We start from the raw sequence: 72089 nt of genomic DNA, 5'->3' as shown, positions 1-72089 counted from the left end.
GGTCACCAGAGAGCATGAGGTAAAGTTCCCTGAGCTATACAGTAGGTTCTCAGTTGTGTATCAACAGTGTATATATGTCAATCCCAATCTCCTAATTTATCCCACCTCCACCCCTTACTCCCTTGGTGTCTACATGTTTGTTCTTTATGTCTGTGGAGAGACTTTTATTTTTTAAAAAAATAATACATGACACAAATAGGTACTGATAAGTGTTAAGAAGAAAATAATAGGGTAAGAAGATAGAAAATGACATGGAGCACAATTTTGGATAGATTGGTCAAGGTTGGCCTTTCTGCAGAGGTGACATTTAAGTAGAGATCTTGATGAGACATGTGAACAAGACATGCAGCTATATGAAGGACAGTGTGCCAGGCAGAGGGACCAGCAGATGGACAGGTCTTGAGGTCTGAAATGTGATTGGTGAATCTGAGGGACAGCATCAGGACAGTTGCTGGAGTGAAGTGATTAAGAGGAGAAGGTAGGAATTGGGAAGGGTAGCCAGCAACCAGATAATAGGTGGTAAGCCATGATGAAAACTAGAATTCATTTGATATGAGGTGGGAAGATACTGGGTGACTTTGCAAAGGATTCTGTTATGCTGTGACTTAAGTTTTAAAAGTTCTACCCTGAGTTCTATATATAGGGGGACAAAGATAAAAGAGAGAAGCTAATTTGAAAGTTATTATTATATTCAAAGAGTGAAATGATAGTTTGAGTCAGAGGATTAATTGTAGAGGTAATGAAAAGTGATTATGTTTGGAATATGCTTTGAAGATGAAGCATATAGGATTTATTAATGGATGGACTGGATGCAGGATTATGAGAATATGATGAACTTCAGTTGGAGACTTCCAGCCTGAGGAATTGGGTGAATTAGAAGGGTTTAGTGCAACGGGAAATACTGAGATTAAAGTAGGTTTATAAGGGTGGAGGAAGAAAGGAAACTAATCAGAGTTCTGACTTGGATGTGTGAGCTTGGAAATATATGTTAATATTAGATATTCAAGCATAGATATCAGGTGAAGTAAAAGTCACTCATTCATGTCCGCCTCTTTGTGACCTCATGGACTGTAGTCCATGGAATTCTCTAGGCCAAATACTGGAGTGGGTAGCCTTTCCCACTTCTCCAGATACCAGGTTAACAAGTTATATTTACCAATTTGAAGTTCAGGAAAGATGTCTGAGTTGAAGATTGACATTTGGGATTCATCACAGAATAGATAGTTAGAGCCATGAGAAATTAGTAAATCACCTAAAGAATGAGTACAGCTAGAGAAGAGACTCCACCATAAGAGGCTAGGAAGAGATGAACTAGACACTAAAGGATACTCAGAAGAAGACATAATAAGATAGGGAGAAAACCTTCAGAGAGTGTTATTTAGGAAACCAGGAAGTAGGGAGTGTTTGATGTCACCAGAGAATTGAGTAAGATGGTGTTTAAGAATTATTGATAGTTAACAACACTGTGTCATAAACTTGACATCTGCTAAGATGACAGATCTTAAGTGGTATCTTGATGGGAAAAAGAAAAAGAAAAAAAGAAAATGGTAATAGATATATTACTCAACTTGATTGTGGTAACTATTTCACAATGTAGATGTGCACCAAAACATCAAGCTGTAGACCTTAAGTATATACAATTCTAAGTTATTAATTATACTTCAATTAAAAATGGGAAGATTGATTATTTTTTTTTTTTCACATTTGTTCGTAGTGATACTTTCTTTTTTTTTTTTTTTTAATTTTTTTATTAGTTGGAGGCTAATTACTTCACAACATTTCAGTGGGTTTTGTCATACATTGATATGAATCAGCCATAGATTTACACTTATTCCCCATCCCGATCCCCCCTCCCATCTCCCTCTCCACCCGATTCCTCTGGGTCTTCCCAGTGCACCAGGCCGGAGCACTTGTCTCATGCATCCCACCTGGGCTGGTGATCTGTTTCACCATAGATAGTATACATGCTGTTCTTTTGAAACATCCCACCCTCTTGATGCTTCAATAAACTGCACCAGAGAAACTAGATATCCACATTCAAGATAAATATATTCTCTCATACCATATACAAAAGTTAACTCAAATTGCCCAAAGACCTAAACAGAAGATATGAAATTATAAAATTCAGAAGAAAAGCTTCATGACATGGGGTGTCATAGCCAAGAAATCATTGCAAAATCTAAAGTGCAGGCACCAAAAGAAAAACAGATAAATAAACTGAACATCATGAAAATAAAAAACCTTTGTTCATCAAAGGACACTATTAAGAGAATCAAAAAGTACCTTACAGTATGGGGAAAGCATTTGAAAATCATTTGCTGGTAAGAGATTAATATCTAGAAAATGTATGCAATTCATATGCAAAATGTATGCAATATCTAGAAAAATAATGCAGTTCACAATGGGCAAAAGATTTGAATCTAAATGGCCAATAAGCACAAGATACACAACCTCACTAATCATTAGGGAAAAGCAAATCATAACACAATGGGCTACCATTTCATATCTGTTAGGATGACTATTATAAAAAACAGATAATAACTAGTGTCAGTGGAAGTGCTAAAATTGGAACCCTGCCCATTGTTGATGGGACTACAAAATGGTACAGCCACTGTGGAAAATGGCATGGTAGTTCCTTTAAAAAGTAAACATAGAATTACCATGATCTTTTTCTAACTCAACCTGGGTATCTTCCAGACTGCTCCCAACATCAGCATGTGAACCTTAAGTCTGGATCATGGAAACCTCCAGATAGACTTTGTCTCCTCAGCCTAACTCAGACTCTACTGATACAGGCTCTGTGTAGAAGGTCTGCCTCAACCCAGTGTGTTCTGAAGACTCCAGGAGAGAGAGGTGAGTCCTTTTCCCTTAGGGACAAACATTAGGACATCTGAGGAGGATCCTGATGTCTTTGTGGGAAGAGAGGGGTGGCCTGCAGGATACAGTAGGAGATGTCGGGATGGCTCAGTAGGAGCTTTCGGGATGGTTTATAGAGTGAGTTCAGGTTAAAAGACAGAGCTTGCCATTGGGAAAACCAGCCTCCCTTCTAGGACCATGGCAAAATAGCGGATGCTAAGAACAGTCACAGTAGTTAAGTGCTCCCTTTAGTGTTGTTATTAATGGTTAAGATGAGAAATGCTGGGCTGGATGAAGCACAAGCTGGAATCAAGATAGCCAGGAGAAATATCAATAACCTCAGATATGATGATGACACCACCCTTATGGCAGAAAGTGAAGAGGAACTAAAGAGCCTCTTGATGAAAGTGAAAGATGAGAGTGAAAAAGTTGGTTTAAAGCTTAACATTAAGAAAACTAAGATCATGACATCTGGTTCCATCACTTCATGGGAAATAGATGGGGAGACAGTGGAAATAGTGTCAGACTTGATTTTTTTGGGCTCCAGAATCACTGCTGATGGTGATTGCAGCCATGAAATTAAAAGATGCTTACTCCTTGGAAGGAAAGTTTTGACCAACCTAGATAGCATATTCAAAAGCAGAGATATTACTTGGCCAACAAAGGTCCATCTGGTCAAGGCTATGGTTTTTCCAGTGGTCATGTATGGATGTGAGAGATGGACTGTGAAGAAAGCTGAGCACTGAAAAATTGATGCTTTTGAACTATGGTGCTGGAGAAGATTCTTGAGAGTCCCTTGGACTGCAAGGAGATCCAACCAGTCCATCCTAAAGGAGATCAGTCCTGGGTGTTCATTGGAAGGCCTGATGCTGAAGCTGAAACTCTAATACTTTGGCCACCTCATGCGAAGAGTTGACTCTTTGGAAAAGACCCTGATGCTGGGAGGGATTGGGGGCGGGAGGAGAAGGGGATGACAGAGGATGAGATGGCTGGATGGCATCACCGACTCGATGGGCATGGGTTTGGGTAAACTCCGGGAGTTTGTGATGGACAGGGAGGCCTGGCATGCTGCGATTCATGGGGTCACAAAGAGTCGGACACGACTGAGCGACTGAACTGAACTGACCTGAAGCAATAATAATGACATTGATAGTTATTCTCCAATGATCACATTGGATCTTCCCTAAATCATGAGAGGTAGGCAGGACTGGGATGAAGGTCCCCACATGATAGATAAGGAAACAGTCCAAGGAGCAGAGAGGTTAACAGCCTCATCAAAGTCACAGACTGGGACTCAAACCTAATTTCTCACTCATAACCTTAACTCACAGTTCTGTCCACAATACAGCATAAAATCAAAACTCCAGATTAAGTCAAACACAAAATGAATAGCAAACCTTGACCCAGTTGTGGCTGATTCCTATTTAAATAAGTCACAGTCAGAAAGCACACACATCAGGCAGCTGTTTGCATCTTCAGGGGAGGCTGTGTCCTCAGCAGGCCCTGCAGGAAGGAGGGTGAGGGTGGAGAGGGGTACAGTGGTCACTGAGATCACAGGATGCTCTGCCTCCAGGGAGATGTGCCTGATGAAATAGGATGTGAGGGGAGCCGGGGAGGGGCCCAAGAGGACTGGAGACAGGGACAGAATGTCCCCAGTCACCCCAGAGAAGACACCAGGCCCATCTTGGGGCCCTTTTGGCTGCACCTCAGGGACAGAGCCTGTTGTTTCCTTTTTCTTTTGGGAATAGAGTAACTGATCATGAAGATTAGCCAGACCGCTTTATAAAACCCTCTTTCCCACCCTTCCCTCACTAACAGAGGAAAATGGTACCATTTGTCCTAAGGCCTCCAGAAAATGAATCGAGCCTCATGCCAAGGGGTGAGAGCACGTGGCCTGGGGTGGATGGTGGGTGGGGGGCAGGAGATCACAGGGCACAGTAAGGGAGCTGCACAACTGGGATGAGAGGCATGCAGACCTGGGAGCGGGACTTCTGCTGGGATCAGCTGGCTCCCGGAGGGCTGGAGCAGAGGCCTGGAGACACAGATCTAAGAACGAGGCCAAGTGAGCTGGGGCTGGCAGAGAAAACCAGAATGACCAGGATAACAGCAGAAACCTGACGATATGGTAATCACTAGAGGGATGACACAAAGTTTGAGTAAAGACCCAATAGAAGAGTGCTTCATGTTTGAGGAGAACAGGTTAGATCAGGGACATGAGCCTAGGGACCACAGGGCAGATCCCCCTCTCATGGACTCTCATACCCAGACAGAAAATATACCTTCTCTGTGGCATGACCTCATCTCCTGACTTGAGGTCATGACTTCTCACCTTCTGTCATTCTCATTCTTTTATGTGTGTCCTTGTCTAAGAGGAGAACTTCTCCCACCCATCCCCCAATACTTGATCTTCTACAAGCCTCAGGTCCTGATTATTATTCGAAGAAACCCTCTGCGGCCTCCAAGGCCTGTGCTCCTGTGTTATGTGTTAGGGACCGCCTCGTGCAGATCTTAGCTATGTAACCCAGACCAGGTTAGTATCTCCATCCTGTGAGTGCTACTTGCACTCCTCCTGCCTCAGTCTGGCCCCGCCTCAGTCACAGCTGCTGAAATAGTCTAGAGAAAAAAAGGAGAAATCAAAAATAAGGAGATGGAAGGGACAGATCAGTTACACTCACTTATTAAAGATTCAGCATCAATGAGTGCTATCTTTTCAGTGTGGTCCTGTAGATTGAATCTTGGCATTAAAGTTAGAAGATGTGAAATTGATTCCTTCATTGGCCCCTTATTTCCTCCATGATCACTTGGGGACTCTGCTTCCCAAATACATCATTCTGAGATGCTCTCAGATTGAAAAGGTAGCCTACCTAACAGTTTACTGCACTGACTGAATGCTCTCTAGATATGGAGCCACATACAATTTTGGGGGAGACATTGAAATAAATGACACAGGCTTTCTTTAGTCATTTGCTCACATTTTTGCTGTGGAGGCAAGAAGCAAGACAATGACAGGTAAGGACTTGACAGAACATGCCTGCCAAGTGTGTGGAAGGGTGGTAGGAAAGAGAAGAAACCAGATAAGCAGAGTTGGATTGTGAATGACACTGAAGGTATATTTTTGTTGAATCTGGAAAGGGGGAAGATGGTGGATTATTAGGCATTTTCAACAAGACTAGTCAAGCAGTAAGACTGAGGTTGTGTGGGCAAAGAAACTGGAGGGCCTGTGATGGAGCTCCTAGGAAGTGGGACCTCAGGGAGGAAGAGAGACCTGTTTGGAACTGGAAAAGCACATTCACTTAGGATAAGGGTAATGCCACAGAGAAGAGGATATTCTTCCATTCATTCAAGAATTATTAGCACGTTTCTCTACCATGGATATACTGGTAGTAAATGTAAAAACACAGCCCCAGTGTCATGGGGCTTCCCATGCTGTTGGTCCCAATGCTGTATTAGAGAAAATGTAGATATACATTAGATGTGGAGACATTTCTAATTAAAAAACAAAACAAACAAACAACAACAACAAAAACACTTCTTATTCTGACCTAGTTAGCCAAAGCTGATGGAAGGTTTTAGAGAATTTCCATTTGTGGAGGCACTTAAGAGATAGCCAGTAAGCCTCACTTTGCCTCAGAGGTATATTATCCAGCAGCAGAAAGGAGGAAGATTCCCCAGGAATGGAGTCCTTCATGCGTTTATTTAAAAACCACCTACTGAGCACCAAACAGGTTCAACAGAGTCCATGAATACAGAAATGAAGAAAGTACAATCCTTTTACTAAAAGCACTCACAGTCCAGTGAATGGACAAATGGGTGCATTAGCAACACGCTTCACACCCTCCCCATGTTATTTAATTCAGCCCATTAATAAGTCTTTCTTCAAAACACTGAGAAAATCTACCTGGAGGAGACTGCAAAGGCTTCACCAAGAAGGTGCCAGGATCTTGGCCAGGTGTGGAAATAGGCAGGGGAAAGTATTCCAGATAACTAGTGCGAGTTGCAAGCATGACTGTTTCAGGTAGTGGCAGATTCTCCAGTGTGGCTGAACCTAGGATGAATATATAGAGGAATGGTAAGAAGTGAGGCTAATAAAATAGGCAAGACCAAGTTTGTATCCATGTTGAGTAGTCTGAAATTTTTCTTGTAGTCATGAGATCTCCAGTGGTTTTCAGGAGGTCTGTCACACCATGGTAAATAGATGGATTGGTAGTGGAAAACTACAGGGAGAGCTTTCTAGTAACACAAGCAATTGATGATGAGACTTCAGGAAGACAAAAAGGGCAGAAAGAGGAGACAAGCAGCATGAAAGAATTCAGGGAAAGGGCCCTGGGGCACATTATTGAGAAAGATCTGGCAGAAGCTGTATGACTGAAGCATAATGGAGAAGGGAGATGTAGAAAGGGATGAGGCTGAAAAATGGGCAGGGACTAGACCCGGCAGGAACCTGTAAACCAGGGTGAGGAGTGTGGATTCCATCGTTAGCATGGTGATATTAGTAATTCCAAGAAGGTCTTAGGCAAAGCCTGGCATAATATAAATTTGTCTTTTTAATAGTCTCTTCAGCTGTAGTATGGAGAACGGATTATAGAGTGTCCAAGACACAGACCACAGAGGTCAGTTAGGAGGCTTTCAACATCTGGGTGAAAGATGATGGTGGTTTAAATGAGTGTTAGCGGGAGAAAAGAAAAAGGGTAGGGAGTGAAATACATTTTGTAGATAGATAGGATTTGCTAATTACCCAGATATAAAGGAAGAGGTGAGGGATTAAACTCAGGATTATCCCTGGGTTTCTGACCTCACTACTGGATGTGTTCAGTCATGTCTGACTCTTTTCAGCCCCATGGGTTGTAGCCTGCCAGGCTGCTCTGTCCATGGAACTTTCCAGGTAAGAATACTGGAGTGGGGTGCCATTTCCTTCTCCAGGGGATCTTCCTGACCCAGGGATGGAAACTGTATCTTGAGTCTCTTGCATTGGCAGGCAGATTCTTTACCACTAGCGCCACTGGGGAGCCCTCACTACCAGATGGACAACAGTAATATGTACTAAGATGGACAAGTCATAGGGAGGAAATAGTCTGTGAGGAGATGAAAAGATGTGTTTTCACTGTGTTTTGTTTGAGATGACAGTGAAATATCTAGGTGGAGATATCCAACAGGTAGTAGGATATACTAGTCTGGAACTGAGAGTAGAAGGTATGTGTTTGAAAATTCTCTGAACAGAGATAGTTTAAAAAATCATCACAGGATCAACATAGGAATGGCAGGAATTTATCCTTTTTATGGCTGAATAGTATTTCATTATGTATATATGCCACATTTTATTTATCCATTCCTTCACTGTGCTAAGTGTTTTAAAAAATTATCTCAGCTAACCCTCAGAAGAAAATTTTTATGTAGGAATTGAGAATAAAAGAGATGGGACACAGTTCAAAATTTTAGAAACAAATGATCATGCACTTTCACAGTAAATGATGATCAAAGAAGAAAAAAGGAGATAAAAGATCACAGAAGGAAGAAGAATGGTGTAAAATTTCAGGAAATTCAGAGGTTAGTCTTGCTTTATGGCAAGGTTCCTGAATGTCAAGTAAGGACCTCTAGAACCTTTCTTCAGTTCAGTTCAGTCACTCAGTCATGTCTGGCTCTTTGCGGCCCCATGGACTGCAGCACGCCAGGCCTCCCTATATAGCACCAACTCCTAGAGTTTTCTCAAACTCATGTCCATTGAGTTGGTGATGCCATCCAACCATCTCATCCTCTGCTGTCCCCTTCTCCTCCTGCCCTCAATTTTTTCCAGCATCAGGGTCTTTTCCAATGAGTCAGTTCTTTGTATCAGGTGGCCAAAGTATTGGAGTTTCAGCTTTGACATCAGTCCTTCCAATGAATATTCAGGACTGAGTTCCTTTAGGATGGACTGGTTGGATCTCCTTGCAGTCCAAGCGACTCTCAAGTGTCTTCTCCAACACCACCGTTCAAAAGCATCAATTCTTCAGTGCTCAATTATCTTTATAGTCCAACTCTCACATCCATACATGACTACTGGAAAAACAATAGCTTTCACTAGATGGACCTTTGTTGGCCAAGTAATGTCTCTGCTTTTTAATATGCTATCTAGGTTGGTCATAGCTTTTCTTCTAAGGAGCAAGCATCTTTTAATTTCATGGCTGCAGTTACCATCTGCAGTGATTTTGGAGCCCCCCAAAATAAAGTCTGCCACTGTTTCCACTGTTTCCCATCTATTTGCCATGAGGTGATGGGGCCAGATACCATGATCTTTGTTTTCTGAATGTTGAGTTTTAAGCCAACTTTTTCACTCTCCTCTTTTATTTTCATCAAGAGACTCTTTAGTTCTTCTTCACCTTCTGCCATAAGGGTGGTATCATCTGCATATCTGAGGTTATTGATATTTCTCCCGGCAATCTTGATTCCAGTTTGTGCTTCATCCAGCCCAGCATTTCTCATGATGTACTCTGCATATGAGTTAAATAATCAGGGTGACAATATACAGCCTTGATGTACTCCTTTCCCTATTTGGAACCAGTCTGTTGTTCCATGTCCAGTTCTAACTGTTGCTTCCTGACTTGCATATATGTTTCTCAAGAGGCAGGTCAGGTGGTCTGATATTCCCATCTCTTTCAGAATTTTCCACAGTTTATTGTGATCCACACAGTCAAAGGCTTTGACATAGTCAACAAAGCAGAAGTAGATGTTTTTCTGGAACTCTCTTGCTTTTTCAGTCATCCAGTGAATGTTGGCAATTTGATCTCTGGTTCCTGTGCCTTTTCTAAATCCAGCTTGAACATCTGGAAGTTCACGGTTTACGTACTGTTGAAGTCTGGCTTGGAGAATTTTGAGCATTACTTTACTAGCATGTGAGATGAGTGCAGTTGTTTGGTAGTTAGAGCATTCTTAGGCGTTGCCTTTCTTTGGGATTGGAATGAAAACTGACCTTTTCCAGTTGTGGCCACTGCTGAGTTTTCCAAATTTGCTGGCATATTGACGTTCTCTAAGAACCTTTCTTAGAGAAAATATTTAGAACTTGGAGGGGAGTGAATTATCATAGGAAGTGAATAATCAGGCTTAATTGTTTGTTGTGTATTGAAGCTTTACATTTCAGGAGAGAAACACCCCTTTGTAATTAGGAGTATAGGTTGAGTTGGGAGGCAAAGGAAGACAGTGAATGTTTTTGGGTAAGTTTTGAATCAAATAGGTATCTGTGTCCTTCATAGCACCGAACTTGACTATGCAGAGACCACAAAAACCTTTCATCCACTTAATTCCTTCATGAATGATGCCTTACTAGCTCTATTGCTATTTAATGTCCTGACCACTCAATAGTTTTATGAGAACCTTGAGGGCAGAGGTGAAATATAATGTTCCACAATTCATATTAGGATTATTTTCTAATTTCTTTTAAGGTCCAGAAGTAAGATCAAGGGCTAAGCCTTCCATGTAAATGATCAGAGTTTGAACCTGAACACTATAATCCTGCTGACAATGTGCACTCTCTAGAAGGGCCCTGTGGAAGGGAATTTCTGTTGAGAGAGAAATTTCTGTTGGCCATGTCAGCCTCCAGTATCACCTCAAATATTCCAGCAGTCTTCCTGTTGGTGGGGATCCCAGGCCTGTAGCACCTACATATCTGGATCTCTATTCCTTTCTCCTCAGCCTATACACAGGCTCTGCTTGGCAACTGCACCCTCTTCTTCATTATTCAGGCTGATGCAGCCCTGTATGAGCCCACATGTTGGCAGCCACTGATTCAGTTCTTTCCTCTTCAACTGTGCCCAAAATGCTGGCCATATTCTGGTTCAGGGATCAAGAGATCAACTTCTATGCCTGTCTGGTCCAGATGTTCTTTCTCCACTCCTCCATCATGGAGTCAGCAGTGCAGCTGGCCATGGCCTTTGACCGCTATGTGGCCATCTGCAAGCCACTGCACTACAGCACCATCCTCACCGGGCCACTTATCACCAAGATCGGCTTGGCTGCTGTGACTCGGGCTGTGACACTCATGACTCCGCTCCCCTTTCTGCTCTGAGGCTTCCACTACTGCCGAGGTCCAGTGATTGCCCATTGCTACTGTGAGCACATGGCTGTGGTAAGGCTGGCCTGTGGGGACACTCACTTCAACAACATCTATGGCATTGCTGTGGCCATGTTCATGGTGGCGTTCAGTCTGCTTCTTGTTATCCTGTCTTATATCTTCATCCTCCAGGCAGTTCTATAGCTTGCCTCTCAGGAGGCTCACTACAAAGACTTTGGGACATGTGTGTCCCACATAGGTGCCATTTTAACCTTCTACACACCTCCCGTCATCTCCTCAGTCATGCACCGGGTTGCTCACCAGACTGCTCCACATGTGCACATCCTTCTTGCCAATTTCTATCTGCTCTTTTCACCCATGGTGAACCCCATCATCTGTGGGGTCAAGACCAAGCAGATTCGTGAAGGAGTCTTGGGACTGTTCCTGAGAAAGGATGTATAAATGATGTCTGGATCAGACAGGCATAGAAGTTGAGGGGCAGGTGGAGATAGAGTGGGACTGGTGGAGTGCTGAAGTTGGGGTGAGGGAATGATAAGTAGTAGGGGGCTGCCAGAGTCTCCATGCTCAGTTCTTTCTTGCGTGCATGCTAAGTCACTTCAGTCATGTCCGACTCTTCGTGACCCTATGGACTATAGCTTACCAGGTTCCTCTGACCATGGGATTCTCCAGGTAAGAATACTAGAATGGGTTGCCATTCCCTTCTTCAGGGGATCTTCCCAACCCAGGGATCAAACTCCCTGTCTCTTATGTCTCCTGCATTGGCACCACTAGCACCACCTGAGAAGCCCTTAGTTCTTTCCTGGTACACTGAAAAAGCTAGCTGGTATCCTGCAACTCAGAGTCACCAGTCTGATCTGGGCTCAAGGTTCTGTGTAGTCTGGTAACCTCTGGACTCAAACTGCTGACTTTGCTGTCTCCTCAGAAAGCCCACTCTTCTATCAGAGGCAAAGGTTGGACCCACTCTCCTGCTGGCAACATTACTAAGAACACAAAGATGCTTTTGCAGTTATTTATGAAGTGGATTTGGTAAGTTATCCAGTCAAGATCTGGGTAAGGACCAACATTTCATCTGAGGCAGGAAAGCCCCTTTAGTCTGCAGTTTGTGCCCCATCTTTGACTAAATATTACCAGTTTTGGGAGCTCATGATCTTTCAGGATTATAGGCTCCAATATAGACAGCTTCACTTGTTAAGATTTATTTCTTCAAAAAAGTTGGCTTATTGTTTGACTTCTTTTGGCCTCTATGTCCCCGTGAGCAATCCCACCCGTTAAATACTTTTGGTAAGACAAATCTTTCTGCCATTTGTCTATGTATCATGCAACTCTTTATTTGTACACAGATGTATTTTATGTTTTTACAAAGAATGTGAATTCCTCTTTTATTTACTAGTCCATTCACAAAATATTATTGAGTGCTAAATCTATGCTAGGGGCTGTACATGGATTGTTATGGTAGGGGTGTTAGACTTATGTTTATGTCCTGAGACAAAGAAGGAAATATCAAGTGCAATAGGTTGTGTTATATCAAGTGCAATAGGTTGTGTTCTATGAACTCACGATCACAAGGCCCAGTATCAAGTAATAAATAGGTAAGCAAAGCAGATGGGAAATGGAAATGTTTTTTCAAAGTGTTTCATAAAAATGTTTTATTAAGGTAACTTATGTGGAACGAAGAAAACCCTAAAGACCATTTTAAATACATTTAATCTGGGGTCATTTCTCATGTCACCATAGAAAATGGGGATATTGACCTATGCTTTCTTTTTTCCCTCTCTTTTCCTCTATCCAATACAAATTTACATACTATAGAATTCTCAAGTATTAATCCTGACAACTAGCATTTGTGTGGCCACACAAGCCCTTATTTACAATCTTTCACATATGCATTTTCTACGTTTATCTTGTGACTCCTTTGTTTCCCCAGACTGTTTAGAAATTATATGTATCTTTACCTATCTCTAGTTCTATATCTATTTATATATACCTGTCTATTCATACTACTAGCTTTGAAAGAGAATCTCTAAGCTCTTGTTAGATGGTTGGAAGGAGTCACAGAGGGAAGGGTGTAGCTGGAGACCAGGGACTTACACTCATTTCCCATCTCTGCTCCTATAATTCCCTCTGACATTTACACACACACACACACACACACACACACACACACACAAATGATGTTACACGTTTAGTTCAAAACGTCTTGCTTGTTTCTTAAGAGCATGGTTAGGATGGGTGGAAAGCCCGAAACTAACAGTAAATACTAACAATACATAAAGAAATATAGAGTGCAGCATGCCCTAAAAGAAGCTGTTTCCAACTAGATCTGAAAGAGACACGTGCACCCCAATGTTCATCGCAGCACTGTTTATAATTGCCAGGACATGGAAGCAACCTAGATGCCCATCAGCAGATGAATGGATAAGGAAGCTATGGTACATATATACAATGGAATATTACTCAGCCATTAAAAAGAATTCATTTGAATCAGTTCTAATGAGATGGATGAAACTGGAGCCCATTATACAGAGTGAAGTAAGCCGGAAAGATAAAGACCAATACAGTATACTAACACATATATATGGAATTTAAAAAGATGGTAATGATAACCCTATATGCAAAACAGAAAAAGAGACACAGACGTACAGAACAGACTTTGGGACTCTGTGGCAGAAGGCGAGGGTGGGATGTTCTGAGAGAATAGCATGGAAACAAGTATACTATCAAGGGTGAAATAAATCACTAGCTTAAGTTGGATGCATGAGACAAGTGCTCAGGGCTGGTGGACTGGGAAGACCCAGAGGGATGGGATGGGGAGGGAGGTGGGAGGGGGGATCGGGATGGGGAACACATGTAAATCCATGGCTGATTCATGTCAATGTATGGCAAAAACCACTACAATATTGTAAAGTAATTAGCCTCCAACTAATAAAAATAAATGGAAAAAAAAAAAAAAAGAAGCTGTTTCCAAAAACAGAAGTCTGCTTATCCTTAACCTTACACAAGAAATGTCACCAGCCTGAGGGTCATATACCTCACCAATGAAGAAGTAATGGCCTCGGTTCCAGTACAAGTCCAATATTATAAGGTTCCCAAAGCCAAGTAATATCTCTAACATGAGCAACAGTCATTAGTCATAAACAGCAAAAGGAAAGTTACCTTATGTATTCACTCATTTTTTATACAAGCAAATCATGAACGAGAAATATGAGCAGCCTATAGGCATGTAAAATTTTACCATTGTACAAGGAATAGGAGATGAGGAAAAAGAAACCAGGTGCAGTGGTCTGGGTCTAGTGATGATATTTCCAGTCACCTAATAATTAGGACTTGCCAACATCCCAAATGGGTGTGCAGAGCTGTTTATCATCCATGAAGCGTCAGGACAGTGCTTGAGTATAGGACCTAGTGCTACTCAGCAATCTCATGACTCCTTCTTTCCTGCTATTCAAAAGCCTTGTGTTTGAATCTCTTTTCTCTCACACCTTATATGTAATATTTTAAGGAATTCCACTGGTCCATTTTATAGATACACACAAAACCTGCTGACTTCTCAGTACATGCATGCCACCAATTTGGTTATGAGACATCATCCTCTCTGGATTACTATAGAGCCTCTTTAGTCATTTCCTTATTTCTCCCCTCAACTCTTTGTGCTGTTCTCATCATAGAATGCAGAGACATTAAAAAATAGTGCTCAATTATGTAAGTTCTTTAGTTAAAAATGAATATTGACTGCACACAAAAAAAGAGCAAGAAGCAAACGGAATTGATCCTAAATATTGTAATATTCTAGCAGTTATTTCCAATAGTTATCTAAGCCATGGGCACTCCCATTTCTTGTGACTTTCATTCCTGTCCCTATGACATCACACTAGAGTCAAGGGGTAACATAAGGTACTTTGTTCCCTGAAATCCTGCCTACTTTATCTAGGTTTTACTTGGATATTGTGACTGTAAGCTATTTGTTGTTCAGTCCCTAAGTCATGTCAAATCCTTTGTGACCCCATGGACTGCAGCATGCCAGGTCTCCCTATCCTACAATATCTCTTGGAGTTTGCCCAAGATCTTATCCATTGAATTGGTGATGTCGTCCAACCAATGAAACCAATATTAACACAGCCTCCCTGCCCATAGCCTAGATCCCTGCTTCCTATAAGCATAACATATCTAATTCAACAATATGATCTCTTGTTCCTTCATGAACTTTCTCTAAATCCAAAGCTGATTTTTTCCTCTTGCTTGCTTTTCCCTTGACACCAGCTTTTGTTTCATTGGGGTTTAGGTCAGGTTCCCTTCATATAGTCTCTCTCCTCAACCCTACTGTGCTTAGTTAATTTAAGTTCCAAATTTAAAGATGTTATGTAGGAATCTCACTTTATCTCAACATCCCAGGAGATCATCCATAATGGAAGAATGCTGAGTCCACACCACCTGAGGGCCAAGAGTTAAGAAAGTTATATTCAGTAGTATACTCCTGTCAGAAAGAGTAGCTACACTGTGTGTAACTGGAGTATAGAGGCCTAAGATTGCTTTTAAAACATATAACCAACCAAATTAAATTATAATAGGAAGTGTAAGCTGACTCATAATTACTATGGAAATTTAATCAGTAATAAAAACCTGGCAATAAAGAAAAGTACAAGACTAGCGGGCCTCATTTATGAATTCCACCAAATATTTAAAAGAACAATTAACACTAGTTCTCCTCAGATTTGTTGAAAAATCATAGAAGAGGGAACACTTCCAAACTCACGAGGCCAGCATTACTGCAATACCAAAGTCAGACAAAAACATCACAAGAAAACTGTAGGCCAATATCGCTTTGAGTATAGGTGTGAAAATCCTCATGAGCTATTTCTGTCACTCTCAGTCAACCTAGCTAACACTGTGCATCCTGAGGACCCACACTTCCCAACCTGCCTGCCCCAGCTGCCCTTCCAGTGGAGCTTCTTCCTCGCCTGGTGGGCCACCCCGGAGTTCATGGCTGCCCTCACAAACAGTTCCCACCCTGGGGGCCCAGCCCCTCCCACCAGTTCCCCTGCTGAGGTCGCCGTGGCCAGGCCTCACACAGCCAGGCTGGGGGCCAGTTCCGCCCACTAACCCTCAGAGGTAACTGGGACAGGGACTTGCTCCACTCAGGGTGTCTGCAGCAGTCTCAATCCTGTGGGGCCAACTGGGCCAGAGACCAGCCCTGCCTGCCAGTGTGTCTGCAGCAATCATGACCCAGCTACCAAGAGAAGGTGTACATAGTCCACATGGAGATATCCTTGGAGATCCTGGCTCTGATGCTGGGGGAGGGGTTGTACCACTGGACCCATAGGACACCTACATAATATCACTCATTAAAGACTTGGCAATGTAACTGATATATCTAATAAATATATATTTAAAAAACCCACAGAGTTATGCAAAATGAGATGAATAAACTCTAAATGAAAGAGAAAGACAAAACACTGGAAAAAGAACTAAATAAAATGGAGATAAGCAACTTAGCAGATAAAGAGGTCCAAATAATTGTCATAAATATGTTTATGATTGGGAAAAAAAATGGATGAACTCAGAACTTCAACAAACAAAAAAAAAACCCACAAAACTGAAGAATATAATAAGTAAAAGAAAAAATACACCAAAAGGAATAAATAACAGACAGAGAATGCAGGAGAATGGATTGGCAATCTGGAGACAGGGTAGTGTAAATTATTCAATCAGAATAGTAGAAAAATGAATTTAAAAAATGAGAACAATTTAAGGGAACTCTGGTATATGAAACATACTTACAATCACATTTGTTGTTGTTTAGCGGCTAAGTTGTGTCTGACTCTGTGTGATCCCTTGGACTCTAGCCTACTAGGCTCCTCTGTCCAAGAAATTTCCCAGGCAAGAATACTGGAGTGGGTTGCCGTTTCCATCTCTAGGGGATCTTCCCCATCCAGGGAAGATCTTTACTACTGAGCCACCAGGGATGCCCAACAATCACATTTGATGGCATTTTGGCTGAACACTTCCTAAACCCGAAGAGGGAAACAGATTTCCAGGTATAGGATACAGGGAATCCAAAACAAGATGATCCAAAGAGACTCACACTAAGACATAAATAAAACTATATAAAGCATGTATACATTTCTGATTGCAATGGTGTGAAACTCGAAATGAATTACAGGAAGAAAAGTGAGAGGAACACAAACATAAGGGGTCTAACAAACCTGCTCTAAAAAACCAACAAGTCAACCAAGAAGTCAAAGAGGAAGCTGCCTTGAGTCCCACAATCCATGGGATGCAGCAAAGCAGTTCTAAGAGGGAAGTGCATGGTGACACTGGGCTATCTCAAAAAATAAGAAAATTGTCAAACAGCCTAACCTATCACCTAAAAAAGTTAGAAAAAGAAGTAAAGCCCAAAAGTGAAGCCCAAAATCAGCAGAAGGAAGGAAATAATAATTAGAGAGGAAATAAAATAGATGAAAAAAATCCAGAAAAGGTCAGTGAAACGAAGAGCTGGGTTTTTTGAAAAGACAAACAAAGTTGATAAACTTTTAGCCAGGCTAAAAGTGAAGAAAGTAGAGAAGAAAGTGAAGTGAAATTCGCTCAGTCGTGTCTGACTCTTTGCAATCCCAGGGACTGTACAGTCTATGGAATTCTCCAGGCCAGAACACTGGAGTGAACACAGTGAGGGAAGTCTGGACCAGAGGTAAGGATTTGGTAATAAATTTCAGTTTGCACCAAGATGGAAACAATTTATGAATAATAAAGGCAGTGGTTAACAACCTTAGCTGCACATGGAAATCACCCAGAGAACTCTGAAAAGCTACACTGAGTGTTTGGAAAAGCAATAGAGCCCCCACAGATTCTGACTAGACTGGTATAGAACAGTGGTTCTCCAACTTCAGCATGTGTTGGAAACACCTGAAACTACCTGCTAAACCTCAGATTGTTGGCCACTATCCCAAGAATTTCCAATTCAGAAGATTAAGGCTTCCCAGATGGCACTAGTGGTAAGGAACCCACCTGCCAATGCAGGGTTCAATCCCTGGGTTGGGAAGATCCCCTAGAGGAGGGCTTCCCACTCCAGTATTCTTGCCTGGAGAATCCCATGGACAGAGGAGCCTGGCGGGCTACTGTCCATGGGGTCGCAGAGTCAGACTCCAGGAGTTTCTAATTCAGATGATTAAGAATTTGCATTTCTAAAATGTCTCAGGTGATACTGTTGGTGCAGCTTCTAGAGGAAAGATTTATAAACTTATGAATATTCTCCTGACAGCATAAACATTCTTCTAAGTGCCAGAGTAAAAATAATAACTTCACTGTAGCTGTCATTATTAGAGATTTCAGCAATTTTCCTAAGCTCAAAGATGAGGATTAGGATGTATTAATGAGAAAAACTCTCAGACATGAAAAGTGAGTTTTGCTATCAACCATCTAGAGGAACAGTTGAGACCATGAAGTGATTGGCCACTAGCTACACAGTCTTGTTTTGCTCAAACATGTTTCTAGAGGGAGAGGGTTGGGACTGTAAGTGCCTGTGCCTGTATTAAGTCGCTTTAGTCGTGTCCGACTCGATGTGGCCCTATGGACTGTAGCCCGCCAACTTCCTCTGCCCATGGGATTCTCCAGGCAAGAATACTGGAGTGGGTTGCCATGCCCGCCTTCAGGGGGTCTTTCCAAACCAGGAATCGAACCCACCTCTCTTATGTCTCCTGCACTGGCAGGTGGGGTTCTTTAACCACTAGTGCCACCTGGGAAACCTTGGGACTATAAGAACAGACTCTAAAAAAGAGGGAGTTAGCAATGGTTTCTGCTCACATAGGTGATACGACTTGCATCTTCATCTATAATAATTAAGGAATGAACTATTCTTTTTCACGTGGAAGGATTTAATAATCAGTTTATTGAGTTTTTTTTTTACTAAAAAAATGTAAAATTCTAGCCCATTTCTGACAGTTGCAACTTTCCCACCCTTGTTGGAGAGTGAATTATGATACAGAACTTACAGGTGGACATACTCAAAAGTCTCCCAATTGAAACAAACAAACAAACAAACAAAAAACAAAAAAGGAAGCACCAGTCCTCAGGTGCCACTTCACTTCCGGTTTAATAGGTTCAGGAAGCTCATTGGCTCCAGCCTGACCAATCAAGTCTAGCCTCCAACTCTGACCAATTAGGTTCTCTCCCCTTCAACTTAAGGGCGATTCTGTAGCTGTTGGCTGTTTCCGCAGCGGACTGAAGCAAAGGCAGGGTGGAAGATGAGTGCTCCTTGCGGGAAGAGGGGGAGTTCTCGAAATTAATTTCTGTTTTCTGTCAATGTCTGTTTCTCTCTGATTTTCTGTTTCTGCCTCATTTGAGAGACAGTGAATTTCCTGCTGCTTGGGGAGGGGTGGGGGTAGAAATAAAAATGAATGAGGTATCTAGATTTTACTCCCCTTTCTACTTGTAATCACAAGATACTTGTTAGAGGTCGAGACGAGTTTTTCTTTCACTAGCAAAAGTGAAACTTGCTACTGAACTGAAAAAAAGCTTTGGGCTGATCAAATACTGAAAAAACTATCTCTTCAGATGGAGTTATTTCCTCCTACTTCTGCTTCCTTTACTTGGCTTTTCCTGGGCTCTTGGAAAACCCGAGACTGGAAATAACTCTCAAAAATGATGTGCTACCTAAGGGGCCAGGCTCTGAGCATTAGCTGTACTTTCTTTAGGAACGGGCATTGTTAATTCTCCACTTGGCGTCCCTGACAATGGAAGGCTGCAAGAAGGACATTCTGTGGTTGCCTCAAGCTTTGGTTCTAACTCTAGCTTAATCTCTTAAAACTAACCTTACTATCCCTGACAAAGGCAGCTAGTGGGCTTCTTTCTCTCCTGTCTTATAACACCAGGAGGAAACTGAATATAGTCCACTGTTTTCCTGGTGCTTCCACTAGGCTTTATAGCTACCTTCTGCTCCAAAACCTCCCAAAACTTGCAGGAAGGATTCAGTGTCTGGTCCACTTTGTCTCTAGGACGTCTGTCCTGAGATCGACTTTTTAACAAAGCCTTTTAAGAGGATGCAAAGGCTGTTAGTTGAATTTAACTTTTCTGATCCTCTCTGTTCCTCTTTAGCCTTTTTATTAAGGGAACTTGAAATCTGGGAGATACTCTGGTGTTCATTTAGATTCTGATTCTGTTTGGCTGGAATTTGGGTGGTAAGACCCAAGGCTAGGAATGACTCTGGGGGAGAGACTGTATTAACATCCTCACATGCCTGCGGTTTAGCTCTCTTCTTTTACCTTTCGAACTCTTGTCTTTGTTTTTGTCTTCACAGAAGCAAGTGGTTCTTTGACCCCTAGCTATTAGTCTTCAAAATTCTTTAATTTCCGCTGAAATGGTATCTTTTGTGGCACTACAATTATAGACTAGAGTTAATCATAACTGCACAGCTGAAATAATTTGCAGCTTTTTTGTGTGTGTTATTCGCTCAGTCGTGTCCGACTCTTTGTGACCCCAGGGACTGACTTATAGCCAGCCTAGCTCCTCTGTCCATGAAATTTTCCAGGCAAGAATACTGGAGTGGGATAGCCATTCCCTTCTCCAGGGGTATACTTCTTGAATCCAGATCTGCATTGCAGGTGGATTCTTTATCATCTGAGCTACTACAGAAGCAGCTTTCTTATGGGACCCCAAACCCGAGTGTTCTTTTCATACTTCATGTCCAAACTACAGATCTTTGAATTCAAGAATCTCCATTTTCTAAACCTATCTTCTGGCAGGGTTTGCTGATGTTCCTCAGCCTGCAGTTGAGTCTCATTAACATCATAATTGAACAACAAGATCCCTGTAAAGTGTATGGGCTGGAAGGTGGAATTTTGGAGCATTACACGGGGCTGTGACACCGATCCTAGAAGCTTTCCTCCTTCCCTCACACTACTTCTGTCCTCGGAGGAAAAAAGAATCCTGACAGTTGGGAAACAAAGACGTGCATCAAGACTATGTTAACAGGTGATGAACATTAGGGTACACGTGTCTCTTTCAGTTCTGGTTTCCCCAGTGTGTATGCCCAGAAGTGGGATTGCTGGGTCATATGGCAGTTCTATTTCCAGTTTTTTAAGGAACCTCCACACTGTTCTCCATAGTGGCTGTACTAGCTTGCATTCGCACCAACAGTGTAAGAGGCTTCCCTTTTCTCCACACCCTCTCCAGCATTTATTGCTTGTAGACTTTTGGATAGCAGCCATCCTGACTGGCGTGTAATGATACCTCATTGTGGTTTTGATTTGCATTTCTCTGATAATGAGTGATGTTGAGCATCTTTTCATGTATTTGTTAGCCATCTGTCTTCTCTGGAGAAATGTCTGTTTAGTTCTTTGGCCCATTTTTTGATTGGGTCATTTATTTTTCTGGAATTGAGCTGCAGGAGTTGCTTGTATATTTTTGAGATTAATCCTTTGTCTGTTTCTTCATTTGCTATTATTTTCTCCCATTCTGAAGGCTGTCTTTTCACCTTGCTTATAGTTTCCTTTGTTGTGCAAAAGCTTTTAAGTTTCATTAGGTCCCATTTGTTTATTTTTGCTTTTATTTCCAATATTCTGGGAGGTGGGTCATAGAGGATCCTGCTGTGATTTATGTCAGAGTGTTTTGCCTATGTTCTCTTCTAGGAGTTTTATAGTTTTCTGGTCTTACACTTAGATCTTTAATCCATTTTGAGTTTATTTTTGTGTATGGTGTTAGAAAGTGTTCTAGTTTCATTCTTTTACAAGTGGTTGACCAGTTTTCCCAGCACCACTTGTTAGAGAGGTTGTCTTTTTTCCATTGTATATTCTTGCCTCCTTGGAAACCAGAACTGAAAGAGACATGTGTACCCCAATGTTCATCGCAGCACTGTTTATAATAGCCAGGACATGGAAGCAACCTAGATGCCCATCAGCAGACGAATGGATAAGGAAGCTGTGGTACATATACACCATGGGATATTACTCAGCCATTAAAAAGAATACATTTGAATCAGTTCTAATGAGATGGATGAAACTGGAGCCCATTATACAGAGTGAAGTAAGCCAGAAAGATAAAGACCAATACAGTATACTAATGCATATATATGGAATTTAGAAAGATGGTAATGATGACCCTATATGCAAGACAGAAAGAGAGACACAGATGTATAGAACAGACTTTTGGACTCTGTGGGAGAAGGCGAGGGTGGGATGATCTGGGGGAGTAGCATTGAAATATGTATATTATCAAGTGTGAAACAGATCGCCAGCCCAGGTTGGATACATGAGACAAGTGCTCAGGGCTGGTGCACTGGGATGACCCAGAGGGATGGGGTGGGGAGGGAGGTGGGAAGGGGGTTCAGGATGGGGAACACATGTAAATCCATGGCTGATTCATGTCAATGTATGGCAAAAACCACTACAATATTGTAAAGTAATTAGCCTCCAACTAATAAAAATAAATGGAAAAAAAAAAGAGACTATGTTAGTAGGTGAAATCTAAGGGCTCTTTCTGTAGCATTTACTTTCCTATTGTTTAGCTGAGATTTGAAGGTTTTCCCTTAGTGTGTGAGTAGTTACTCTGATTGGGAGCTGAACTCTTATAATTCAAAAGATCACAGATGTTCATCACTTACTAACAAGACTATTAACCCAACAGGATTAAATAGCCTCACCTGTGGCTGGCTTCCTTGAGTGAGCTTGTCTTCATCCGTGTAGAATGTTTTTTTCATATCAGGAGACATCAGAACATGAAGCAGAATTTCTTAGGATCCCATTTCTATCAACTATTACAGAATTTTTAACCTAAAGATGACATAGGACAGACTGGCCACCCACGAACAAATCCCAGTTAGTGTGGCGAAAGTGGCAGCCATCATATTGCATGGGGGTGGAGGGGGGAGGAGACAGTCAAAGCTTGGATCAAAGGATAAGGAAGGAATTTACACCAGGAAAGATGAGAGCAGGGACACTTTGAGACATACCAGGTGCAGGAGAACGCTCCTTACAGTAAGGTGACACAGGTGCTTGTAGCCTCAAGGACCCCCTTTCAGGAATACAGCAGGGCTGAGGGAGCGGGAATCACTGCTCATCCTAATATGTATCTTCAACAGCTGGTATCTAGACATAACATTAAATTCTAGTGGACAGATTTTTAGTCCCTGTTTTGCTGACAGTATTGCCTTGAGCTTATTTTGTCTCACAGGAACTAGAAGTTAATGGTTCAGTGGTGATCACAAGATCTGTGAGCCTGTGAATGGTAGTTCTTCCAACTGAAGACCTACTCAGATCACTTGGGAGCTTTCTATTAATGGTTATGTGATGGCTCCTGAGATGGATTAAACTTTGATGTTAAGCAGTCTTACACTTAGCTTCCATAAGGCCAGACAGGTCGTCCAGGTCAGAGCAGGGATAATTGTGATCCCTCAAAAGGACATATGACAAGGCAACTGCACTTCAGTTTCCTCAGAGCACTGTGTTCCGCCACTGAGGAGTCCAAGCCCCCAAGTGGGGCTTCCCCAGGATTTGCATGTCCTGTGTTGGTATCAAGTATTGAGTAGGTCTAGGTAGAAAACAGTCCTCTTTGGGAACAGGGAAGTTTGGATTCACTGCACAAAAGTTTTACTGAAGGCCTTTCTGCAGTGAGATACCTGCATTTCCTGAATACCTTACTTATGATGGCAGCACACGGCTCATAAAGGTTCTAATTCTTTTCTATTTCATCTTCAAAAGTGCTTGGTTTTTGGCTGTATTGAGTTGTAATAGGTGGAAAAAACCTCATAATGCAAGTTACCTTGTTTCCTTGTTCCTATAATCAGACTTCGGAATGACTGCCTTCCTCTAAGCTCTTTACAGAGGTGGTGGCATCAACAGCCAGAAAAAGTCGGGGAACATATGTTGGTGGGGCTTGATGTAAACTCAGTACATGCTTTTTCCTTCTCGTTGCTCTTACTTGGACTTGTTTTTTTGGATAGCGAAGTTTGTAGTAGCTCTTCAGTAATGACCACCAGCTTTTTACATATTTTTAAAAATATATATTTAAATTTATTGTATATACATATTACAGTTTAAAAGGAATAAAAATTCAACATTCTAGAACATAAGACAAATAGAACTAAGATTGACACTATTATACAAATGGAATTAATGAACAGAAATGTTTTAAACCCATCCATATTATGCAATTTTAATACTAACATTTCACAATGATCAAATCCATACTTGAAACTGTGAGAGTTGGTAAAGGATGTATGCCGTCTTAAGTATTAGTTCAGAGACTTTCAAAACAATCTTACTGGTGTTTATGTGGGGGGAAGAGACCTACTTACTGTGGATGACTATCATGTTTTAGGAGACATTACTTAACTGTTGTTTTTTTTTTTTTTTGAGGAAGAAATCAATTTTAAGTATTAGAAATACTACCTAGACTAGAATGACACTTGTTAAATATTGTGTGTTACTTCTGTAACCCCATCCTAATAGTCTATATATTTTCTGTAACAGCAGCGGCCCCTTATGTTCATCTTCCGCCTCGGGGGGTGCAGACAAATTTGGGTTGAAGCAAGATGGAGGAGTAGAAGGATGTGTGCTCATCTTCTCCTGCGAGAACACCAAAATTGCAACTAGCTGCTGAACAACCATGGATAGGAGGATGTTGGAACCCACCAAAAAAAGATAGCCTTGTGTCCAGGGGCAAAGCAAAAGCCACAAAATGACTATAGGAGGGGTGCAATCATATTTCAAATCAAACCTCATACCCACCAGACTCTCAGAGGGCACAGACAAAACCCTGTGTGCACCAGGACCCAGGGAAGGAGCAGTAACTCCCACAAGAGACTGAGCCAGATTTGCCCGTGACTGTTTGAGGGTCTCCTGTGGCCTGCCATGGCCTGCATCAGGGACCAGGGGCACTGGCATCAGCAGTCTTGGGGGGTGTGTGTGTGGCATAAGTCCTCCGGGAGGAGGTCACCATTAGCCCCACTACAGAGCACTGGGTGGGTAATCCACAAACTAGAGAACAATTATACCAAAGAAATTCACACACTGCAGCAAAAGTTCTAGGCCCCCCTCAGACTTCCCAACCTGGGGATCCCACAAAAGGACTGGGAATCCCCAGGGAATCTGACTTTTGAAAGTCAGGGGGATTTGATTACAGATCTCCCACAGGACTGGGGAAGCAGTTTCTTGGTACAAACAAAGCTTTGTATGCTCCAGGACTGAAAAGAAAGGAGCAATGACCCTGCAAGAGACTGAGTTAGACTTGCATATGTTTGGAAGTTTCTGGCAGAGGTGTGGGTCAACAGTGGCCTGCTGTGGGGTCAGCGGCACTGGCAGCAGCAGGCCTACATAGGCGTGTGGGGTGCTGGTATAAGTCCTCTTGGAGGAGGTTGCCATTACCCCTAGCATAGTGCCTGTAGCCTACCATAGAGACTGCAAACTCTAGGACTGGGCTTCCTCAGGCCGAACTATAGGGAGGGAGCATAGCCCGGCCCAGCAGCATAAAGTTGGATTAAAGATTTACTGATCATGGCCCTGTCCAACAGAGCATGACCCAGTTTTCCCCACAGCAAGTCCCTCCCATCAGTGAAGCTTGCATAGGCCTCTAATCCTCATCTATCACAGGGCAAACAGAATGAAAACCATAATCAAAGAAAACTAACCAAAATGATCATGTAGATTCACAGCTTTGTGTAACTGAAACTATGAGCCATGCTGTGTAGGGCCACCTAAGGCAGATGGATCGTGGATGGTAGAGAGTTCTGACAAAACACAGTCCCTGGAGAAGAGAGTGGCAAACCGTGTCGGCATTCTTGCCTTGAGAACCCCATGAACAGTATGAAAGCCAAAAACATATGACAGTGAAAGATGAGGTCAGTAGATGTCTAATACACTTCTGGAGAAAAGGATGGAGAAATAGCTCCAGAAAGAGGGAAGAGGCTGAGCCAAAGTGAAAATGATGCCCAGTTTTGGATGTATCTGGTGAAAGTAAAGTCTGTTGTGAAGAATAGTACTGCACAGGTACCTGGAATCTTAGGTCCATGAGTCAAGGCGAATTGTGGTCAAACAAGGAGATGGTGAGAGTGAATGTTGACATTTTAGGAAAAAGTGACCTAAATGGATGGGAATGGGCAAATTTAATTCAGATGACCATTATATCTACTACTGTGGGCAAGACTCCCTTAGAAGAAATGGAGTAGTCCTCATTAATCAGCAAGAGTCTGAAATGCAGTACTTGGGTGCAATCTCTAAAACAATAGAATGATCTTAGTTTGTTTCCAATTTGTGTATGGATATGAGAGTTGGACCATAAAGAAGGCCGAGTGCCGATGAATTGATACTTTCAAACTGTGGTGCTGGAGAAGACTCTTGAGAGTCCCTTGGACTGCAAGGAGATCAAACCAGTTCATCCTAAAGAATATCAACCCTGAATATTCATTGGAAGGGCTGAAGCTCCAATACTTTCACCACCCGAGGCGAACAGCTGACTCATTGGAAAAGACCCTGATGCTGGAAAGACAGAGGGCAGGAGGAGAAGGGGGGTGATAGAGGATGAGACCGTTGGATGGCATCATCCACTCAGAGGATGTGAGTGTGAGCAGTCTGGGAAATAGTGAAGGGTAGGGAAGAGCTGGTGTGCTGCAGTCCATGTGGTTGCAAAGCATCAGACGTGACTAAGTGAACAACAATAGTCTATTGATTGTATCAAATGAAGCAACAGAAGTTACGTTTTAACATTTTAGATAGTCAAATTTGAAATGGAACTTAAAGGAACTAAGACTTAAAGTTCTGAATACCAGATAGGTTTTGTACATCTTTTCTTAAACCCAAAGTATCCTCTCTTAGAAATGGAGTAGTTAGTTAATTATCCTTCTTGGAGACTTTGGCTACAATAAGAGGCCAAGAGACTACAGGTTGCTGACCTGCTGGCATTGCTGGATAGTGACAAGAACTAGGGGCCAGGTCCCAGGGACAGAGGAGACCATAGCAATACGGGCTACTAGAACTGGGTGAAAATGCAAGCTAAGTGCCTTGACAAAACTTACCTTAGAAACTCAGTCTATTAAGATCAATAAGGTAGGATTGGCTTTCCAAAGGACAGAGGTCAACAGCTGCTATAGAGTGAACATTAGTAAAAGCGTTGACTACTGTGAATACTTAAGTACCTGGCAACTCTTGACCTAAAGGAGGATATATGAAGCCACAACAAACCAACAAAACCCCCTTGAAAAATACAACCCCAGTGTTTATCAGAGCTTCACTTCTCTTCTCTCTGGCCAGGCTCTGAGTACAATGCAGCATATGATATAGCATTACCTTTGTCCCAACTCTGCTCTCTCTTGAAGAGTTATGGGTAATGGTCATTTAACATATCTAGCAATTTAGAAGCCCCTTTGAAGACCTTGAACATCTAACCAGTGTTAGAAACTTTAGCTCTTTAAATGCAGAATTTGGCCCATCAAACTGCATCCTTTTCTACACTTTGCAAGTATGGAGTAGCAGACACACATTTAAGCATTCTGCCCTAATACCTGTATTAGGAGTTTGAACATCATTGGTTGGATATTTGTCATCTTGGTCTTTTTCACAGTCTTGAAATACCACGTTTCTAGGATGCTTATTTTCCATTTCTGGTTTTTCTGATCCTAGGTCAACATCTACATCGTCAATGATGGCTTCTTGAACTTGTTTCTTGCTTACACAAACTTCAATGTTTTATCCAAATCTAACTTGACTCTTTATTGTCAGAATGTCAACAATTGCATGTTGCATCTCTCCAATAGGCTGAGCTCCTGCCAGAATGGCCTTCTCAGATTGTGACAATATTTTCAGTAGGACTTGAGTGGTTTTAGTACATGTGAGGCATATCCAATATTTAACAAGCTTTTTTTTGACATCAGTCTGGGATATTTTTAATTAGGTCATTCAGCGTAACCAATACTACTACTTCTTGGAAATCTCTCATTAATCAGGTTTAGGCATTTAGAAAATATTTAGTTTACTTTTTCAGTGAAGAGTTTTTTTTTCATTTTCTGCTATGGCAGTCCAGGAGGACCCAACTGACTTTTCATTTTGTGCTTTGGGCTCAGACTGTGTGGCTACTGAACTCAGAGGCTTTTTCACACTTTTCCTTTGTCAGTTTTCCATTCAGATGAGCTTTTCTCTCCTCCACAGTTTATTTGGGTTGAATCCATCTACTAAAATGCTTTTCACCATGGTATGTCTCTGCTGGTCAATGCTTTTTGAGTTTTCTATTAGTTTAGTATTAGAAAACAAAGCAGGCCTGGCTACCATTTCAGCTGTTATGCTTCTTGATAAGTGTCTTATGTCCTGAGAAGCAACTGTTTTGATACCAGATGAAACTGTATTTGTGATAATTCTATATCCCAAGGCCCTTTCCAAATTGTAACATTGGTAGACATCTTGAGGCCTTGTTTCACAGTGTCTTGGGTATTACTGTGGTGACTTTTTTTAGGGAAGGAGATTATTCTTTTCTATGTCATTTTACATAGTATCTGTTCCCTTTATTGTTTTTTGTATAAAATCAATCTGGTTTCTTTACTGGGTGGATAAAATAGGGCGTGGGGGGTGGGGCGGGATTTTTGCTCAGCTACAGAGAACCACGAGTCCGTCATTCTCACCGCCCCTTGATTGCTGCATGTAGGAGCAGGGGCAAGCTCTTTTCCAAGCTGATATAGTCAGGAGAGATACACATTCATCAAAAAGGAAGAAGGAATGACTATCCTGAATAGTGTTAATAGTAACAGGAATAAAGATGACGTGAAACCCATCAAATGAAACAATACTATTTTCATTCAACTGATCACAAAGTGTCTTCAGTTAATAACTTGGCACTTATTTAAAGGTTTAACAGAAGTGAGACCAAAACATTTTGTATCGACATGTCATGAAATAACAGCATCTTTTGTTAAAATAACAATATACTAGAAAAAATATGGCAAATATAAATTTTCATGGAGGACAAAACAGTTACAAAGCTCAATCACATACCAAAGTTCAGCTAAAAGAACTTTTCCTCTTGTAAATTAGAAGAGATTTAAAAAAGAAACAAAACTAAGACTTTTCAGAGGATTGGGAAACAGATTGCTCAGTCCAAGTGTACCCCAGTTTAAATAGCTACATGAATTGAGACAAATGAAAATTATTTGAATATACACCTTTGTGAGATAAGATGCAAATGTTGAAAGTCAACAATTAGTTCACACATTATAGCCAAAATAAACTCTGTTCGTGTGTATCAACATATTTTACACAAACTTAGTTTCTGTATCTAGCTGGGCGTCTAAAGTGAGTGTGACAGGACTGAAAGGGGGAAATAAAGCACGGTCCTCAAATAAGGCTTCAGGAAATCTGCGGGGGGGGGGGGAATACAAGAATAGGGGAGAGGAGGGGGCTCAAACTGAGCACCCACCGTGTATCAGGCACCACTGTGGTGACTTCTAATAGGAGGTAGCACAAGTTGTCTGCTCTGAGATGTGGTGCTCCCAACTTTAGTTGGTAGTCATCATGAGAGGTTCTATCACTTTTCACTGTTACACTGATGGTGTCTACAGGCTGAGGTTTTGTGAATTTAGAGACTGGTTGGAAGTTTCTTGGTTGTTGCAGAACTCATCTTTTACTTACAGAGGTTTTTAAAAAGAATTATTCTTGGACTGAACAACCAGGCCACAAAAAAATCCAAGCACAGGTTTCTTGGGCATGTTAGCATCTTGCTTTGTCTTTTCTGTAGTTTTGTTTTTACTATTTTTAAGGTGAAAAATGTTTGGTTTAATGTCATACGTTGATGTTGAGGGTCATCTTTAATTGGTAACAATGGCAGAGTTTTACCCTCAGAATTTAGTGATTGATACACCTTAGCTAATTTATCAGAAGGTTTTAAGGGAATAGCTTTTTCCATTGTTATATATTTGATTTAGTAGGTCCACTGACATTCTTTATCAGCCATTTTTGTCTTAAGTTTTCAGAACTTTTGTCTCTTCTTGGACCTGGCCTTCATATATCTTCACTCTCCAAGCTCTACCACTGATAATACCTGATCTTCCTGTTTGTATGCAAAAATTTTTTCTTACCAGATGCTCCTTGAGCTTTCATCATCTTTCCTCTGAGCAGGAACTGGACTCTCAGACTTCAGGGGCAGCTGAAACCCCCTCAGGACAAATGGGGTGCTCAACACAGCTCAGGGACAAGGGGAGGTGTTTCTGGCTTGACCACTGCAGACGACTCATTTTTAAAGAATCGCCCTTAATCCTGGATGTTCAATAACTGCCGTAAACATCCATCCCTCTGACAGAATACCTCTTGTAAGCAGTCATCTTTCCTACCAGTGTCTGCCGTATGTTCAAAGAGACTCCTATCCTTGCCCTCAAAGACAACGTTCACGTTTATCCAGGTTCCTTTTAAAACCTTGCATCTTGGTTCCTGAAACTGGAACAGTCCAGTTTCATGGAAACCAAAAGCTCGTGGTGTTGTAGCATAGGAATCCTGTTGTGCTTGTTTTTATAGCTTGATCAATGTAAAGAAAGCAGCTTAATCTCCCTGTTTCCATAAAGGGACTTAATTGCAGACCTGAAGGGACCAGAATTAGAAGAAACACTTCTGACTCCTCTCTCCATATCTGTTTAATGGAGACTGAACAACAAATACTCATCTCCATGTTTTTCTGAATAGTTGTCTCTAATCTGTGGCTCTATAGTTTACAGGTGAAAAAGAGGTGTTTCTTAATGAAGCTGGTTTAGTGCTGACTCAGTCCATCAGAATACCATATTGGATTGAGAAGTCAGCAACTAATGATGGCTTTAGATCTTGGTGCCATATTCCAAATTGTCATAACACTTGTATGTACTCAGTGATCATGTTCTGTCTGATTTCTGGGGATAAACCTAGGATATCTGATTTCCTACCTTTACTATTGATGAGTCAGTGCTATCCTGTAACCTGGAATCATAATCATATGTGCATCAGTGGGGTGTGTCCCAACTTCTGTTAAATCCCACAGTCTCCCAGGATTACATGCTTCTATCATTAGCTAAATCATTTGTCTCCAGGTAGTGTTTATCATTCAGTACCAATTCTATCTCTTCCCACAATTTACCTGTACACAGATGCTATGGGAACTTTCTATCATGTAGAAGACTGTCTCAAATGCTGGCTTTATCTTGTCACACTTAGACTGGACTACTTCAGGGGTTGTGTCCCTATTGCAGAAGCATGTGTCAGATAATGACAATTACAAGCCCCTTGGTAAGGGTAACAGGAAGACTATCTTATGATTGGTGCCTGAACTCCGTGAAAGATTTCCTTAACCTAAGTCTGAATTCACAGGGTGAAAAGAGAACTCTAGGGATCAAAAATCAAAAACCAGTATTTGGATAGCATACATAGTGCATATGTTAAAAAGGGTAGATAGTTTGTATTTGTGCCTTTATGAAAACAACTAAACTTGTGACTCAGAAAATTGGGAGTCCTCTTCTCAGTTCCCTCTCCATCAAAACTGGTCCTCAGTGAGGAGAGCAAAGGTGAATCAAAAGTTGCTCAGACTAAGACCAGAATAGGGTATTCAGAATAGGGACTTAGCTGGATTGAGAGAAGTCCAAGGACAGACATAGAGAACAGAAAGGGCTCCATGTGAGCATGCAAATTAAGGTAGTTGTCATAGTGTGGATCACTCAGTTCTGCAGGGAAGCAGGACCACCAGGGTATGCAATTTGAAAGCTATTACAAGGAATTGGTTTGTACAATTATGGAGGCTGAGAACTCTTAACCTGTAACTGTCAAACTAAAGGTACAGGAGAGCTGATGTGTAGTTCCAATCCAAGTTCAAAAGCCTGCAAACCAGAGAGCCTATAGTGTAAACTCTGGTCTGAAAGCCTGGAAGAATGAGACCCAAGAAGAGGCCACGTTTCAATTAGTCCAGAGGCAGGGCAAGACCGGCGTCCTGGCTCAGGGTGGTCAGACAGGAGGAGTTCCTTCCTACTCAGCCTTTGTTCTGCTCAGGCCTCCAGCAGATTGGATGGGGTTCACCAGCCCTAGGGAAGGTGTCTGCCATTCAACTGTTCCTCTCATCCATATACACCCACAGACAGAATTTCAATGTCTGAGCCATGGGGTGACTGGACACTTGTTTAGTCAAGTTTTCATATACAACTGACCATCACATGGTAGATCTGAGGGCATAGAATCCGGTAACTCAAGATGTAGAAGGTACCTAAAGGCCCCAGAGAGATCAATGACTGAACAGAAGAGACCAGGCACTAGACTGGAACATAGAGACGACCCAGTACAGTGACTGAGCTGGGAAATGAGAGGTTAGTCTCTTCTTGTCTGCTCAGGCAAGGAGGCCAAGAATAAAGTAGTAAGACAAGGAATGGAGGACGTACTAAGTGTACCAAATTCAAAATGACAAAATATACTTTGAAACATTATCTTGAAGCTTCAGAACACATGTTTATTGCAGCTCCAATGCACAAATCTTCGTGTCTACTCTACCTGGGCCTAAGAACTTTGGGATAATAGAATTAAGACAGTAGCATTTCTAACAAAATTCCCTGCTCTCAAGATGTCTATCATTGTCAAGAGGGTATTAAGTGAATATTTTCCATTTCTCCAGCAGTTGGTATGTGGCATAGTAGGGCTTATCATGTCAATCTGGTTGTCCTTCTCTAAAGCTGAGTCAAAAACGGAGATGAACTCCAGCAGGTATATCCTTAATGCATCTGGACCTGTGTCTTAAGACTGGATTGAAATGTCCTAAGAGCCTCAAAGAACCTCAAAAAACCTGTGAAGATGAGCAGAAACTAAAGAAGCCAAGATAGTCTGGTGAATTGGATTTCCATGTCACTCATCTTCTAAATCTAGTGCCTTTTTCTAGAGCTCTACTGTTTCATTTAGTTTTATTTTTTTCTAACCCTTTGAAGACCTTGTTATCCTGAACCATTTCCAATGGAATCTATATTTCCTGAATCTAAGAACTACCTATCAGAACAATGTACCTGGGCAGATTTGGTCATGCTTTCTTGTTAACAAAAGCAGGTTTGTGTTTGCAGATAGCTGTATAGTTGGCTGCGCTTTTTATCTTTTATATCTATGGGGAATTTATCACCCCTATGGTTTCTAGGTATGTATTCTATTGACTTCTCAGTGTCTCAAACTTCATAGATACAACAGTAATGTCATGGACTTTAATATAACCTTAAGTCTAATTTGGTAGCTGGTAGTCATCTTAACCCTCTGGGCACATTGTTCTTTTGATCTCTAATGGTATATGACATGAAGTGCTTATTTCCAAATTGCTAAATATTGCAGTATCTTCATACAGTGTCTACTTGACCAGTGTTCTTGGGTGTTCGTGTGCTCTATGAAGATACCTTGCTCTACTCCCATCTGCATGCCTCTACTCCATATCATCTTCAGTTTTTCTCTTCCAGGCCTCTGACCAGCAGTCTAGTCTTGCCGCTATTCATCAGATGTATGTATTTAACCCTCAAAGTGGAGATTCCCCCCCCACCCCCACACCCCCCCACACAATGAATAACCACGTGTACTGGCAAAGCTGGGCCCGTTAGGAGGACTACTCCCTCTCCTCTGCCACCCAAGGATACCTTGAGTGGGGTTGTTCAGACATTCATATTTGGCTTATGCTCTTAAGTATACCTATCCGTGAATCAATCCTGGCATTTTCTTAATATTTCTCATGTTCTGGAATGCATGTGAGTTAACAAGGCCTCCAGCTGTTGTGGAATCCATAGTCACAATATACACCTCGGAGGACACTCAAGACAGTGGAGTACAGTTTATTATGCCAGTGGGCCCAAGGGGAATCAGTTCTCAACAAGGACCCCAATTTCTGAGGACTAGGTTTTATACGCCGGCTCTGACTGGTTACACATTAGTAATTTACTTAATTCTTCCTGCATCTGCATGTTGTAAAACTAACAATTACAACATGCAGGTACAGGCACTATCATTAATCTGAGACAACCTGACCTTTACTTTCAATCCTTGTTTTCCATCTGTGAGGAGGGGGTTTCCAAGGAGACCTGTTTTTTCTTTAACGATGGTTTCCTCATTCCAGAGCAGGTTTCAGGCCCCATTCACATTCTGCCTTAAGATGGCTGACAATCTTCAAGATGGAATCCGTCTTGCCCTCCTTCCCCCCAGTGGCCCCAACACAGCAGCTACAGTTCAAGTGTTCAATAGTTATGTGTACATAGTGGCCACTGAGTTAGACAGTACTGAATACTAGTTTTGCAGCAATGCTTAAGGAGTACTCTGGGAGCTCCCTGGAGGTCCAGTGGTTAAGACTCTGCATTTCCACTGCAGGGGGCATGGGTTTGATCCCTGGTCAGGGAACCGAGATCCCCCACATGCATTGCTGCATGGCCAAAAAAAATAAAAAAAAACCCCCAAATTAAAAAGAAAACATGCCCTCTATACCCCATATAAGGAAAGAAGGCAGGGAGAAATTGAACTATAGTACAGATCCAACATAGCCTTGGCTACTCCAAGAACTCTTTCTAGAATGGCCTTTCAGCTTTCTCCTTAGTTTGGGTCACAATAACCACAGCATTGGGCTGCTCTGGAAGACATATGCATTGAAGTTTCTGATGTTGAGACAACTCTTGGGGAGGCCAACAAATAAAGGCTGCTTGGTAGCAGCAGCTGGGGCTCAAGTGCTTCACTGAAGGAAATCAGGGTGGCTGACCAGTGTCCGCTACACTTGACCATGGGAGATCTGCAAACCTCCTGTCTTAGACCTTAAACCTCAAATTTCTTAGGCTCCTTGAATTCAGTCAGAATTCTAGACATGTGACTTCATGAATAATTTGAAGGTCTAAATTTTTTTTCAAAAACCATCCTAACTCAAATACGTCAATCCTTGTATGTATGATTGGAAAGGGATATAAAATGTCCATGATATTCTTTATGGGTCAAGAAAAGTAGTAAAATTAAGTTTAGACAATCTATTGGCTTTGTCTTTTTTTGGTATGGGGACCAGTAAGGTTCCTCAGGGGCCTAAATATGGGTTTTGTCGGATTCTTTACTCCTGATGTAGTAGACTCTTGACCTGTGGAAAGTCCTTTATCTATAAAAATTCCTCCCTACCCTGCCTTCTCCTGCCCCTTCTCTCCCACCTCCTCATATCAGCTGAAGAGAGATAGGGAATGGTCACAGGCAGATGGCATTTCAGGAGACCTGTTGGTAGAAGGGCCATGGATAGGCTTAGGTGAGAGGAGTGGGGACTCCCCAAGTCGCTTTCAGAAGACAGCCATCTCCCTTCACCTCACTTCTCTCCCACTGCTCCTTTTAGTCCTTCTCTGACATGAGGCCTTACTTCATGTACACTTGGTAACATTAATACATGATATTACTGAAGCAGAATTTCAGTACCTATCCCTTAATTTCCTCAGGCAATCTCCTTAAGCATTCCTTAAGAACTTGCTTCCATGCTATTGTATTAATATTTAGCCAACCATAAACTGATGCATGCCAATTAATGATTTTCTATTATCCAGGTAAACCTAAGCCAGTTTGATCAGGTTTTATGAAATGGAAGTGTAAGCCTCTGCTTCAGGGACTAGTTAAAAACAACAACAACAAACCTCAGGTTAATCTCCTGGGTGAATTTTTCATCTTGTACCTTGTTTCTGGGTCTAAATGGGGAGAACATTGCTTAGATATTAGAAGTATGAAAGATGGTTCTTGCCTCCTATAATGGCCCCAATGAAGGATGCATACTAAGTCACCTCAGTCGTTTCCCAACTCTTTGTGACTCTACGGGCTGTGGCCCTCCAGGCTCCTCTGTCAATGGGATTCTCTAGGCAAGAATACTGGAGTGGGTTGCCATGGCTGCCTCTAGGGGGATCTTCCTGACCCAGGGATCAAACCTGCCTCTCGTGTATCCTGCATTGGCAGGAAGGCTCTTTACTACTAGTGCCATCTGGGAAAGGATATTCAGGCTATAGCTGAAGTCTTTTCTGTGGCAGGGAAATGACTTATTCTTTTCCACATCCAACTGCACCCTCATCAAATGCAGAATTGCCTTCCCCATTGAAGTAATACAAGTGTATTTTTATAAGCTATAAGATTCTCACTACTGACATATATATTTCATCAGCAGAGCATAAAGTTTAGGAAAACTCTTTATAGGATCTAGTTTCTCAGTGGAAATCTTCCTTGCTATTCCACTTTTTTTTTTTTTTAACACTGGGATATTTCCATTAGTTATCAACCCATTCATCTGGAGCCCCTTCTCTTTGGGAGAAGCAGTAAGCAGCTAACTTAAAGACTATATTCTGGAAACTGTATCTCTAAAGACTTTCTTCCTAAGAAAAAGGATACAAACTTGTTGCCAAACCTCAGTGTGTTTCACACTGGGCATCTAAGACTTGAAGGTATTATACGTTATCATATGCATCTTGGAATAGCTCCATCACTGGCTTCTGGTGCTTCATGGTTTCAAGTCTGTTCCAGTTGGGGATCATCATGAGGAGGACATGGGAAATTATGCTCCTTTCCCATGGAGATGAGATTTTTTCCCAAGAGTGACAAGCACTCTGAAAAGTATGTACTATAGCATTCTTCCTCAAACTTGGCTGTACTACTGTGTTTTAGACTCAGACTATTGGTTCCTTAACTTCTACCAACCACTTGCTGACCACAACTTCACCTACTGTCCTGCAACTATACTCTTGTTTACCTCTGAAGAAAACAAAGACAGTCTTCTGCCAAGTCCTTGATCAGAACTGACTCCTTTTTTTTTCCTCTGACTATATTCTTAGCTTTTCTATCCCTAGTCTTGATCAGTTTCTAACCTCGATTAAAGAGAAAGATTGTCCCCTTGTTAGTAAGTCTAATTTGATTTCAGAACAAACAGATCAGATGGCTGAAATGTCAATGTTTAGACTTCTAAAGAAAGCAATTTGCTAGGTGCCTTAGAATAGTGTAACGCTGTGTATCAGGTGGTTTCAATAATGTGATGATGAAAAATTTGCTTTTTAAGAAGCAATTAGCACTTCTCTGTAGGAACTGAAAACCTTCTCAATTGTCTTGTGACCGGTGCTTAACATGACATGAAGCATGATGACCACCAGATGTCGAGGGTTTCTAGACTTAAACATGTAGGAGGTGTTAAGGTCTAACTTTTAAAGCAGATAACACCTGAGCCATGATTATTTTTAAAAGTGAAATAAATCATATTATATCTTTATGCTTTCAAAGTAATGTCAATAGCAAATGTCTTTATCTGAAACTCAAACCCCACCAAATTAGACATCTCCACTTTTTTTAAAAACCACAACCCTGCTTCCTTTGGGTATAGAGCACATGGTAGAAAATGACACCAATTAGACTCAAATTTTTCCACTCAGCATCTTGCTTAGGGAAAGTGAAAGTGTATAGGCTCAACACTACTAATACCAATTGGAAGAAATGAACAGATACATTTCCTTCTTAGCGCATTTATGTCAGTGGTCTTGATTTTCCTAACTGAAAGCAAAGGAAAGCTATTCCAAAGTTTTTGCACTGGATTTTCCTAACTGAAAGCTAACTTAGAGAAAAACAAGTGCCTAAAGCACCACAATAAAAATGTGTATCAGATCATAAACTTGAGAGGGTAGCTCTATTTTAGTTTTGAGATACAAAACTAAATGTAAGACTTCACATTCTTACTGTGAGGTGTCTATGACCTCATGAAAAGTTAAAGGAAATCACTCAAATCAAGATTTCCCAATGAAAGAACCTGGATATTGGGTTAAGTTAAACTGAAGTGCTAACTTGGAACTTAAACAGAAAACATCTCTGATAGAAGGAATTGAATTTCTGTGAAGGTGAAGAGAAGCCCAAAGACCACTCTACTTCTGATCCTAACTAGAGTTTGGGGTCTACAAAACCACCCTTTCTCTGAAGAGATCTCTTAATAGCACCCTCAAATTAGGTAATTGTTTGAAGGACTCTGAACTCACTAATAGCTGTTATACTCATGGCCACACTGTATTACAGTGAAAGAATGCATAGTAAAATCAGCATGGGCAGAAATGCTGAAAGATGCAATGCACAGAGCTTCCAGTTATCTTCTCCCAGTGGAGTCACCTGGCAACAGTATGAGACCATCCATGGAATATCTTCTTCCAGGGATGCTCATCTTGTGTCCAGAGACTTGACTGGGGCTTGGGCATCTCAGACCTGGTTGACTGTTCACATGGCTAACTTCTCTCCAGCTCTTCCAGATGTCAAGTGAATACCATGTAACCACCACACTGCTGGACTATTTGTTGTGGCCCAAAGCCCCCAGGTAAACAGAGACTCTTATCAGCCATGGCATTCCAAAATCTTAGAGATCATGTTCCAAGAAATCAGAGAAAGAGTCAGCCCTCAGTTTGGGTAAGGTCAATTCATCTGTTCTCATTTTAAAACTTTCTCTAAAATAGTTTTTGAGCTATTAATATTAAGAACTATGAATTAGCCATGAAATCCCACAGTTAAGGATCCTCAAGTCAAATTTTAAGTGGATTTCAAGGCTAGCTATTTAAAAAATCTGAGTTACATTAAAAATGCACATTGTTTTCATCAAGCCAATGAAATCATGTTAACTTCTGATAGCACCCTCTTGTCTGTGAGACTGTACCTGGACCCAGGGGTCTGGGGCACTGGTCCTGGACATATATAATTGAAAAGGCAGGACCCCAATAGGATATCACCACAGGAGCTTCTGTAAGGTGAAGTATAACTCATGTTAGCCTCATCCCCTCTCCTCTTCATGTCTACAGGGATGAGGGGTCCAAGAGGCTGCATAGTTCAGGGCCTCCCCAATGGGACTGAGGATGGAGGACTGTTCTATTTCCTGTTCTGTTTACTTCTACAAAGCTAAGCCAACTTTATGCCAAGTTAAAGCCTATTGCATCTTATGAGCATACTAATCCAAATACATGACCACTGCTGGTAGCAATCCATCTGTTCTAGTAATTCCCCTTCTGATAGTCTCATTCACTGGGGTCTTTTTTTTTTTTAAGTTTCTCAATTTTGTTCTGTCCTGTGTTAACATCTCCTGGAGATATTAACTACTATAGGACAAAGAATATGTACAGCACAATCCCCTGTATCAAAGAATGTAGGAATACCTTGGATGAAGAGCCCATAGCACCAAATACAGATAGTAAATCTTCTCCCTCACTGGCAAACAAAATAAAACACCTATGTCCACGAGGGTTAAGCAGACTTTGGGAGTAGAAATGTCTTTGCATAATATGTCAGTTCTGAGAATGTAAGAGGAGTTAGGACATGAACTGCATGTAGCTGTATCTTACCTGTTCCTCATGGTTTCTCATGAGCACAGAGCTGCTCGGTTATCATGACTTGAGTATATCTGAGTCAGCACAAATGTTAAGTAGACACTGCTTGTTGCAAATCAACGCGAGGGAGGAACAAGACCCAAACTCCACATTTATTTTCTGTTGTATCATTCCCATTGCAGTGTTTGGATGTCTTTTCTCAGGCCAAAGCCACTGCTGCATAAACTTACCAGTTCTTTTCCAGTCCAATCTCTCCCAGAGTCTTAACTCATTTTAGAGTTTCCCCTATGTGGGAATCTTTGGGCTTGATCATTAGGAAAGGGGGCCAGCTGGTTATTAGTTCATTAGTTTAAACTTGACATGAACAACATGTTGAATTTCATACCCAGAAAGGAGTCCATGAAAGATGCTCAGGGCCCAGTCTTGAAACATTTTTTTGTTTACCCTTTTGATTTTACTAGGCCCACTTATGACTTCTCCATGTGGGAGGTATTGCATTATAGAAGAACTTAGAAAAATACTTCCAATTGCTAGATGTCTCCATATACCTCTTAACATCCTAAAATCTTTTAATAAAAAGATAATTGCTTTAAGTATTGATTTCTGCCAAACATCAACATGAATTAGCCTTAGGTATTGTGTTGGTTTCTGCCAAACATCGGCATGAATTAACCATAGGTATCTGCCCTCCCTCCTGAGCCTCCATCCCAGCCCTCTAGCTTGTTACAAAGCCCTGCTTTGAATTCCCTAAGTCATTCAGCAAATCCCATTGGCTATCCTAACATCCCAAAGTCTTAGCACAAATGAGTAGCACACCGGGGATAGAAGCTTAGTCTGAGCAGGAAACTATTTTCATACCATCTATGAAATATATTAAACTCTTTGTCATCAAAATGGGCAAAGACACTAGCTATGAGCTATGTCTTAATAACAAAGCTGTAGTTAAGGATGGACAGTCCCTTTAGACAATACCTATTAAATGCCTAACAGACTTTCTAAGAGTGGGCTCAGAGATGAGGATAGGCCAAACTTCAGGGAACAGATGGAGAAAGGGACCTGGGCATCAAAAAGTTTGAACAACTCAGATTGTTAATCCAACAACCTAAAACTCATTCCAGTGCCTGAAATTAATTGACAACCTTTTGATATCAAAGTGCACTTCCTAAAGCACTCAACATTGTCATCGAAAGTTGGGTCCAGCTGCTCGCCACTAAGAAGCCAATAAAGAGGCCAGACTGGTGGAAAGGACAGTTTGCTTTATTTTGGATGCTAGCACCTGGGGTCAGGGGGACTGCTGTCCAAAGACTGACACCCTCCTCTACAGTCAGGGGGAAATAGCTTTCATAGACTGAGGGAGGGGGCTACTTGCAGAAACAGCAGAGTCAGCTCTGAGAGTCATCTTGAAATGGTCATGTGTTCTGACCAGCATCGTCCTGATTTTAAGTACAATTAATCTTCAGTTCCAGGCGGTTTGTCCCCATGTCCTTGATGCCAGTTCTCTGAATTGTGGCAGCTTATGTCATGACCACAGTTGGGTCATGTAGTTAACTTCTACCTGGTGGGTTTTTCACTGTCTATAAGACAACTCACAGGGTATGGCTTGGAATATTATATATAGTCCCTGAGGAGGAACTAGAGGTTCTTAACTTTGCTTAGTGGCTAAGCTATTATTGGGTTTTCTTTGACTGTTTTCCTTTGTTTCTTCGTTTTCTCACTCTGATTAAAATTTATTCTTTGGTTAAAGTTTTTCCACAGTCAAAAGGCAAGCAGATAACATGTGGGGGAGGGGGAAGACCACAGGGTCCTGCTATTTCAATTTGTCTATTGCTTAAATTTAAGTTTTCCTTAGTGCATGAGTAGTAATTTCTGACTAAGGGCTAAGCTATGTGCTTCATTCAGAATCTCACAGATGCTGTTCATTGCTTATGAACAAGGCAGTGCAGGAGGATTAAAGAGCCTCACCTGTGGCTGGCTTCCTCTAGAGTGATTCTTTTCATTTGTGTACAAAAATGAAGACCCTTAATCCCTCCCTTGGTCCATCACAACATGAAAGAGAATCTTAGGATGCTGTTTCCTATTGTCCCTTTCAGAATTCTTAAGGATGTCACAGGGTAGGTAAAAAACCCAATAACAATGCCAATTGGTGTAAAAATGGCAGCTATCATATTGGAGTGGGGGTAACTGGTCAAAGCCTGGATAAAAGGATGAGGAAGGAAGTTTGCACCAGGGAAGATGAGAGCAGGGACAACTAACGAGAAATGCTCGACTCAGGAGAAGTGCTCCTTGCAATAATGACATGTATGCATGCTAAGTCACTTCAGTCGTGTCTGACTCTGTGCGGCGACCCTGTGGACCGCAGCTCACCAGGCTCCTCTGTCCATGGGGTTCTCCAGGCAAGAGTACTGGGGTGTGTTGCCATGCCCTCTTCCTTCCTCTGCCATGCCATCCTGACCCAGGGATGAAGCCTGTGTCTCTTACATCCCCTGAGTTAGCAGGCATGTTCTTTTTTTTTTTTTTTTATTTGACTGCATGAGGTCTTAGTTACAGCACATGGGATCTTGTTCCCTGACCAGGGTGTGAACCCGGGCCCCCTGCATTGGAAGCACAGAGTCTTAGCCACTGAACCACCATGGAAGTCCCCGCAGGCATGTTCTTTACCACTCAGTTCAGTCACTCAGTTGTGTCCAACTCTTTGCAACCCCATGAATCACAGCACGCCAGGCCTCTCTGTCCATCACAAACGCCTGGAGTTTACTCAAACACATGTCCATCGAGTCGGTGATGCCATCCAGCCATCTCATCTTCCGTCGTCCCCTTCTCCTCCTGCCCCCCAATCCCTCCCAGCATCAGGGTCTTTTCCAATGAGTCAATGCTTCACATGAGGTGGTCATAGTATTGGAGTTTCAGCTTCAGCATCAGTCCTTCCATGGAACACCCAGGACTGATATGCTTTAGGATGGACTGATTGGATCTCCTTGCAGTCCAAGAGACTCTCAAGAGTCTTCTCCAATGCCACAGTTCACAAGCATCAATTCTTTGGCGCTCAGCTTTCTTCACAGTCCAACTCTCACATCGTACATGACCACTGGAAAAACATAGCCTTGACTAGATGGACCTTTGTTGGCAAAGTAATGTCTCTGCTTTTCAATATGCTATTAGGTTGGTCATAACTTTCCTTCCAAGGAGTAAGCGTCTTTTAATTTCATGGCTGTAATCACCACCTGCAGTGATTTTGGAGCCCCCAAAAATAAAGTCTGATACTGTTTCCACTGTTTCCCATCTATTTGCCATGAAGTGATGGGACCAGATGCCATGATCTTAGTTTTCTGAATGTTGAGCTTTCAGTCAACTTTTTCACTCTCCTCTTTCATTTTCATCAAGAGGCTTTTTAGTTCCTCTTCACTTTCTGCCATAAGGGTGGTGTCATCTGCATATCTGAGATTATTGATATTTCTCCCGGCAATCTTGATTCCAGCTTGTGCTTCATCTAGCCCAGTGTTTCTCATGATGTACTCTGCATATAAGTTAAATAAGTAGGGTGACAAATACAGCCTTGATGTCCCCCTTTTCCTATTGGGACTAGTCTGCTATTCCATGTCCAGTTCTAACTGTTGCTTCCTGACCTGAATATAGGTTTCTCAAGAGGGAGGTCAGATGGTCTGGTATGCCCATCTCCTTCAGAATTTTCCACAGTTTATTGTGATCAACACAGTCAAAGGCTTTGGCATAGTCAATAAAGCAGAAACAGATGTTTTTCTGGAACTCTCTTGCTTTTTCGATGATCCAGCGGATATTGGCAATTTGACCTCTGGTTCCTCTGCCTTTTCTAAAACCAGCTTGAACATCTGGAAGTTCATGGTTCATGTATTGCTGAAGCCTGGCTTGGAGAATTTTGAACATTACTTTACTAGCATGTGAGATGAGTGCAATTGTACAGTAGTTTGAGCATTTTTGGGGATTGCCTTTCTTTGGGATTGGAATGAAAACTGACCTCTTCCAGTCCTGTGGCCACTGCTGAGTTTCCAAATTTGCTGGCATATTGAGTGCAGCACTTTCATAGCATCATCTTTTAGGATTTGAAATAGCTCAACTGGAATTCCATCACCTCCACTAGCTTTGTTTGCAGTGATACTTTCTAAGGCCCACTTGACTTCACATTCCAGGATGTCTGGCTCTAGGTAAGTGCTCACACCATCGTGATTATCTGGGTCATGAAGATCTTTTTTGTACAGTTCTTCTGTGTATTCTTTCCACGTTGTCTTAATATCTTCTGCTTCTGTTAGGTCCATACCATTTCTGTCCTTTATTGAACCCATCTTTGCATGAAATGTTCCACTGGTATCTCTAATTTTCTTGAAGAGATCTCTAGTCTTTCCCATTCTGTTGCTTTCCTCTATTTCTTTGCATTGATCACTGAGGAAGGCTTTCTTATCTCTCCTTGCTATTCTTTGGAACTCTGCATTCAAATGGGAATATCTTTCCTTTTCTCCTTTGCTTTTCGCTTCTCTTTTCACAGCTATTTGTAAAGCCTCCTCAGACAACCATTTTGCCTTTTTGCATTTCTTTTCCATGGGGATGGTCTTGATCCCTGTCTCCTGTACAATGTCACAAACCTCTGTCCATAGTTCATCAGGCTCTCTGTCTATCAGATCTAGTCCCTTAAATCTATTTCTCACTTCCACTGTATAGTCATAAGGGATTTGATTTACGTCATACCTGAATGGTCTAGTGGTTTTCCCTACTTTCTTCAGTTTAAGTCTGAATTTGGCAATAAGGAGTTCATGATCTGAGCCACAGTCAGCTCCTGGTCTTGTTTTTGCTGACTGTATAGAGCTTCTCCATCTTTGGCTGCAAAGAATATAATAAGCCCCAAAGTGACTCAGGTGTTTGCAGTAATCCTATGGGTACAGGAGTTGCTGCTCAACCTAACATGTTGAGCTCAGCCCTAAGTCAGAAGTTACTACTTTTCAGAATCTGGTGTCTAGACACAACATTAAATCCTAGTGGAGAGCTTCATATATCCTGGCTTCACTAGCAGTATTTCTTTGGGCTCGTTTTAGGACTTTTGTCCCAAAGGAACTACAGGTTGATGGCTCACAGCTGTCCACATGATTTGTGAGCCTAATTGTTCTTCTAACTGAAGACTACTCGGATCACCTGGGAACTTCTTGTTTATGGTTACAGGACAGCTCTGGAGCTGGGTTCAATGTGAAATGATTTTAAGCAATCTTACACTTAGGCTGTCTGGTATTGTGGAAGCTGTCCAGGTCAGAGCAGGGATAGTTGTCATTCCTCGGAAAAGCACACGACAGGGTAACTGCATCTTCTGTTTCTTTGCATTACTGTGTTCTGTCACTCAGGAGTCTGGGCCCCCATGTGGGGCTTCTCCTGGATTTGCCTGTCCTATGTTATCAAGAATTCTCTGGGGGTAGATCTAGGTAGGAAGCAATCCTTCTGTGAACAGTTAAGTCTGGATTTACTGTACATGAGTTAAGGATGCATGTAACAGGGTACAAGCTATTATCTTCCTTTTTCCTATAAGCAGACTTCTTCTTGGCTGCCTTACTCCATGTTCTTTATAGAGGTGGTGGCATCAATAGCCAAAAAATGGGGATGTTGGAGCGGTTAATTCAAAGTCAGTACATGCGTTTTCCCCTTCTAGCTGCTGTTACTTTTTATCTCTTGGTCAGCACTAATATTTCTCTTTGGCAATGACCACCAACTAATACATGTTTGTAGAGAATCATTTTTCAACTTGGCTGTCAAATAACAAGCCATAAACATCGATCTCTCAGACAAAGTAGCTTTTGGGAGCAGTCACCTTCCCCACTAATGTCTGCCTAACATTGAAAAAGGTTTCTTGTCCTTGCCCTCAAAGCCATTTTCCAACTTACCCAGATAGCTTTAAAATCTTGCGTTTTAGTTCCTGACCAACACTTCTTGTGTTGTAGCTTCTGTTTCTGCTGGTTTCTACTGCTTGATCAGTGTGGAGGGAGCAGCTTAACTTCCCTGTTTTCATGCAAGGACTTGGCTACTCCCCTGAAGGGGGCAGAATTAGAAGAAACACTTCTGACTCCTCTCTCCATATCTTAATAGTCCCTTCTCAAGCGATGCATAATGACCCATCTCTTTAATGGAGATTAGGAACAGCAAATACTACTTGCCCATTCTTTTTACTGAGTAGTTGTCTTTAATCCTGTGGCTTTCTGTAGCCTGCAGGTGAAAAATGGATTTTTCTTCATAAAGGTGGTTAGTGTCTGCAGGGGTTAATAATCAGCCACCTGTTGCTCTGGCTAAGCCATGAGAAAAACACCATGGAAAAATAATAAAAGCAAAACATAGCAATACAGTATAATCTAAGCAAAAGTACATCAGGTTATTAATTGGGGTCATCATGCCCTGTTAAGCTATGGAAAAACATAATGTGGACCTTGGAACACTGGGTCAATGCAAGTTCAGAACACTGCTTGTGCACACACCAAGATATTTTCCCAAGGCATATGTGGGTCTACGACCTATAGCTGGGTGATACCTCTTGTACAAGAAAATAACAGATGGTTCCAAGTAATCAATAAAATAAGAGATGTGACTGGGGACAGAGGAGGCTGATTTTATCGTAGCACAACAGATACTTTCTGTGTGCCAAGGCACTAAATAAAAGTGATGTGGCTCCAAGGGACAGGGCTGTTGGTCCAAGAGGTCTTGAGTCCCCCATTTCCATCTTTAAAACTTAAATTCTGTCTCTAGTTTCTTTCTGCCAAACTGTGTGTTGACCACTTTCAATCCCTACCTGCTGTGCTGGCCGCAGCAAATGTCTATACTCAGTCTATCAGTATACCACTTCGGATTGAGACGGAGCAAGTAATGACAGTTTTAAATCTTGGTCCTATATTCCAATTCAGTTTAATCAACCAAATCAATATTTCAACTTCTGCCGTGATGAGATAAATCTGTGTTTAACACATGGCCCTACCACTTAGTACCTGTGTGTCCTCTGAATCTATCAATACTTAACCTCTATATTCCTCAGTATTTCCTTGCCTGTAAAATGAGGGTGCGTGTGTGAGTGCTCAGTTGTTTGACTCTTTGTGACCCCATAGACTAGAGCCCACCAAGCTCCTCTGGCCATGGGATTTTCCAGGCAAGAATACTTGAGTGGGTTGGCATTTCCCTCTCCAGGGGATCTTCCCCACCCAGGGATTGAACCTGCATCTCTTGCATCTCCTGCATCATCAGGGGGCTTCTTTATCACTAGCACCACTTGGGAAGCCCCTAAACGAGGGTAACAGTACTTATATTGTAAGGTGGTTATGAAAACTAAGGAAGCAAACAAATCTAAAGAGCTTAGAAGTGTTAAATGGTTGTCAGGCACTAAAATATTTACTTAGCTCCAAGGCTTTATTTAATACCTATAGGAGAAGTGAACATAACTAGAGCTTAGAAACCACAGTTCTTAACTCCTACAGACCATCTACACCACCTTTCTTTCCTGGATAATACCAAACTCTCCTCTCTGTCTCAATATCTTTCCATTTCCAGTTTTTTCAACTTAGACTTCTCTTTAGGTTTCAGTTATGTTCTTTAGGTGCAGTTATGTCCTTTATCACTTAACTATCAGCTCAACTTCGTCTTAGTGATTCATGCTTGAATTCATGATTGAATTCATGATTCATGCTTGAATGGATATCTTTGTGGTCCTTTCTTCTGCTAGACTGCTAAGTTATATTGAGAAATGTGTTCACCTTTGTATGAACAATAGCTAAAACATTCTAGTAGCAGAACATACCTCAGTGTGTTGAGCTAAAGAACAACTCATAGAAAAAATAGAGAATGTGGGATCCCCTGAACAGAGAGGGTTGAGAATCAAGGATGAAAGTAACCATGTTCCAGGTGAGAGCAAAGGCAGCACTGAGTTTGAGCTGGCATTCAGATGCAGGAAGGTTTTAGTTTTGAGTCTGGAGTTTCTTGATATAGTGGGGGTTTAGAAAAAGCCTCTATGTCCAAGAATTCTACCCTAGGAAGCAATGCCAAATTAATACTGACAACGTGGTAGTTACTCTGCCAGTTAGAAGGAAAATTGAACCAGCTCAGGGAATTTGGTTGACAGACTCATAGGATAGACTGCATTTGGGGAATGACATGGTTAAGGAATCTAGTTATGTACCCGATTGCCGTTCTGCTCAGCCTTCACACCTGATCGTGAGTCCTCATTCAGCAATAAGGGATTCCAATTTTTTCAATGAAGTTCATGAAATGAACTATTTCTGAAACCACTGCCTCACTATAAATGTGGAGACTCAGAAATATCAGTCTGAGAAGGAGAAATATTATATGACACCCCTTATATGTGAAATCTAAAAAGAAATATGATACAAATGGACTTACAAAACAGAAACAGACTCACAGATTTCAAGAAAGAGCTAATTGTTTCCAGGGGAAAGTGCATGGGGAAGGGGTAGTTAGGGAGTTTGGGATGAGCATATATACACTGCTGTATTTAAAGTGGATAACCAACAAGGACCTACTTACTATATGGCACCTGGAACTCTGCTCAATATTATGTGCCAGGCTGGATGGGAGGGGAGTTTGGGGGAGAAGGGATACATGTATATGTATGACTGAGTCCCTTCGCTGTTTACCTGCAACTATCATGACATTGTTAATCGGCTATACCTCAATACAAAATAGTTATAAAAATTTCTTTAAAAAAGGAAAAGAACTTTCTACCATGTAGACATCTGTCTCAATAGCTGGGTAATCTTGTTGGGCTTAAGTTGATCTCAATGTCCTCATTGAGATCTTAAGTTGAACTCAGTGTCCTCATTGAGAAACCTGTGTTGAATGAAAACCCTGACCAGGGATAACAGACTCCATCTTTTGACTGGTGCTTGAAGTCAATGGGTGACTTCCTTACATATAAGTCTGAACCTGCAAGATCAAAGGAAGTGAGGTCTAGAAACCAAAGAACAAACCCAGTTGTTAACATACAGTGTGTTAAAGGTATAAACTTAAAATTCCTACACTTTTAATTGAAAACAAACTAAACTTGAGTCTCAGAAAATTAGGAGTCCTCTTCCTAGTTTTCTCTCCATCAAACTGGTCCTCAACCAAGAGAGGAAAAAGGGGAATCAAAAGTTGCTCATCCTAAAAGACCAGAATAGGGTATTTGGGGTCATAGGGACTTATCTGGATTGAAAGAAGTCCAACAACAGAAAATAGAAAGGGCTCTGTGTGGGCATGCAATTTAAATTATTATAATTACCATAGTGTGGATTACTCCCCAGGGAACAGGTTCAATAAAGTAAGCATATGAAAGCTATTACAAGGAACTGGTTTATGCAATTATTGAGGCTGAGAATTCTAAAGCTGCAGCTGTCAAGCTAGGATGAAGAGTGAGGCACCAAAAACACAGTAAATCTTCTCTTTCCCCACAAAACAAAATAAACCCTAGGTCTAATAGAAAGCAGACTTGGGGACAGAAATGTCCTTGTGTAACTTGTCAGTCCTAAAGAGTATAAGAAGGCTGGGGGCACTAATACTTGTGGTTGTGAACCAAAATGGATGAAGATCATTCTATGAGTTATAAATGTTCTAATATCTAAGTGTAAGTTTGGGGCTGAGTGTTCCTTTAGGTAATAGCTATTAAATAAGTAACAGGCACTTTCAGAATAGGCTCAGTAGAGATGAGGACAGGGCAAAGCTCTGAGAACAGATGGAGAAAGAGGCCTCCATGTCAGAAGAAAGTCCAAACAACTCACACTGGTCATCCACACAACTTGCTGAGGTGCCTCCAGCAGTATTTTAGTCTGCCTCACTAAAAAACCCAGAGCTGTTCAGAAGTCTTGTCCCAACAAGGGCCAAGCAGTTAGTAATATATCCTTTATACTCTCTTCCCATATGTTCTGCATACAAGAGATGGGAGTGAGAGGGAGGAGCAACTTATGAATGAAAACTCAAAGTGGTAACTCAATGGTAGTAACCAGACACTTAAAAATAAGTTGTTATGGGGAAAACTGACATTGTCTCAGCTCAGTTTCCTCAGTCTGCTAATCTAGAGCAGTCTCAAGCTATTCTTGTCACTGCCTCCCTTCTAATAAGGCAGTGATCCCCAACTTTTGGGCACCATTGACCAGTTTCCTGGAAGACAATTTTTCTATGGACAGGGTGGGGGATGATTTGGGATGATTCAAGAGCATTACATTTATTGTGCACTTTATTTCTGTTATTACATCAGCTTCACCTCAGATCATGAGGCATTAGATCCCAGAGGTTGGGGACCCCTGTTATAAGGCACTGTGAATAGTGAAAGTGAAAGTTGCTCAGTGGTGTCTGACTCTTTGTGACCCCATGGAATTCTCCAGCCAAAATACTGGAGTGGGTAGCTGTTCCTTCTCCAGGGGATCTTCCCAACCCAGGGATTGAACCCAGGTCTTCCACATTGCAGGCAGATTCTTTACCATCTGAGTCACCAGGTGAGTGGTGAAAATGCCTGTTAAGTTCAAGGTAGCTGCTCTGCTTCGGTTATACATTGAATTTGAATGCCTGAGGACATTGAGGACACTTTTGACACAAAATCCTTAAGATTTATCTGCACTAGAATATCCCTCATATTTTCTGTTTCAGGGTAAGGAAAAAAAGCATTGGTCATCTATGTATTGAGGATCATGACAGTCACACAGCTTTCATTTTCCAAGGTCTGAGAGGAGTCTTTGAGAAGGATCTCATCAGGAGCTTATTGATGGATGTAATCAATAAATAACCTAAAACAGGAAAGAGTTTCTTGAGCCAAACTGAGGACTGTAGCCTAGGAGATAGCCTCTCATCTCCATATGAGAAACTGCTCAGTTTGTGTGTTTCCACATAGTTTCATGTTCCTTTTTCTGATCTGATAAGGTTTAAATGTGACATGCAAATATTTCTTCAAAGTTTCAAAAGAGACAGTATGTATACAGTGAGATAGCAGAATCCTGGTGTCTGGGAAGGAAACCTTACCTTTGAAGGACAGTTAACATGAAAACCACAGGAAGGGAATCATCCTTTGCTTTGAAATGGACATTCTTTCCCTTAATGGTTAAAGGTCATGTGCTGTGTGTTTCATAGGTCATGAATGAGGTTGTCTTAGTTCACACTGTATTCAAGCTGAACCATGTATAAGCCAAAAAAACTTCCCTATACTTCAATATGTAAACATTTTCTCCATCAGGTGTATAGTCAGAGGCATTAGCTTTCCCCACAGGACTAACAAGTTGATTTTTCAGTTGGAGTTACCATAATTGCATTAGAATTTGCCCTCTGAGGGTACATTAAATTAATTTGATGTGTCAGAAGTAGACACATCTAAATGCCCATGAAGTAAGATAGAGGGATCCTGAGGCTGGAGGAACCATGAAATCACAATGCAGAGGGAAGGAGGAAAGAATAGAAGAAAAGTCTTAGACTTGAGTGTATTAATGAGAGTCAATTCCTAGGCAGGTTGATAAGTCTGGGGTCCTTGAAGGAGAAAGGGGCCTCACAAGGAGGAGACAGGAGTCTGGAATTCTTGAGGAGGAGGAAAGGACAAACTTTTTTCCCCCTACATTCATTCCTAAGGATTATATAAAAACAATGTATCCTGCTTGAGGACAGTTTCTCTTTCTTGAAAACCTTCTGACTAATTCTGATATCGTAAAATGTAAATTGTGGGAGTGGGTCTGGTAAGATCTCTACAACCTTGAGACATTCTCTTGATTTATTGTAATAACTGAAGTATATAATTCCCTTGCTAAGGCTAATGAGGGGGGCACTCTCCATTCCCCTTCTGATGTCTGATGTCTATGTCAGAAGCTTTCTGTCCCTTTTCACTTTAATAAAACTCTGCTACACAAAAGCTCTTAAGTGATCAAGCCTGGTCCCTGGTCCGGAAGCTAAATCTTCTTCAGAGATCATGAATCCGATGCCATTCACCATAAGCTATCATCTTGGGGGCTTGTCTGGGATCTTCAGGACACGGTAAGAACACTTGGAGCTCTAGCCTCTGCTTTTTCAGTATATATTTTCCACTTTATTAACTCTATAGTGTCCTTGTGTGAATGAGTGACATACTCTGTGTGAAGCAAGTGATGAGCCCTGCTCTGCGGTTTCATGGTGATTTGTAATGACTGAAGGCAGCCCCATAAAGGGGAGACTTGGCGGGGGTTTATACAGACCTGCCAATGCCAAGGGACATACTCCATCGACCTCCTGGTGTCTATGTCAGAGGCTTTCTCTGTCTCTCTTCACTGTAATAAAACTTTTGCCATACAAGAGACCTGAGTGGTCAAGCCTGGTCTCTGGTCCCGAAGCTAAATCTTCTTCAGAGATCATGAATCTGACATCGTTCACCATAAGCTATCATTTCTAAGACCACTTTGGCAAAGCTGCGTGTAAGTCTTGAGCCAATAGAGCTCATGAAGAATCCAGTATCACACTACAATAGACCTGTGCCTTATTAGCGCTGTGCTTATCCAATGGTTGGAAGCAGCTCATAACCAGAGGTTAGGCAATGCCATAAACTCCAGAGCACAATGACTGAGGCTGTCAATTAGATATGCTCCTTGCAGTCAAATCTGAAATGCATTTGTTTTACGGCCACTGCAATGCATTCTTACATTGCACAGATCTACTTCAGATTTTAGGAGAAGTTTCACCATAGTTTCCATAGGCCTTTCTTGCTATGGATGAACTCTGTAGCTCCCATTTCTTAAAATTCTGCTCAGAGCCACAACTGTTAACTCATTCTCTCCTATTTGGAATTCCTTCACCCTTAGTTGTCAACATCATGAATTTTGATGGCTTGCCTGCAGAGTGATCCAAACCTTCATTCCTGAGGGGGCAGAATCCTTATTCAGGTTCTTATTTGGGGATTATTGCATATGTACACTCATGGTTACAATTAAGTGAGGGAGCATGACAAAATGCCTCAGGGGATGACCTGACTTCTGCACATACAAATTTTTTCTGGCACACGTTATATGAGCAGTCCTCTCTCGTCAATTCAGTTACTCCTGCCAGAATGTTAATTCCCATTCTCAGCGGTTTGTTCCTGGACATAGGGGTCCAGAGGAGCCCGATGGTAAGCTGTAACTTGTAGCTCAGGAGAACCCTTGCTGTGTCCCTTGGCAATAGTCTCTACCTTTTGAGAACCAGGACTTCTAATCCTGTAGGACCAAGATTTGTAGGGAAAGGAAGAAAAACTCCCATAATGGATCATTGGGAGTGATACATGGAATACTTCTGCATCTACCCCTTTGTTCCTAGACTCCTGTATTCTTCCTACTGGGGAGCTAGCACCATGTAGATGTCTGGTTCAGTTCATAGGCTGTGTCCTAAAGATTGGGACTCTACTTCTGCAAAGTGCCCTGTGAAGTGTTGCCTGTTGAACTGCTTTTTAGCTGTGTTTTAAGATGGCTCTGGCATTTTGTGAGGCCAGCTGCTTCTGGCTGGTGAGGAAATGTAATACTTCCAGTAGGTCCCATGGTCATGAGCCCTATCCTGCTTGTCTGAAGTGTCTATTCTTTGTGTACTATGTCATGGGGTATGTCCTGCTTGTGAATCACACTCAGGAAGCCTTCAAATAGAAGTGCTGGCCAAGGCTCTGTTGGCAAGAAAGGCAAATCCACACCCAGAATAAGTATGTATCATTGTCAATGGCCACCAACTCGCTTCCTAGCCTGAATTCCAGAGGAAGAATGCCATAAGTTGGGTTCAAATTGTCTAACTCCCTTGAGGATACTCTCAGAAAATGTTCTGCACTGAAGGAGAATGTTTCTAACTTTTCTCCTAAGGTTAACTTGGTGGTATGATGATATATTAAAACTAGTTTTAGAGGTGGTTCTGAGTTCTGAGTCTTGCCCTTTCTTGTGCTCCACAGAAATGTCCCTGGGAGCCTGTGAACATATACTTGGCCCTATAAACATTTTCCCCTGGCTCCCAATCATGGTGGGAATGAGTAAAACAGAACTTTGCTTATGATTACTTTTTCATTTATAGTTAAGAGCATTTGACTCCAAACTCAGACATAAGACTCAGGAACAATAAATGCCATGATGGAGTGATGGAATGGAAGTTAGAGATGCTAGAGGAAATATGAATGTAATTCAAACTCTTAATTAGAACATATTCTAGATATCTCAGTAGATAGCTAATACTCCACTTATTCAAATTAAGTGGAATTATTCCAATTAATTGGGATAGCCAAAGCAAAACTGAAAGTCATATTTTCTGATTCTCATGAAGTGATCTTTTCTTTGCATCTGACTGCTTCCATTTATATCAGGCCCAGTGATAGTTTGTATACATGAAGCTTAGTATATTCAATATCTTCTTGCCTATTTTATTTTATGGAATTGTGGAGCTTGTCATTGGACATTGACAGAATCCAGTACTACCCTCTGCTCTGAGAGGAGACTACTTTGGTGATCTGTGCTCTCCAGTTTCTGAGAATAATGGTTATAGTTAATAGCTGTTGTGTTAGGAATGTTAAATGCATAATCATCTGACCTTGGAAAACCATTGAAGAATGTGGTAAAAAATCTGCCTACCGATGCAGGAAGCCCAAGAGACAAGGGCCCTGGGTTGGGAAGATCCCCTGGGGGAGAAATGGCAACTCGCTCCAGTATTCTCACCTGGAGAATCCCATGAACAGAGGAGCCTGGCAGGCTACAGTCCATGGAGTCAGAGTCAGACATAACTGAGTGACTGAGCACATGCACATCTGACGTTGGAAGGTAGTCTTCAGCTCCTTCCCAATTGAAGTAAAGGAGGATCAAAAAGGCTAAAAGCTTTAACATTAGAAACAAACATCTCAATTCCCCAAGTTCACTTGGTTTATGTCACTTCTGGGAGCATGTTTCCTCACTTGCAAGGTATAGTAATTTCTGCCTTTACAGTGTGGTTGTAAGAATTACATTAGTGACTTTTTCAATTGATAGCTAAGCGCTATATATTAGCCATTTTCTAGATATTGAGCTGCTACTTAATCTGGAGGGTAAAGTCAATGCTTCTAGAAATGCTAGCACACATCCCTTTATTTTGTGATCTTTCTAAACAACATATTTTGATCAGGGATCCTACAGATGGATCAGGGTTAATAAGAGTTTTTGTGGCAAGGGCAAGGATTTCCTTTCCATGGAGTCCTCACATGCTTCAGGCCCCATGGTAAGCAGCCTTGGGGGAGATATGAGGGCAATGCTGAGACATGATCTTCTAGACTCATTGCCCTGCTCTGAGCTGATTTTTCTTTTCTAGGCCATTCTTTCATGAGTGGTATTCCTCATACCTAACAGACCTACAAATCAGTCTTTTTCTAGAATGCTTCTTGTTTTTAATACAACTTTTAACAGCATCTCATTTATTAAAGGCTTAGAGCAAAAAATGCTTTTGTTGCAGCTAAGCCCACTTTGATAAAATGACCCAGTTTTTAGGATTTAAGTGTTAAAGAACACACAGAAAGCCAGTACATAATATTGTATAACACCAATATATTATAAACTCCAAATAGGACATTTGATCTAGGCAGGTCAAGCTCTGTATAGTTCATAAAGCAAGTATTCTGCTCTGTGTTTAAAATGTGAACAATACAATCTACCTCATAAAATATCTGGGTATCTGTAAGAATTAAGTGCTGAATAAACACTAACCGCTACTTGATGTTGTCATTGCTACTTGATGTTGTCATTGTTTTGCCATCTCTATAGCTTAAATATGCTTTAGTAACTAGAAAAAACACCTATACTTGAGAATTGAGAGCTATACAATCTTTTTAAAATTTATTGAAGTATACTTGATTGACAGTGTTAAATTCTGTACAAAAGTGATTCAGCTATACAAATGTATACACATTCTTATACCTTTTTCCATTATGGTTTATCAGAGGATATTGAATATAGTTCCCCAAGGTATGCAGTAAGACCTTGTTCATCTTTCTATACATAATAATCTGCATGTACTAATCCCAAACTCCTACTCCATTCCTCTCCTATGCTTTCCCCCTTGGCAACCACAAGTCTGTACTTTCTTTCTTTTTTAGCATTCCTTTGGAATTACAAAACCCAGAGAACACAGGATCCAACATCTCAGACTCTCTGGAGTTCCCCAATGGGAAATTGCCCATCATATTTAAGTGCTTTCTCCATGAGCCTATTGAAGAGAAGTATGAGTCATTTGATCTTAGTTTCTGTCTTGAGAATTTGGAGAAGTCTTTCCCGGATCTGCTTGGTGCGGACCGCATAGACAATGGGATTGAGGATTGGAGGAATAAGGAGGTAGAAGTTGGCCAGCAAGGTGTGGATTGGAGGGGGCACCTGGTGACCAAATCGGTGAATGAGGGAAGAAACAGCAATGGGAACATAAAAGATAAGGATAGCACAGATGTGGGAACCACATGTCCCCAGGGTTTTAAGCCTGGCTTCAGGAGTAGCCAGCCCTATCACGGTTCTGAAAATCATCACATAGGAGGCAGTAATGGCCATTGAGTCCAGGATCAAGACCAGAAAGCCAATGCTCAATCCATAGATGTTGTTGATCCTGCTGTCACCACACGCCAAGGTGACCACAGCCATGTGCTCACAGTAGGAGTGGGAAATGACACGGGTTTTGTAAAGAGGCAGCCTCAGGCGGATCATCAGAGGCAAGGGTCCAATGTAGAGGACACCCCGGCAGAGGGCAGCCATCCCCAAACGTCCCACCACGGTATGAGTGAGCACTGTGGTATGATGGAGTGGGTTACAGATGGCTACATAGCGGTCAAAAGCCATGGCAAGGAAGATGCCTGACTCCACCGTGGCAAAGCAGTGAATGAGGAACATTTGAGCCAAGCAGGCATCCAACCCGATATCACCAGCCCCAAACCAGAAGATCCCCAGCAGTTTGGGCATAGTGGAAGTAGACAGAACCAGGTCAATGATAGCCAACATGCACAGAAAGAAGTACATGGGCTGGTGCAGGCTATGCTCCACCCCTACCACAGCCAGAATGGTGACATTCCCAACCACAGCTACCAGGTACATGGAGCTGAAGGGGATGGAGAGCCAGGTATGCAGGGACTCCAGTCCTGGAATGCCAGTGAGCTGGAAGGAACTGGGTGCTAAGCAGACATTATGAAAAGTGAGCATGGCTAATTACAAGTGCACTTTCTCACTTTGCCCCAAAATATGGTAGAGCTTTTTTTCCCCCAGAAATAAGGAAAGAATATTCTTAGGTCCTATAATAATGAATAGGCTCATTGACTATATAAGATTCTATAAAATTTCTTTGAAGTTGCAAAATAATGTCACAGCAGGTTATTACTGCTATGTCTATGAATTTACTAAGCACAAGACAAAATACATATTTAAATGGAATGTAAGCATATATTTATGCAATATGACTCAAGGAGTACTGTTCTGGCATCAATAAAAATGAACTTAAGGCAGACAGGTGGCTATTTAGTCGTGTAACTCTGTAGGTCTTCTCTGAAGTATTTCTCAGGATTGTATTGGCAAGATTCAGAGTGAAGGCTCCATTGATAGGAAATATATTGATGCTGAAAGATAAAGTGACAGCCCCCTGGGACTCTCTAGAGTCTATGCTAGATAAAAATTTAATCTTGGGGCCAGTGTTGGCTAATGAATGAGCTGAAGTATTTAATCTGAAGGCCAAATCAAGATAGATGTGGGCAGGTGAAGACTTTCCAAAGGGTGGAACAGAGTGATTTCTGATAGGTGTGAGGGCTGAGTGGACCTCAGTTTGTGTGTCTGCCCAAAGGTAGATCCCTGCAAGGACTCTATGACTTTCTTGGAGGCTGAATTAGAAGATTCCAGAAATGGAGAGGATTCTCCCCAGGAAAGAGAAAGAGAACATTCAGGGCAGAGTAGCATGAAACCTATATGAATACTGGGCCAAAGAAATGCCCTTACTCAGAGTCCATAGTAATGGGCTAAGGGAGAGAGATATATATTTAGAAAGAAGGCATGAAAATAGTTCTATATACTTTCAGGGTCTAATGTATCATACCAGAATATGTTCCTATGTATACTAGAGGAATGCCAAGGGAAGAAGCATGTAAGAAAGTTTGTCTTCTATATCTTGAGCCTCGTTGGGTTGAAAGTAGCAGAGCAGCCAACAGTCTGGGCTTTGGAATTTTCCAGATCTGACTTCAGATCTTGGCAATAGGAACTTGAAGTAAATTTCTCTACCTCATTCATTAAATACAGTTGACCTCATTCTACAGGAAATTTAAGTAGTATGTCCTGGAGAAGTCATGAAGATTAAAGGAGAAGGCAGTGTGTGAGGCATAGTAAGACTAAACTATTGGACAATTAAGACTAATATGTAAAACCAAAGATGCATTCAATAAACTTCAAAGAACGCTGAAATTTCCCTCTCTAGGTAGCCAAAGTGCTGGGAAGGTGACAACTCCTGTAAGCCGGTTGTAGTGACTTTATCCCACAGAATTTCTCTGCGTGAGTTGGGCTTTCTCTCCATCTCAAGGTTCTCCTAGATGACTATGAATGAGGATAGAGAAAGTGTTGAGAGTAGAAGGAAAAAAGATTAAAAGGCTGAGTCAGTGGGGTTGGGAAGGAAAGGAGTGCACAGGAACCAGCCTGTGACTGAGGTGAGGAGGTAGGGCGAGGCTAGAAGCTAGGCTGGAGGGAACCTGTCTTGGTTTCTTCCCTGTTGTGCTGTTTGCTTTCCATCTGTCCCCCCAGATCCTGTTCTGTGTTCTCAGAAGCTGACACTTATGAACTACTGCTTTTCTTTTTTTCTTCTGATTTCTAAGTGGTCTCCACCAATGTGAGGCAGGAGATAAGATGAGACTAGAGATAAGAGCTTACTTCTCATCTCCCTTCCTGCCAGGCACATTTGGCAGTGCTGTGACTTTCTACCAAAGGCCACAGCTCCTGAAAAGTGACCCCTTCTCCGGCACTTGTGTTCTGACGACTGCATCTTACCTTAACCTGGCTGGCCGAAGTGAAGTGATGCTGCTCCCTGTGGTTAGTCTTGGGTCTCCACCATCCCTTGTCAGTCTTCTTAACCCTTTCCAAGCCTCTGTAGGTGGTCACTTCTCTTGCGCCATTGACTGTGCCTCTCGTTGTTTGGATATATTAGACCAGACCCCAATAGTGTACAGTCTTCACCAGGATCATCTCAAAGCTGCCTGCTTCCTCACTAGGACACATCTGAAATTGGACAGCTTCGTGGAACTAGCTCTAAAGGCAAAAGAACTATAATCTCATGGTTGTCGAGGGCTAAGTTATCTTGACCATGATTTCTAGATTTACAATAAAGTAGACTTGTCTCCTTCACCCATACCTCCTAATTTACTGGCTTTCGTAACTGAATGTTGTAAATAAAGTGTAATCATGTTAAGAAATCTTGCTTCCTTCTAGAAAAGGGAGAGTCCTTAAATGGAAAAATCAGTGGTACTTACCGAGTGAACTTGGGTCTTCTGTTTGTCTTCCTTACAGTGGTTACCTTCCTCCTGTGTTAGTGGGGAAGCTGTCTCAGTGTCTGCCTTCCACTTCTGATATTATGAGTCCTCTCACTACTGAGTCACACCCTGGGAGTCACACCACTGTTCCTTTGTAGGTTTGGGCAGGAAAGACGTGTTGTAGGAGGATCTCACAGATCAAATTACATAAGAGACTAAATCTATACCTAGTGAATTATGGGCATAAGAACTGTTTTCTCTCAAAAGTAGGCAGGGCTCTTCTATATCCCAGACCTCCTTAGATCAAGCCAAATATCCTTAGTCCTGTGAACCGGACTCAAGCCCTGGATTTGATTTCTCTCTTTCCTTCCTCATATCTGACAACATAGAGCTGTTTTCCTGACAGAGGTTCCACCTCCATTTCATCTCTTCCTCTTCATATTAATCTCCAGAAATACCATGAAACTGAAAAGGGTACTGGTGCCTGGGCAAGGGCAGGGGGGATATGTTTCACCTGCTGGATGGAGATGGGCTGAGCCTTGGGGATAACTTTGCTGATCTTTATCCTTTTCCTAAGACCCTAAGACTCAACTTATGCTTCCTTAGTCTGAAGGGCAGTCTTTAGTCCTTAAATACCACAGGAGGCTACCGCAGCTCCTGTTCAGTGGGGCTGTGAGTATAAGAGATCACAGCAGGACAGCTCCCACCTGAGCTACACCCAATACTATGAACACAAACCACAGCACTTAGCATTCTCATCCTGCTCACTGCCTTTCTACATGGCTGAATTTTTCTATCTCCAAATGTGTCATGTTTTTTCACTTCTAATAATTGCCGATTGTTCTTTCCTGGTTTTGGAATAGGATACTCATCTTCATCTCCTGGCTAATACTTATACACGGCATGCTGCCACAACTTAGGTATCAGCCTAAGAGGCCTGTCTTTATGCTGCACACACACAGTATTCCAGACTGCCTACTTACCTGCCTGTTTCCCTGGACAGAATATCAGTTCTGTGAGAGTAGGGAGCATGTCTATCCTCATTCTCTATTGTAATCCTTACACTGATATAATGCCTGGCTATGTTAAAGGAGAGTAAAAGATATTGTACCTTTTTAAAGCACCTGGAGGTGCTTTGCAGGGTCTTATACTGGCTAGTAAGCTAGAGTCCTCTTCAGTCTCCTTGCATGTAACTCTGTGGACTCCACCCTTTCTAAGTCCCCTTTCATGAAAATTCCTTCCCTTTGGGTCTTGGAGACTTATACAGGAGCATGATCTAAAGTTGGATGCCCAAGGCTCCCAAGCCTGTTCTTCCTTGTAGGCTGGGAATGCTTACTGATCCTTTTTACTCCTTTTCTAGATTTTCCTTGTAAGAGGATCTTACCTGGAATAGGTAGTGTCAGCAAGAGCCTGGGGCTCTGCAAGTGCCTCTGAGGCCTGACACTTACAAGCATTCTGATCAGGGGTCAAGGGAATTCCACTTGTAACCTTCCCACTGTCTCAGTAGAAAAGGAAAATAGCGGACTTTGTCCCAGAAGGATAGACAGATCCTATATTTGGACACAGAGCTATCTACACCATATATCAGGGGTCCAGAGAGGTCTAAGTCTATGGAGGACAGACTTCAGAATTGAGCCATGATCCTTTGGGTCCAAGTGCTACTCGTGTGTGTTGTATGGCCTCCCTGGAATCCACAGCTAGTCTAAGGACACCATGTAGAAGTCAGAAGGGCCTTTCTGGAGGAGGGATGAAGATTCTTCTTGGGACTAGAACTCAGTCTGCCTGTCACTCTTCAAGTGCTGGAAGGACGTCAAACTTCCTTAAAGTGGAGGTAGAGTCCTGAATTAACCTCAAGACAGACAAATGGCTGTTACCTCCAGACGAGGCACTGCACCCTTTGCCCCAACTCTGTTCACAGTATGAGGGAAGGACCCCAGGGACTTGAGTGGAGCCGTGCACGGCCTTTACATCTTTCTGAACCTAGACTTCCCAACCTAAAATCCTGTTTCTTAGGAGGAAAACCTGATTTCTCAGTTTGGCTTATCTCCTGCTTTGTCCTCATGGGCTTCTCATGGGTTGTGGGGTATCATGCTTTAGGACATGTTACAAAATCTGGCCTTTGAAGCTCCAGTGGCTTGAATTTGCAAGACTGCTTGATAACATACCCACTGTGTAAACTTGAACAAGTTGCTTCACTTCCTCGAGCCAAAAGTGGGAATAATACCTATCTCTTGTAGTATTATAAAGTATCAATTGTTATAATTGAGATACTGTATATAAAGGGGCTAGTAAGGAAACAATCATACCAGGTACTTAAATAGCATTGTTATTACCATCACTATTTTCTTTTTGTTTTACCCTGGGAGGTTTAAACCTGGGAGAGACACCCTTAACTGCCTCCTTCAGACCAGAAGCCAATATGATGAGGGCAGCGGCTATCAAGTAGAATCAACACAGAAAGAATCTAAGTTTTACTCTTACTCTCCAGAGGATTCTACTTCTCTGGAACCTGAGGGAAAGCTAGAGACTTCTAGAAACTTACTCCCCACCTTCTCTTTAAACTTTACTTTAGATATAAAACTGCTTGTAGTTGCTTTGATATATAGTATGTCTTCCAAACCTGTGCACAGGTTATACACACAACCCAGGAAAAGGAGAACTTTCACTCCACACAGGTTCATATCTAGCTTTTGAAACTCTGGTTCAGTAACCCCCCTGCCCAGGTGAGCCCTGACTTTGGAGTTTAACAGGTGAGCTATGACTTGAAGGCTCTTTGCTGGGGAACCTGATCCCATAGTGCTGAGTGTATGGGAGCAGAAGGCAATGCCCACACACACCTGTTGGGAGACCTCTTGTTGAGCCAGAGACAATGTTCATGCTAAGATCCCTCCTTCCTGGACTTCTCCTGGGAGTGGTTCTTTGCCCCCCTTTTCTATTTTCCCCACTTTGACTAATTTGTGTCGTGTGCTAATTGTGTATAATAAACCAAGTAACTCGTGAAATGAAAAAAAAGGTGACCTATGTTGTACATGATTTCTGCATGGTGTTTAGAAATAATTATTCACTAAGTCAATGCATTTGAATTGAGTCATATTAAAGCTTAAAGTAAGGTTTCTCCCTTTAATAGATTTTACAGACCAACTCAAGACAATCTTTCTAAACTGATGAAGAGGTACAGAAGAGCATTAGAGATTATTAACTTTCTCCATAAACTATATCTTAAGTACATTAAATCAGATTTGTAATCAGCTTTGAAAGCAAGCATTATCTGTGCTCATTCTAACACTGTCTGGGACAGGGCATTGTGGACCAAGAATGAGATACTAATAGCAGACTGAACTCTACAAAACAAAGGAAAACATTGTTTTTTAATATCTTTAATATTATTATCTTTAATATCTTTTTAATTTGTATTTTATTAAATACACTTAAATACAAATTTAAATATTAAATACACTTCATTTAACTAACAATTGACTGTTTCAGATGTACAGCAAAGTGACTCAGCTATATGTATATATGTATCTTTCAGATTCTCTTGCACTTTAGGATATTACAGAATATTGAGGAGCATTCCTTGTGCCACACAATAGGTCTTTGTTTGTAATCTACTTTAAATACAGTAGTATATACATATCAATCTCAAACTCTCAATCTATCCCTTCCCCCCAGTGTTTCTCTTCTGGTAACCATAAGTTCATTCTCTAAGTATGTGAGTCATTCTATCCTGTAAATTCATTTGTATCACTTTTTTAGACTCCGTGTGTGTGTGTGTGTGAAGTCGTTCAGTCATGTCCAACTCTGCGACCCCATGGACTGTAGCCCATCAGTCTATGGGATTCTCCAGGCAAGAATACTGGTTGTGGGTTGCCATTTCCTTCTCCAGGGGATCTTCCCAACCCAGGGATCGAACCCAGGTCTCCTGCATTGCAGGCAGACGCTTTATCCTCTGGGCCACCAGGGAAGCCCTATATATAGGCAATATAATATTTTATCTGTCTGATTTCACTTAATACAATAAACTCCAGGTCCATCCATGTTGCTGCAAATGAAATTATTTCATTCTTTTTAACAGCTGAGTAATAACCCACTTTTTACATGTATCACATCTTTATCCATTCCTCTGTCGATGGACATTTAAGATGCTTCCATGTGTTGGTTATGGTAAACAGTGCTGCAGTGAACATTGTGGTATATGTATCCTTTTGAACTATGTTTTTCTCTGGATATATGCCTGGGAGTGTGATTTCTGGATCATATGGTAGCTCTATTTTGTTTTTTAGAGTACTGTTCTCCATAGTGTTCTCCATAGTGACTGTACAGTTATATTCCCATCAACAGTGTGGGAGGGTTCCTTTTTCTTCACACCCTCTCCAGGACTGCTACATTCTAATTGTTGTGGGGATCTGCCTCAGTGGAAGTTGTTCTGCCTGCACAAGAGTGGCTCCCTGGCCAAAGTGGGTTTCCTGTCAGGTACAGAGGGAGAGACCGTCCTTCTTTCCCTCCAGTGGTTTCCTCCTCCTTCAGGTCCCACCTGAGTTGGTAGGGGTGTGTCAGTTGCTATCAAGTTCCCTAGCCCCTGCATTTCCCTCCATGTAACATTAGCAGTGCTGTTGTTTATTCACTGTAGTTTTGATTTGCATTTCTGTAATAATTAGCAATGCTAAATACCTTTCCATGTTTTGGTTGGCCATCTGTATGTTTTCTTTGGAGAAATATCTATTAGCTCATCTTCTCATTTTCTGATTGGGTTGTTTTATTGATATTGAACTGCATGAGCTGTTTGTAAATTTTGGAGACTAATCCTTTGTTGGTTGCATTGTTTGCAAATATTTTCTCCCATTCTGTGGGTTGTCTTAAAAAAAAAAAAGATTTGGAAATAAAAAAAAAACTTGTCTCTTCAACTTTTCCTGTATATCTGGGGTTCTCTGAGCCACAAAGGATCTGGTTAACTAATTTGAAATTTGTCAGATTATCTTGACCCAGACCTGCATATCGTGTGTGTGCGCCTTGTGTGTGCTCAGTCATATCTGACTCTTTGCAACCCCACAGGCTGTAGGCCATGCTCCCCCCACCCCCGCCCCCGCCTAAGGCTCCTCTGTTCATGGAATTGTCCAGGCAGGAGTACTGGAGTGAGCTGCCATTTCCTCCTCCAGGGGATCTTCCCCACTCAGGGATCAAACCCATGCATCTCCTGCATTGGCAAGTGAATTGTTAGCTGTTGTGCCACCTGGGAAGTCCTGCAATATTCTCTCAAGTCTGAGGGATTTTCTGGTGGCTTTGGACACATTTCTTCCACCTTATGAAAACTTCTTCAACACTCCTTTACAGAGCCCCACCAAGATGCCCTCTCTTTAATGCTTAGTTAAAGCTTTCTCTTCTAGGACATAGAATTCAGGTCATTTATGTCTTACACTGGATCTGTGGTGGGAATTGCATTTTTCTGGTGGTCAGGTAGGATTCCCAGGCAGCAACATGCAGTGTATCTGCCTCTTCTAGGCTTTTTCTAGCAGCATTTCCCTCTCTTCTTCGGTCAACAGGGTAGTTAGTACACTTTGAACATCAGCCCAACTTGAGTTGTGGGTCTCAGAGATGGAGAATAAGTTTTCTATCTTTTAGGGTCATTCAATAGCTTGGCATATTTTTCTAGTTGAACAAGTCTGATGTGAAAAACGAGAGTGAAAATAAAGCGTTGGGGGCGGAGGTGTTGGTAGAAGAGCATATCCACACAAATCCTGCTGCGTGATCTTGGGCATTTATTCTTAGAGTGGCAATCCGCCTCAGCGGGAACTGTTCTGTCCAAACAAGAGTGGCTCCCTGGCCAAAGTGGGTACCCTATCAGGTACAGGAGGGAGAGACTGTCCTTTTTTTCCGCAAGTGGTTTCCTCCTCCTCCAGCTCCCACCAGAGCTGGCAGGGGTGTGTCGGTTACTATCAAGTCCCCTAGGCCCTGCTTTTCCCCATTCTGCCCTGCACGCAACAGTAGCAGTGCTGTTGTTTGTCTGCTAAGTCATGACCAGCTCTTCTACGACACAATAGACTATAGCCCACCAGGCTCCTCTGTCCATCGGGTTTTCTAGGCAAGAAATACTGGAGTGGGTTGCCATTTCCTTTTCCAGGGGATCTTTCCCACCCAGGGATTGAACCCACATCTCCTGCATCACAGGTGGATTCTTTATCACTGAGCCACCTGGGAAGCCATGGCAGTGCTATAAGAGCATTTATTTGTTCAATGTGTTCATCACTTAAATTCCTGAAAATTGGATACAACTTTAATATTTGCTTATTGGAGGGATTTCTTTTTTTGTATCATAATTCTGGGCATGTTACATTTTCTCTGAGGTCTCCCTTTGATACATCATAAAAGTTTATACATAAGGAACTTCATTTTTATTCCCTTTCACAAAACAAAACAGTTATAGTAGAAGGAATACAATTTAGAGAGACATTAGGGGGCCATTTTTCTCCAGATCCTAAGGAGCACTGAGGCCAAGCAATATTTGAAGAGAACACTAGTTTATTTCTTTTCATGGGTACATAACTAAAATTCCCAACTCTTCAAAATATATGCTAGACAGCTACAAAATGGGACAGAGCTCTGAGTTACCCAGTGTTAGCTGTTCACAGCCAGTGCTGTCAAATAGCAAGTGAGTAACTACAAGGAGGTCTGTTGGGGTTACAGATTCCATAGTGCGATGGGGAATAATCCCACCCAAATCAATACCCCATCACAGACAGAGCTAAATGACTAAGAGAAAAAATATCACATGCAGAGCCAGTGCATATGAGCTCTGATACTTATCAGAGGCATCTCAACAAGCAAGTGGCTTGTTTCCTTGATCACAAAGTCAAAAGCAGCATCAGCCAATGATGTCAATGGCCCCAAGCACTTAGGACTGTTCATGTGAAAAAGGTTCTTATGCATCTTCTGTACAGAACCTGAGAACCGCCACTAGCCAGTGCCAATGTGCCATGGGCGAATGCCCACTCAGGATGGTAGTGCCTTTGTCATCACCAAAATTGTTGCCAAACCAGTTTCACTCACCTGACACACAGCAGAGCTAATCTACTGACACAGGGTTGTGATGAAGAAAATCACAGTGTTTATTTGCAGAGCACAGAGCAAAGAGAATAACCAGCTAATGCTCAAAGACCCCAATCTTTCCAATGGCTTTCAGGAAAGGGGTTTTATAGACTGAAAGTAAAGGTAAAGGGTCTTAAGTTAATGATCAGCTTATGGGTTCTTCTGATTAGTTGGGTCATAAGCAAAAAATATTCATGGTATTTTGGTCATCACTCTTCTTGCTCCAGATTGACTGGGTCTCTGTGGGCCCTGGTCAGCAGTTTCTATCCGGTAGTGTCCTGGTTTCTGTAGAAATGACTCAAGTATGTGAATGTGTTAATTGCACAGTTGTGTCTCTTTGCCACCCTGTGGACTGTAGCTCACCAGGCTCCTCTCTCCATGGAATTTGCCAGGCAAGAATACTTGAGTGGGTTGCCATTTCCTTCTCCAAGACTCAGGTATATGTGCCAGATTGTTAGCTATACCCTTTGGGGAGAAACTAGGAGTCTCGTGACTGTTTCTGTGGTTGTGTTGTTCAAACTATTACTTTTCTTGCTTGATTGTTCTTTTTTTCTGCATTTCCTCACTTCTCTAATAGCTAGTCAAGTTTGCTCTTTGGAATTCAGAAGGTCTAGGAGACTAATTGGGCTTCTCAGATAGTGCTAATGGTAAAGAATCTGTCTGCCAATGCAGAAGATTTAAGAGATGAGGGTTCGATTACTGGGTGGGGAAGATCCCCTGGAGGAGGAAACTTCCAGGTTGCATGGCAACCCGCTCCAGTATCCTTGCCTGGAGAATCCCATGGACAGAGGAGCCTTGCAGGCTACAGTCCATAGGGTTGCAAAAGAGTTGGACACAACTGAGCGACTAACATACAAGAGACTAAAGGTTTTTTTTTTTTTTTTAAACAAAAACAAGCAGGAATCATAGACGAGCTTGTATGTGGGAAGTCCCTACAGGGTCCTGGTTGACTTCAAATTTGTGCGTTGATTAACTAATTGTTGTCCCTTGCATTTCCTGGTCAGATTTCATTATACTCTTTGCCTTCCAATTGCTTTGCAATGCAGGGGAAGCAGGAGATGCGGCTTCAATTTCTGGGTCGGGAAAATCCCCTGGAGGGAGAGTATGGCAACCCACTCCAGTATTCTTGCCTGAAGAAATTCCATGGACAGAGGAGCCTGGTGGGCTGCAGGCCATAGGTTCTTTCAGAGTCAGACACGAATGAAGTGACTTAGTGTGTGTGTTACCAACACACACATGGGCTTCCACTCTGTAGCACTCATATCCAAAAACACATACCCCAAACTGGTTATTCTCACAGTGCATTTTAGTAAAGATTCTTCAGTAAGCTGGTACTGATCCACAAAGTAACAGTTCGTTGACACCATACCTTCTGTTTCAGTAGTTCCTTTGTTCCGTTGTTGTTGTTTGGTCACTTAGTTGCATCCTACTCTTTGTGGTCCCATGGATTGTAGCATGCCAGGCTCCTCTGTCCTCCACTATCTTCCAGAGTTTGCTATAATTCATGTCTATTGAGTTGGTGGTGCACCTCAACCTCTGCCACCCCCTTCTCCTGCCTTCAATCTTTCCCAGAATCAGGGTCTTTTCCAATAAGTTGATTCTTCCCATGAGGTGGCCAAAGTATTGGAGCTTCAGCACCAGTCCTTCCAATGAATATTCAGGGCTGATTTCCTTTAGGATTCACTGGTTGGATCTCCTTGCAGTCCAAGGGACTCTCAAGAGTCTTCTCTAGCACCACAGTTCAAAAGCGTTGATTCTTTGGCCCTTCCCCTAACTTGATTAGCATCATGGTGTGCTTATAGCTGGTATTTCTAACTACCTTTTCCCACTATTCATTCCATATTAACTGCCTTTAGCATGCACCTCAGCTTTTCATGGTTTTTTACTTAGTAAAATAGTCAAACTTTATTACTATAGAATATGGTCCATTAGTAGTCCTGCCTGAATTGAGTTATTACTGTTTTCTATTGGGGGGCTTCCCCAGTGGCTCAGTGATAAAGAATCTGCCTGTAATGCAGGAGCCGCAGGAGACACGGGTTTGATCCCTGGGCTGGGAAATTCCCCTGGAGGGGAGGGCATGGCTACCCACTCCAGTATTCTTGCCTGGAAAATTCCATGGACAGAGGAGCCTGGGTGCCCACAGTCCAGGGGTTGCAAAGAGTTGGACATGACTGAAGCGATTTGGCAAGTTTTCCAGTGACCTTAATCACAGGGCATGGTAATACCAAGAGACACCCTAAGGAATCTCCTGCATATCCAGATAAATTTTCTTACTTGCATTGTGGAGTAATAGACCATTTACGCCTTGGTAGTAATGACCAATCACCCCAGTTCACACAGTAATTCCCTACTTTGCCTTTTGATTCAGATGTCAGCTCCAAGTGACCAGGTGGTGGTCTTAACTTTCAGTTCAAAGGAATCATTGTGTGTCCTTGCCAGGGTCCATTCCCGGCAGGACCCGGGCAAGTGGCACCACGAACAGGGAACCCGAAGGTAAGCCCCCTCATTGTTCAGTCTTTGGGATGGCTAGGACCCCACTAGGGCGCCGCGGGCCCCCCTGCATAAGACAGGTAGGGTGAGGAAGGTGGGTAGGTTTTCTTTAGGGCCCCACTAGGGCACTATAGGCCCCCCTGCATAAGAAAGGTAGGGTAAGGAAGGTGGGTAGGTTTAAGGTTCCTTCTTTTCTAAGATTAAGATCCTCTCCTTTTTCTCCTTCTTCTAATTAGTAACAAAAATGGGTAACAGTGAGTCAAAGGAAAGACAGCTTTTTATTGGGGTTATATTGCAGCTATTAAATAAGAGGTATTAAAGTAAAAAAGGCTAGTGTTCAATCTTTTTTCACATTTGTACAGGAGAAATGTCCTTGGTTTCCAGAAGAGAGCAGTTCTCCTGGGTTTCCTTACCCTCCTGCTCTCCACCTGGGTGCACTTCCCAATGGAGTCTCTTGCTTTGTCAGCACATGTGCCTCCTCGGACAATTCATTTTCAAGTGTTAGACAAGAGTCCAGTTTTGGGCCCTGGAAGGGGTCCCCCTTCCTGCAACTGGTGGGGACTCTTCTTTGCTGATACTGACATCCTGACTACTTGGGGTACTCAGGTGCGAGCTTGCCTGCCAATGGACCAGACCCAGTGACCGCAACTGGGACCCTTTTGTCCCTGGTCTCCTCCTGACACGGACAACTGGCCAGAGTGCCCTGACCGGTAAGGAATAAGAGACTTGATTGACCTCTCTCCCCTTCCCTCTTTCTTTCCTCTCCTTAGCCCTTCCCATCCTTCCCGTTTCTCTAGTCCCCCGGTCCTGAATGCAGGAATCTGAAAAGCCTTTAAAAATTTTATTTACTTCAACTTTTTTTAATAAACTAGTAAATTTCTTATTGTAATATCTAATTCATGACCAAACTTAGAAAATGAAGCTAGATCTTGCACTGTGTCTGTCTAAATATGTCTTGGTATGTCTTTGTCTCTGGGTAATATTTTTTAGGTTAATTTGTAAATGTGCTCTATTTAATTGGCTTAAAGAAAGGGAAGCACTTACAAATCAAATAATTCTAAATTAAACAATAAATTCCAGGTTCAGGTGAACTGGGAAATATTCAGTATTAAATACCTGATATTAATGTTTGTTTGTTGACCTATCTAATATAGATATGTCTTAGAGTAATTAACATCAAGTAGAATATTTTCATTGTACCTAGGTTTAATATAAGTTAAGTATTATATCTGTTACAAGTTTGTCAACAAAGAAATTACCTCGAGTGAAGAAACTTCTAAAAAATGTAAATGAGATATGAGTTTGTATATAAACTCTATTAAGAATAATTATTCTTTAGGAATATCTGTCTACAATAGTTTCTCCAGACTGGCGTAACTTGAATTTCTAAGGGTTGTGCTAAATTAAGTATTGGAAGTCTGTTGAATAATTAGGTCATTTCCAAATAAAATAAGATTTTGAAACATTTACTACTAAACACTGATTTCCTTTTACAGAAAAACTAAAGAGATTTGGGACTACAAATGAATAATGTTTGATGCCATCCTGAGATGTTCGCTAGAATTTTTTTTTTTAGAAATTATCACTGGTATTTATGTTCACCAATCTATAGAATGCTAATATAAAAGTCAATTCTTGGTTGCTTAAGGAAAGTAAGATGTGTGTGTTCAGTAAAGAAGGTATGAGGAATGAAGTTACATTTTATGAAGGAAAAAGGAAGTAGGTCTGACTTACAGGTGGCTGTTTCAGGATGGGAGAACAAAGTAATGGGTACAGAAAGTGTTAAGAAGGTTTGATGGAAAGTGCACTCCAAGGGAAGAGTTTTGTGCATAAATACAAGTTTTCTTGAGACGTTGAACTGCCTTTGATAATGGATTTTAAGTTTCTTTACCTCTGAAGTGATCTGTTCTATGTTTACCTTTGAAATCTTTTTTACTTTGGCTAAGTAAGTATATTATTTCACAGTGATCTATATGATTCTACCTGACAGAGTACTATAAACCCTTTTGATATTTATTGACAAAACTGCCTAAATAGCTTGACTTCTAGCTGACTTTGGGATGCTTCAGAGGGCCCCTGAGACATCCCAAAGAGCTATTAAACTACCTGAGTTTATTTGACGTGTTGAATTGCATGGGAATTATTGTTGAAGTGATACATCTTCTCAGGTTATATTGTATGGTTGATGTTACTTATATAGATATCCTAAAAATTATGTGAAATTCATGAAAATCTGATATGTCCTGGTGAAATGTTGTCAGTTATAATTTTAGTTATCATGTTAAAGTGTTACAAGTCACATCGATGACCAGGCTACTTTGTCAATTACAATTTAATTAGATTTTAAACATGCGTTGTATGGTTTCACTCTCATGCCTTTAGAAAAATACTGCTAGTTCTTAAAGATTTATAAAAAAGACTTTTCTAAGATTAACTGAAAAATTTTGTTTGTTTGCTATCTGGTAACAGACTGGAATTTAGTCTACTCTCTGTTAAGAGAAAAATTTTCTTAGAATGAATCTTTCAATAACAGATTATGAATATCTTTGCCTTTAAGTGATTTATATTTGTTTTTAAAATCTTTTGATACTTTAGTAAAGTAAATAAGTGTTATTTAAGATTATAGTACATGTAAAAGCTCATTCTGCTTCTACCAAAAATAACCCCTCATTGTTAGACTTGTGCTATCCTAATGTCTTAAAACTGACAACGTCCCTGCTTACACTTCTAAATCTTTTCAAGACTTTTGTACAAGGTTTCATATAAAATATAGCACAGGTATCCCTTATAACCCACAGGGACAAGCCATCATAGAAAGAGCACATCAGACCCTAAAAACTCAAATTTTAAAACTACAGGAAGGTGAATTTAAGTATAGTTCCCCTCACCCGATTCTACAACACACTCTTTTTGTGGTAAACAATCTAAACACTGATTCATTTGGGGTTACTGCAATGCTCCGAATTGGAGTCCAGAGCAGCAGAGTACAAAACCTCTGGTTAAATGGAAAGACCTTTTTTTCAGGACAATAGAGGGATCCTGACCCATTACTAACGGGCAGCCGAGGGTATGCTTGTATTTTTCCACAGGGTGCTGACTCGCCGATTTGGATTCCGGACAGACTGATTCGCCATGTCGCAGTCCCCCAGACATCAGGTTCCCCCACTGCTTCGACCACAAAAGAGGAAGGACACTCCTCTGCCCCTGCCTCAGCCGCCCACCTGGAAGGTCCAGCAGACTCTGAAATAACCGGCAGCGGAGATCCCAGAAGAACAAACGGTAGATCCACCCATTAAACAGATATCACAGTTTTGCCTAAAAGACTGTAATCCTCCTATTCCTTTACGTCGTAGAAGACCACTAGGACATCCTACGCGGGCAACTCAACAAGCCTCTATACCCACATAAGGGCAAATTAAGTCACTTTGCCATCAAGCACAGGGAATAGCTTCTCTACAGGGATCTTCAGCCTCTCCTGAAAAGGTTTTTATTGCTATGCTTGCTTTACTTTCTTGCCAGGTAAATGCTACTTTTTTTACATCAGAAAAATATTGGGCATATTTCCCCGATCCCCTGACCTTCCAAGCAGTTACTTGGAACAATGATCCCTATACGGGTCAACACAAACCAGCCCCATCTCTTGGGAGGATCCTATACTTCCTATGACAAAGATCACTATCCCATTAATTTTAACTCTACTTTTAGGGGATTAATGGATGACTTTCCCTTTTGCTTTAACTTCCCCCATAGTTATACAAGAGATCTTATCACTCCCTCTAAGAAGGGGTGTGTCGGAGCCTCCAAAAAAGCAATTCTGACAGATTCTCCAGCACCAAAATTTTCAGATAAAACAGGAGATCGGCTGGTTTGGATATTACAGGCCCGTATGCCTGGGGTCCTTGACCCCTATAAATCCTTGTTCCTTAATGTTCCATCAA

General features: G+C 41.7%; 1 protein-coding gene and 2 pseudogenes across 1 annotated transcript; 1 reads left to right on the top strand and 2 right to left on the bottom strand.

The window, feature by feature from the left end:
• The first annotated feature begins 10412 nt into the window (after positions 1 to 10412).
• Positions 10413 to 11338, top strand: LOC122704302 (annotated as a pseudogene).
• Positions 11339 to 27193: 15855 nt separating this feature from the next.
• Positions 27194 to 39178, bottom strand: LOC122702340 (annotated as a pseudogene).
• A 16149-nt stretch (positions 39179 to 55327) lies between these two features.
• LOC122704137 (olfactory receptor 52M1) lies at positions 55328 to 56281 on the bottom strand. The gene has a single exon (XM_043918798.1). It carries the CDS (start codon positions 56279 to 56281, stop codon positions 55328 to 55330), a length of 954 nt encoding a protein of 317 aa, XP_043774733.1.
• Positions 56282 to 72089: the final 15808 nt, after the last annotated feature.

The sequence above is a fragment of the Cervus elaphus genome, chromosome 1, assembly GCF_910594005.1.
Source record: "Cervus elaphus chromosome 1, mCerEla1.1, whole genome shotgun sequence".
Taxonomy (NCBI): domain Eukaryota; kingdom Metazoa; phylum Chordata; class Mammalia; order Artiodactyla; family Cervidae; genus Cervus; species Cervus elaphus.
The sequence above is the reverse complement of the archived record's forward strand: the minus strand, read 5'-3'. Positions and strand labels throughout refer to the sequence as shown.

Coding starts and splice junctions, on each gene's coding strand:
- LOC122704137 (XM_043918798.1), bottom strand. CDS start 56,281: ATGCTCACTTTTCATAATGTCTGCTTAGCACCCAGTTCCTTCCAGCTC.